Here is a 72,089-nt window from a genome sequence, read left to right as displayed (position 1 = left end):
TGGTTCAGCGAGTGTGGACCGCGGCAGCACCAGCAGGTTCCAAGATGGTTCAGCGAGTGTGGACCGCGGCAGGGCCAGCAGGTTCCAAGATGGTTCAGCGAGTGTGGACCGCGGCAGCGCCAGCAGGTTCCAGGATAGTTCAGCGAGTGTGGACCGCGGCAGCGCCAGCAGGTTCCAAGATGGTTCAGCGAGTGTGGACCGCGGCAGCGCCAGCAGGCTCCAAGATAGTTACAGCGAAGATGGACCGCGGCAGGGCCAGCAGGCTCCAAGGTGGTTACAGCGAAGAGGGACCGTGGCAGCGCCAGCAGGTTCCAGGTAGAACAGCAAGGTGAGTTTGTCTCAGGGTCAGCCGCGACAGCGTCAGCAGGGCTTCTCGACTCCGGGATACAACTCCCGTCCTACTCCGGGGCTGGCCCAGATATAGGTCTGGAGTCCTTTGATGTCCGGACCCTCTCGCCTGGGGGTCAGAGGGGCCGGGATGATGGTGTCCAGACACCCAGCAGGGGGTGGAGCCAGCGCTCAGGGAGGCCGGAGGCCGATCGAAACCAGGCATCCGGGGACGGTTGGAGAGCCATCGAAACTCCCCTCTCCTTGTCTCTGGTTGAGTGGCCACTCTACCACCCGGAGGCTCTTGGTGCCTCGATGGCGGGCTTGCTGGGGCGGTGGCCGCGGCTGGGCCGGGACCACGTGTCTGTGAAGTGATGGGCCCAAGATGGCGTCGGGCCTGGAATGAGGGTCCAGGGTGGGCACCGGACCGGTAATGCTGGGGCGGCCCGAGTGTGCTGTGTCAGTGGTTGTGGGCCGCCGGGTGGCGGATCTGGTGGTTTGTAGGTCGTGCAGAGGTGTGCCCGAGGCCGACCCGGGCTGGATGGAGGGCCGATGTCGTCCGGGGCCCGCCATGCGGGAGGGGTAGGACCACGCCACGAGGCCGGGTCCAACACACGTCCCCTCCAGCTGAAGGCAGGGGAGAGTCACCCATCTTCTTGGGGATTCTCCTCGCCGAGGCGGAAGAATCTGGAGAGGCCGTCAGCGTTGGCGTGGTCGTTGCCAGGGCGATGCTCCACGGTGAAGTTCATCCCTTGGAGGGAGATGGACCAACGTAGCAACTTCGGGTTCTCGCCCCGCATCTGCATCAACCACCGCAGGGGCCGGTGGTCGGTCTGTACTCGGAAGTGGGTGCCGAAGAGGTAGGGCCGGAGCTTCTGTAGGGCCCATACGACGGCGAATGCTTCCCTCTCGATGGTGCTCCATCGTTGTTCTCGGGCCAGCAGGCGCCGGCTGATGAAGGCCACAGGAAGGTCGACTCCGTCAGAGTTCATTTGGGAGAGTACGGCCCCAATGCCGTGTTCCGAGGCGTCAGTTTGGACGATGAACTCTCGGCTGTAGTCGGGGGCCTGGAGCACCGGGGCGGTGCACATGGCAGTCTTTAGTGTCTCAAAGGCTACTTGGCACTCGGGGGTCCAGTGCACCTTCGGGGGTAGTCTCTTGGAGGTTAGTTCTGTGAGGGGCCCCACAATGCTCCCATAGTCCTTTATGAACCGCCGATAGTATCCAGTGAGCCCCAGGAAGGCTCGGACGGAAAGTCTGGGTGACGGGGGGCTCCCAGGCCTGGATGGCGTCGATCTTGGGTTGAAGGGGAGCCACTTGGCCGCTCCCCACTGGGTGTCCCAGATAGGTCACGGACCCTTGACCGATCTGGCACTTGCTGGCTTTTATTGTGAGTCCGGCCCGTTGGAGGGCCGTCAGGACCGTCCAGAGGTGGGTCAGGTGCTCGTCCCAACAGAGGCTGTACACCGCAATATCGTCCAGATAGGCGGCACTGAACTCTTCCAGCCCTGCCAGCACCCGATTCACTAGTCTCTGGAAGGTGGCCGGAGCATTCTTCATGCCGAAGGGCATCACGTTGAAGTGGAAGTGGCCATCGGGGGTCGAGAAAGCGGACCGTTCTTGTGCCCCTGGCGTGAGGCCGATTTGCCAGTATCTGGCCGTGAGGTCGAAGGTACTGAGGTGCCCGGCAGTTCCCAGGCGATCGATCAGTTCATCCGCTCGGGGAATGGGATGGGCGTCGGTCCTGGTGACGGCATTCAGTCCCCGGTAGTCGACACAGAACCGCAGCTCCGGGGGTACCCCGGGGGCGGCGGCCTTAGGGACCAGGACGACGGGACTGGCCCATGGACTGTCTGAGGGTTCGACTACTCCTAGGGCTAGCATCTTGGAAACTTCGGCTTGGATGCAGGCCCGGACTCGGTCGGGGACGCGGTAGGCTCGGTGCCGCACGGGCGGACTGTCCCCGGTGTCGACGTCGTGAACACACCACTGGGTGACTCCGGGGGTGAGGGAAAATAAGTTCGCAAATTGACCCAGCAGTTTCTGGCAGTCCTGGCGCTGTTTGGGTGTCAGCGCGGGAGAGAGGGAGACTCCCTCGACGGAGCCATCTTTCTCGGAGGTGCTCAGGAGGTCTGGTAGAGGCTCGGAGTCGTCCTCTGCTCCGTCATCGGTAGCCAACAACAGGCTCAGCTCGGTGCGGACAAAGTGGGGCTTGAGCCGGTTGGCGTGTAGGACCCGGAGGGGTTCCGGGGGGACTCCATGTCCACCAGGTAGGTGACAGGGCTCTTGCGCTCCACCACTTTGAAGGGCCCCGTCCATTTGTCCTGGAGGGTGCCGGGGTCGACCGGGGACATGACCCAGACCTGCTGGCCCGGCTCGAATTCAATGGACGAGGCATTTTCATCATACTAGCGCTTCATCTCCTCTTGACTGGCCTTCAGGTTGGTTTCGGCCAGTTCCCGGAACTTCCGAGTCTGGTTGCGGAGAGTCAAGAGGTATCGTAAAACATCGGGCGGAGTATCGGAGGCGGCCCGCTCCTAGCCTTCCTTGACCAGGCTGAGGGGGCCTCGCACAGGGTGTCCATATAATAGTTCAAAGGGGCTGAACCCCAGGGACTTCTGGGGTACCTCTCGGTAGGCGAACAGGAGGCATGGCAGCAGAACGTCCCATTTGCGCCGGAGGGGCTCTTCTAGGCCCTTGATCATTCCTTTCAGGGTCCTATTAAATCGCTCCACTAGTCCATTCCCTTGAGGGTGATACGGGGTGGTGAACTTATACGCGACCCCGCACTGTTGCCACAGGGACCGCATATATTTCGATATAAAGTTTGTGCCCCGATCACTTACGACCTCTCGGGGGAAGCCGACTCTGGAGAAGATCCCCATTAGCGCTCGACCCACTACGGGGGCTGTGATAGTCCGGAGGGGGATAGCTTCTGGGTAGCGGGTGGCATGGTCCACCAGGACAAGGATGAAGCGGTGCCCCTGAGAGGTTGGAGGATCCAGGGGCCCCACGATGTCGATCCCTACTCGCTCGAAGGGAGTGGTCACCACGGGAAACGGTTGGAGTGGGGCCTTGATTTTCCCCCCACTCTTTCCGCTGGCTTGGCAGGTCGGACAGGTTCGGCAGTGGTTGTACATATCGCTGCGCATCTTCGGCCAATAAAAGTGGGTCACCAGGCGGCTGTAGGTTTTGTCCTGCCCCAGGTGCCCGGCGAGGGGCACATCATGTGCCAGGTTTAAGAGAAAGTCTCTGAAGTGGAGGGGGACGACTAGCACTCGGCCGGCCCCCAGCTCGGCGATCTTTTGTTCACTGTACAGGAGGTCCTGGTCCCAATAGATCCAGTGGGACCCCGAGGAGTCTCCTGTGGCTTCCGTGGCGGCTTGTTGTCGGAGTCCCTCAAGGGAAGGACATGTCTTTTGTTCCCGACGGAACTGCTCGCGGGTGGGGCCCCCTTCTTGGCGCCACTGGGCTAGTTCGGGAAGGGGTCCGAGCTCGGGAAGTTCTTCATGGCTGGAGCCCTGCGGCCCCAGTTCGGGTTTGGCTGTGGCAGTGGCGTGATGGTGGAGGTGCCGGCCATTCGGGTTCTTCGGGCAGATTGTCTTCGGTTGGGACGGCGTCCCGGGTGGACATGGATCGGGTCGTTACGCAAACCCATTCAGGAAGGCCTAGCATCCCCAGATGCTCTCTTCGCTCGATCTGTGCCCAGGGGGAACTTTCCAGGTCGTTCCCTAGGAGGCAGTCCACCGGGGCATCGTCTCGGACGGTGACTTTCAGTATGCCGGACACTCCTCCCCACTCGAAGGGGATGCGAGCCATCTGGCACAGGCTCTCGGAATTTTCCGCTGACCGGACAGGGCACAGAACGTGGGGCAAGATTTGTTCTGGGGCCACCAGATGGCAGCGGACGGCGGTTATGCTGGCCCCCGTGTCACGGAGAGCCTCGGCCCGGCGTCCGTTGATGGTGACCCACTGGCGGTACTTCTGGGTGTTGATCGGAATCCATAGGGACCTCTTCTTCTTCATCTTTTTCTTCGCTCAGAGCGGCTGCAGTGATTTATCGACGGGGGGGCCCGGTGGTGCCGGGCCGCTGGTTCATGGGGCAGAGAGGATCATTGGCATAGTGACCCAGCCGCTGGTATCTGTGGCACGTAACGTTGGGGCGTGGCCCCGGTCGGGCTGGATGGGCCCCCCTCTGGCTGGAGGCTGGTGTAGAGGAGGCGGGCGAAGACCCCGGCGAGAGGTCTCGGCCTCGGCTGATGCCCGACCCGCCGCCTCGCGGCCGGTGGTTCCCCGGGGACCCTCGTCCGTATTCTCCTGTGGTGTTCCGGTGGACGCGGTTGCTCGCCCACTGATCTGCTTCGACCGCTAGCTTTCGCGGCTCGGTCAACTTGCTGTCGAGGAGGTGCTGTGATAGTTCAATGAAGCAGTTGTTGGAGAGGTGCTCCCATAACATAAGGTCGACCAACTGCTGGTAGGTAGTGACCTGACTGCCTTTGACCCACCCCTCGAAGGCTCTGCTAAAAAAGTTCACATATTCCACCCAAGTGGTACCGGGGATTTTTTTACAGTCTCGGAACCTCTGCCGGTACATTTCGGGGGTGAGTCCGTAGCACGTGAGTAGGGCTGTTTTCATGTGTTCATAGGAGGTCATTTGGGTGTCAGGGAGTTCCAGCAGGGCGTCCCTCCCTTCGTTGATGAACTTTCCCCACAGGCCGGCGCCCCAATCCTTCAGGGGCACCCGATGGGCGGTCATGGCCACCTCGTAGGCTTTGAACCATCGCTATCTTCGTTGATCTGGGCTTTGATTTCTAGTTCTCTCAGGACTCGTTCGTGTTCATATGCTAGTCGTTTTTCTTCGAGGTCACGTTGTCTCCGTTTCTCTTCTAGATCCCCCTCCAGCCGTAGTTGCTCGAGGGCTATCTTTTTCTCCGCTAGCTGGAGTTCTCCGTCTAGCCGGAGTCGTGCAAGCTCCAATTCGTGTAGCCGGTTGCGCTCTCGTTCTCGAGCGTCTTCATAGATGAGGTCCGCGTTTAGTGTTGCGGTTCTTTCCCCCGTCGGGGGTGCGCTGGTTTCCTGTTGCCCGTTCGGGCTATTCTCCTCTTGGGGTGGTCTGTCTCGGGTTTCCACCCAGGCTTGTAGGGCCGATTTGAAGTCCTCTTTGGTGCTCAGGCCAGTGGTAGCGATACCCATGTCTTTACAGAATTGTTTTAGTTCTTTGTGGCTGTATTCTTCTATCTTCTCTTTCTGGAATTCGGCAGGTAGGTTGGTTCCTTGGGTCGTCATGGTCTCTGTGTGTTTTTCCGTCGTAGCGGGTAGATCACTCTCTGTACGATTTTGCGTTGGCTCGGATCGCAGCGCCTGCCACCAATGTTAGAAAGGCGAACCCGGGGGAGGCAGAAGGTGTCTGACTGACCACCCCTAGGTCTACCCCTCCTTCAGAGAAGGGACCGAGCGATGTCGAGGGGCCTCCGACGTGAGGGCCCTCTCCTAGAATCGTACAGCAGAGTAACCACACCACTACAAATGTACACCACACGTAGATAGAGTTTTCAATCTTTATCTGGCAATAAGTATCGTTTCAATATATACAGCAGATCCCGAGATCTGGAAAGTCTCGTGACCAGGGGCAAGGTAGCGGGACAGTCTTATAGATGGTCGGTTGCAAGGAGACCCTACGCACAGCTCTCAATCCTCGAGCTGGGGGGTTCCGGAAGGTTGGGCCGCGGCAGCACCAGCAGGCTCCAAGATGGTTCAGCGAATGTGGACCGCGGCAGCGACAGCAGGTTCCAAGATGGTTCAGCGAGTGTGGACCGCGGCAGCGCCAGCAGGTTCCAAGATGGTTCAGCGAGTGTGGACTGCGGCAGCGCCAGCAGGTTCCAGGATAGTTCAGCGAGTGTGGACCGCGGCAGCGCCAGCAGGTTCCAAGATGGTTCAGCGAGTGTGGACCGCGGCAGCACCAGCAGGCTCCAAGATAGTTACAGCGAAGATGGACCGCGGCAGCGCCAGCAGGCTCCAAGGTGGTTACAGCGAAGAGGGACCGCGGCAGCGCCAGCAGGTTCCAGGTAGAACAGCAAGGTGAGTTCGTCTCAGGGTCAGCCGCGACAGCGTCAGCAGGGCTTCTCGACTCCGGGATACAACTCCCCTCCTACTCCGGGGCTGGCCCAGATATAGGTCTGGAGTCCTTTGATGTCCGGACCCTCTCGCCTGGGGGTCAGAGGGGCAGGGATGATGGTGTCCAGACACCCAGCAGGGGGTGGAGCCAGCGCTCAGGGAGGCCGGAGGCCAATCGAAACCAGGCATCCGGGGATGGTTGGAGAGCCATCGAAACTCCCCTCTCCTTGTCTCTGGTTGAGTGGCCACTCTACCACCCGGAGGCTCTTGGTGCCTCGATGGCGGGCTCGCTGGGGCCGTGGCCGCGGCTGGGCCGGGACCACGTGTCTGTGACGTGATGGGCCCAAGATGGCGTCGGGCCTGGAATGAGGGTCCGGGGTGGGCACCGGACCGGTAATGCTGGGGCGGCCCGAGTGTGCCGTGTCAGTGGTTGGGGGCCGCCGGGTGGTGGATCTGGTGGTTTGTAGGTCGTGCAGAGGTGTGCCCAAGGCCGACCCGGGCTGGATGGAGGGCCGATGTCGTCCGGGGCCCGCCATGCGGGAGGGGTAGGACCACGCCACGAGGCCGGGTCCAACACTTCTGTAATGGGACCTGACATTAAGGGTTTTCCATCTACACCCAATACATTTTTTGGAATCTCTCTGGGGACAAGGAGGAGTTCCAAACGCTGCACCAATCCACTATCAATAAAATTTCCCGTGGTCCCCTGAATCAATCATCACCCCAACCTGATGTGTCTGTGAACCATCCTTAAGAAACATGGACAACACGATATGTGATTCGGTATTGTTCAACTTTGTCACCGCTAAGGAAGGGAGCTGCAACACCTGTACTTACGTGACCATCGCGCGCTGAAGAATCTGTTGCTGCATTGCTTGTTGTTTTTATTCTATTTTTAAAACTACCTGCTCTACTGCGCGCTCGCGCTGATGATCCTGGCGCTAGGCGCAACCTTTTCTCTGCTTGTCATTGGGGGGCTACATTTAAGAATAGCTCTTACCTGCATTATAATTGTGACCTCACCCGCATTTAGCGGGAATTAGAGCGCTTCAGGGCACCTTGGGCTCTTGGGGACATCGTGCTGCGGTGATTGTAGCCGCCATCTTAGGCGAGGGAACCAGGGTGTGCCGAATAGCAGGCGCCATCTTGGTTGGGGGGCTAGTTGATCTCATTGCAGGACTCCCGTGTTTGGAAAGGGGTTAAAAGCGGAACTACCTCACCGACAGGTCAGACTTACGTGACCATCGCGCGCTGAAGAATCTGTTGCTGCATTGCTTGTTGTTTTTATTTTATTTTTAAAACTACCTGCTCTACTGCGGGCTCGCTTTGACGATCCTGGCGCTAGGCGCAACCTTTTCTCTGCTTGTCATTGGGGGGCTACATTTAAGAATAGCTCTTACCTGCATTATAATTGTGACCTCACCCGCATTTAGCGGGAATTAGAGCGCTTCAGGGCACCTTGGGCTCTTGAGGACATCGCGCCGCCGTGATTGTAGCCGCCATCTTAGGTGAGGGAACCAGGGTGTGCCGAATAGCAGGCGCCATCTTGATTGGGGGACTAGTTGATCTCATTGCAGGACTCCCGTGTTTGGAAAGGGGTTAAAAGCGGAACTACCTCACCGACAGGTCAGACTTCCGTGACCATCGCGCGCTGAAGAATCTGTTGCTGCATTGCTTGTTGTTTTTATTCTATTTTTAAAATTACCTGCTCTACTGCGCGCTCGCGCTGACGATCCTGGCGCTAGGCGCAACCTTTTCTCTGCTTGTCATTGGGCGGCTACATTTAAGAATAGCTCTTACCTGCATTATAATTTTGACCTCACCCGCATTTAGCGGGAATTAGAGCGCTTCAGGGCACCTTGGGCTCTTGGGGACATCACGCCGCGGTGATTGTAGCCGCCATCTTAGGTGAGGGAACCAGGGTGTGCTGAATAGCAGGCGCCATCTTGGTTGGGGGGCTAGTTGATCTCATTGCAGGACTCCCGTGTTTACGGCTATATAAGATGGCTGACCCCAAAGCGCGCAGCGTAGGCCCGCAGCGGGCGCGCCGGCGGATCGCCGGAGGTGCGCCAGAGGTAAGCCCGTTTGCGCCCGTTCGCGCACAGGACGCGCCAGGCGCCGGAAATCATGCCTCTCGGCATCGAGCCGTACTTTCTTACTCCCGAGATGAACTTGTAAGCCTGAACTCTGGCACTCTCCCCAGCTGTAAGCAGAATTCCATCTGTGGGCACCCAGACTCCTTGTCCTGTGGCTTGCTGAACGTAAGACCTCTTATCAAGCACTGTGAAGAAATTGCGCTACTTATAGAGTCTCACGATCTAGACGTACTCTTCATGACAGAGACCTGGACCACAGCGACCAGTTCGGTGGAACTGGGGATGGCCTGCCCCCCTGGTTTTAAAATCATACATAACCCCAGGGTGGGGGCCAGAGGGGGTGGAGTTGGCCTTATCTTTAGGGAGACACCAGATTTCTCTCTACTTTACATCAAGGCCATTTCTGGATGTGAACTGCTGGGCTTCTCCATTAAGGGTCAGGGAGGTGTGCTACACACTGGGCTGTTATGCTACAGACCCCCGGCTAGCTCGTTATCGGCTGTGTCAGAGCTCATAGACTTAATCTATGACCTCTCTCACTCCCACACAAAGCTGATGGTGCTAGGGGATTTCAACCTTTGGCCAGAAGGACCGACGAATTCAGCTTTTGTAGAGCTGGTCCAAGCCTGCCGTAACATTGAGTTACAACAGCTCGTACTCACCCAAACTCACTCAAAAGGCCACATTCTGGATCTGCTTTTCACCGACGTATATCAAACATCTCTGCGGGACATCCTACCTCAGTGTTGGACGGACCACGCTCTCGTCCTTTTCTCTCTCTCATGTACAGCCGCTATAGCAAAGAAAGGTAGTGGGGGTGGTACTAGGATGGGTAGACAATGGCCTGGACTCCTTAAACGATCTACCCTGCCTACTTTGCTTCCGGACGGCTTTGCATTGGGAGTTAGTGTGGACGTGAGCTAAGAGACTCTCTGTCAGCGAATCTTGGCTTCTCTAGACTCCTTGGCTCCGATGCGTACAATTAGAGCTAGGACTAATCTTGCGAGGCCATGGTACTCAGAAGAACTTCGGCAGCTTAAGCTTCAGTGCAAACAGGCTGAGCGTGCCTGGAGGAAACAGTATTTGGAATCTCATAGAATCCTCTTTAAACAGGCATTAGCGACCTATAAAGCCCAGATTAAGCTTGCTAAAGCCAGATTTCTAGAAGAATCATTGAAGGCAGCTGCGAACAAGTCCCAGGCTCTATTTAAGATCGTCAAAGACCTAGCCCATCCAGCTTGTACTTCAAATGACATCCCGGCCTCTCAAGCCCTTTGTGACTTGCTAGCACAAGCCTTCGAGGACAAGATTGCTGCCATCTTAAATAACCTCCCCTCGTTTTCTGGCCATATGGTGCACAATTCAACTTCGATTGAGACCATGAAGGAGGGCGCCAAACAAGCCAGATTGGACAATTTTCCTCTACCATCCTTTGAGGACTTTTGCGCTTTGGCTGATGGTGTGTCCTCTGGCTCTCCATCTGATCCTCTTCCACCTAAATTTTGGAAACTGTTTCGGGAAGAGCTTTTTCCCCCACTTTTTTCGATTTGCTGCCAGTCCCTTGGATCAGCACGGGTCCCAGACTGCTAGAAACTGGCTGTGGTATCTCCATTGCTGAAGAAGGAAAATCTGGATCCTACCTGTCCAGCTAACTACAGGCTGATCTCCCTGCTGCCATTTCCAATCAAAATCCTTGAGAAACTGGCCACAAAACATCTTTCCAACTTTCTTGAGACCACCAATTGTTTGGATGTGGCCCAGTTTGGGTTTAGGCCAGCACATGGGACTGAGTCGGCATTGGTGACTGTTCTTGACGACCTTCGGACGCGTGCCGACCAGGGTCGAGCAGCCTTTTTAGTGCTGCTCGATATGGCGTACGCTGTAACGCACGTTCATGTAACTCGACTGCTCCTAGACGTCTACTTGGCGGCGGGGTACCAGGAGGACCTCCTCCCGCAGCCCCTATACTGGTATCGTCGACTGATACTCTTCGTGCTGGCAGAGTGACTGATGTGGCGGGAATTTGTACTACGGGCTGGACCGGGGGTACCGTAGCAGGTACTGCAACAGGTGCCCCGGTGACTGGAGGAGCAGGATTTACATTATTTACAGGAGCTAGCGGAGCAGGATTTGCATATTCTGGGACTGTGTCGTCCAAATAGGACGAGAGAAAAATATCAGCTGCGGTCGGTTTGTGACGTAACTTGGTCGGAACTAAGGGTGGCGGAAAATTACTGGATGCCTCCGGGGTTGCTTTTGGCAAGCCCTCGGCAAGAAGAGGATACATACCCTTAATGAGGGCATTCCTCTGTCTGTCTGACTGTTCGGTTTTAACTCGTTCACCTATTTCGATTAGTTCCCTTTCTTGGGCTCTTTCTAAGGATTCCCTACTTAATTCTGACTTTCTGATTTCTTTTTCGGTTCTTTTATGAGATTCTTTGCGCCATAACTCGATGGCATCTTTCTGTGACTGTCTGGCTTTCTTTTTCCATAATACTTCTTCTACTCGCATGATGCACTCGGCATCCCATGTACCCGATACGGGCCATCTATACTTTTCTTCTAACTGTTTGGTGTACTCCACCCACAAATCTAGATACAATATGGCGCTTATGCCATGCTTTTGATACATAAAATGACCTGGACTGTCCCTAGGCGGGACAGGAACTGCTTCTTCTAACAGACCTTTTCTAGTTTTTAACTGACGTAGTTTGGAAAACAAAGGCATGACTGACCTGTGGTCTAGACACAATACAATACACAATGAACACGATAATTACACCACTTTCATACCACGACATTGAAATACATGAATGACATTTAAAATAACAGTTCGGACAAAATACTACCTGGAATACTGAAAACAGAATACATGAATTTCTCGAGAACAGAACGGACTAGAACAGAAACTAGATGCACTGCTAAAACAGTACGAAACTTACCGGTCTCATAAAGAGACACGTCAGGACCCGCACCCACCTAAGTGGACACTTCGTGTTGGATCTGTGTACCCAAACCCACGGACCAGAGACAATGCAATTGACCCTGTCTAGATACTACCCCAGCAATGGTACTCACCGGGCAGCAAGAACGGAAGGCCTCGGACTGGACTGGACTGCTTCGACGTCGGACGGACGAACTTCGGACTTCTGTTACGGGTGGGCCTCCGGATACCTCGGACCTTGGACTCTCGGCTTGGGCTCTGGTCGGGACTCGCCGCGTTCCTCCACCGCCTCGTCTGGATGCTGGACCGCAACCTCCGTCTCCTCCGTGGGCCTGAGGGATACTTGAAGCAGAAATATCTGCACGTGCACGGTATGGTTCCGTCACGGCTGCAGAGGATCAGGGGGCTTGCGTGGCTTCACCGGCGCGTGGGGAAAGGGCAAGTCCCTATTCGGGCGCCATTATGTGGTAAATAAATAAATAATACCTCTATTTTTGACTGGATATATAATAACAGATAGCTCAATAAATAAGAGTCAAGATTCGAGGTAGTAGGAGTTTGCAGGTTTTAATACAGCATAAAGGACAGGAACAGGACAACCTGCACGGGCAAGATCTGGGATGGCTATCCAACGGGGGGGGCCCCGACAGCTGTCGGGCAGGAGCTGGGATGAGCGCGCTGGCTTTTAATAACAATACACAAGTATATATACTAAAACAATTGCATTACAGTACATACAGTAGGTGTGACAGTGGGTGGGGCCTGTAACAGTCGCGAAAGATAAGGGTGAAAGTAGGTGTAACAGGAGGCGTGAACATAGACATGTGATGTAAACGTAACAGAATATGTCATAAATGGGGCGGAAACATGGAGGGGGCTACCGAAGGAGCCGGGACCTCTAACCTAGTGGTGCGCGCAAGCTGGCAATGACGTGTAACTAGGGAGAAGCTGGGGGCTATGACTTCTGAGCTAGAAGGAGAGACGAAAGTCTGGAGAGTCAGAGCGACATGTACCTAAACACTATCTAGTATCTGATGTTTAGAGAACATGTTGATGGAATCCAAAAGTTATCAGGGTAAAGGCTAACAGACACTAAGACTGGTGCATGCATTATTCTACATGTAGTGTGTGTTGAGGAATATTAAATGACCATAAATACAGTATTTCTCTTACATGGAGACGTAAAGGCTAGACGATGACTGAAACTATTGATGCGATTCAGTAGCTTAGGAATGCAGAGAAGGAGAGCTGGACTGATAACTGGAATCATAACATACTCTTGGCAGACTGGCAGGCAGAGCCAGGACGAGCCGGGCACTGTGAGGCAGTAAGTAAGTGAAGGGTCAGGGATACAGGTGGGGGCTGTATCGCTCCTCAGCGAGGGTTCAGGAGACAGGAGCTGAATCTGAGTCCGGGCCCTTTTGAGGCCTAGAAACGGGGATTTTACAATGAAATAACGTGCACACTGAGAAACGTGGCAACATAACTTTACATAGGCCTGATGCTCGTTGTATTCACGAAAACTAGGAACTGGCATACTAGAGATGGACACAACTGTAATTGCGTCTTTAATCGATCATGGGGAATACATATGCATATTAATCATGCACATACAGCATAGGATGGGGAACACGTAGGGACACAGAACATGGCAAAATTTAATTTTCCACATTCCCTCCTTGTCACTACGTTTCCATCAGGAAACATCAATATTCATGATACCATCTATCATTTCATACAGTATCATTTGCTCGTCTCGAATTTTCTTGGAACGGGATCTAGGACGGGACTTGGGACTAGGAATACAAGAGGTAGCACAAATGCCGCAAATCGCAGGGCCACATTGTATACAGAGGCAGCAACTGAATATGATCGCTACTGCAATACCTAGAAGTGACAATACTTTCCATCCCCAGGCAGAAATTATACTCCAAAACCAACCGGACCATGTCCAGGTGCCTGGATTCTGGTGTAACTGATGGGCAATTTTATGAAGTCTGGTTATAGCTGAATAAACAGACGGCGCGTTATTAGGAATGAAAATGCAGCAACTAGATCCGATGACTCTACATGCTCCTCCTCTATCGGCCAGTATGACGTCAAGAACGAGACGATTTTGGAGCACGACAAATCTCATAGCAGATTGTTCTTCCGTTAAGTTACCTAGGGCAGAAGCAGTCTCATTAACTACTGCTTCAAGGGTTCTGGTTAATCTACGTATTAACTTACTATTCTGGATAGGTCCTATAAAGAAAAAGAATCCTCTATTGAAATCTGTATACTGTTCTAGAGCAGTTTCAGTTTGGTCGACAATCGGGGACTCGATCTCCCTTCTATGTCTAATGTGTACTAGATGTGTGTTTCTGTGATAATCAGATGGGGCTAGGAAAACTGGTGGCAGTAGGAAGGCAATGTAACAGGTTCCCTCCCAATCGAGGGGCAGACGAACATATGCGGTCTGACCACAAACAAAATAAGAATGACGTGAAGCTTTGAAAATAAATTTCCCACTGTCACTATACTTGACAATAGTAGTACAATCACTATGTCCTACATGTACGGAACCATTATTTCTGACACATACTTCGCCTTTGACTGGTAGTACTGAAATTGTTGTTATTGTTATTGTTATTTTTAATTTATACCGCGCTCAATCACCTACAGGCCTCTAAGCGCATGGGACTAGATGGTAAACAACAACTTAGACAGTACAGAAGTCTCCACTTAACCTGAAGTGGCTCAGAGGGCTCTCCTGAATAGTAACGTTTTCAACCCCTTTCTGAAGCGTAGGAGGTTTCCTTCCTTACGTAATAGCTCAGGTAGTGTGTTCCATAGATGAGGAACCAGCACCGAGAACGCTCTTCCTCCCTTGGTGGTAAGTTTGTAACGGGGACACACCAGTAGCTGAGAATTTGAGGATCTGAGAGCTCTCTTTGGGCTGTATACTGCTAGACGATCTTTAATGTATGCTGGCGCCATGCCATAGATGGCTTGATGGGCAATGCACATATTTTTAAATTCCACTCGCTCCTTAATAGGGAGCCAGTGGAGACTCTGCAGCAGGGGGGATGCTCTAGTACGTCTTGGCAGCCTGAAAATAAGACGAGCAGCATCGTTCATCACCACCTGTAGCCTGTTTATCAGGGTTTGTGGTAGGCCAAGGTAGAGGGCATTTCCATAATCTATGCGTGAGATTACAGTAGCTGTGACGATGGAACGTAGCATAGATTGGGAAATGATAGGCACTAGTTTCCGCAGCTGTCGAATAATATTAGTGCAGCTACCCACTACAGCGGAGATTTGGTTGACCATAGTGAGGTCACAGTCCAGTTTGATTCCCAAACTCTTCACAACCAGGCTGGGTTTTGGAGCTGGACCCAGCTCTGCGGGCCAGTAGAGGTCACCCCATGGTGAGGTGGTAGATGAAATCACCAGGACCTCAGTCTTGTCTGGGTTGACTTTTAAGAGGTTTCCTGTCATCCACTGGACCGTGTGTCTCAAAATGTTCTGAGTGTGGAGTTGGGCGGTGTTTGTATTATCAACACTCAGCAGCAACTGCGTGTCGTCTGCGTAGTTGTATACTGTGCAGCCCATACTCGCCAAGGAGGCAATCAGCGGCTGTAAATATAAATTAAACAGCAGTGGGGATAAGGCCGAGCCCTGGGGCACCCCACATTCTAACTCTCCCACTACGGAGAGTTGTTCTCCCAGTTGTATTCTTTGTGTCCTTCCTGACAGAAAGGACTGCAACCAACTAAAAACCAGGCCCTTGATACCAAAGTCACCCAGCCTTTCCAATAGTAGCGCATGGCTGACGGTATCGAACGCCGCTGAAAGGTCTAATAAAATCAGGGCGCTCGGTTTTTTTCCGTCAGCCAGGCCTCTCAGTTCATCCAGCACCGAGAGCATCACCAACTCGGTGCTGTGATGTGCTCGGAACCCTGCTTGTCGATCATGAAGCAGGGAGTTGGACTCCAAGTACATAGACAGGGTTTTCAGTACGTGTTGTTCCAGTACTTTTGAGAGGAATGGTAACTGGGAGATCGGCCTGTAATTTTTTAGTATTGCGGGGTCTGCACCAGGTTTCTTCAGTAGCGGTCTAACACGCGCTTCCTTGAAGTCTGTCGGTAATTGTCCTGTTTCCAAGGATCTATTTAGGAGAGAGATGACATGCTCCTCCAATAGAGGGCGGGCTGCCTGAAAGACTCTAGGTGGACACGGGTCCGCTAGGGATCCAGACTTAATTCTACCCATCAACTGCTGCAGACTCAAGCTGTCAATCACTGGGAACAGTGTGATGGAACAGTCAGTTTGAGATCGGGGGCCAATGGATGTGGGCATCCCGTTTGGCATCCCACTTTTTATGTCTTGGATGATGGTTTTTACTTTCTCCAGAAAATATTCCTGGAAGGAATTGCAGTTAATGGAGGACTGAACACTGTCCGACTTTTTAGTCAGCTCCGACAGGATCTTAAAAGTCTCTTTCTGCACGTTGGCTGCCATACTTAAGCGGGATTCGTAGTACTCAGCTTTGGCCAGCGTAATATGTTTTTTGTATGCGGTCAAGGAAGTTCGATAGAGGTTTCTAGCTAAGTCATGTTTAGTTTTCCTCCATCCTCTTTCTAAGGCTCTTAGTTTCTTTTTGTGGTCCCTCAGAGCTGGCGTGAACCAAGGGGCATCCTTACCCGGGCCTTTTAACACCTTCATTTCCATTGGTGCTATCTGGTCAATAGCTGATATCAGACAATGCGTTAAATCCGCGTATTGCTGATCCAGAGAGTGATCTAGGCTCAGGAGACAGTCTCTTGGCGGGAATACCTTGGACAGGGTCCTCAGATCGACCTCTGCCCATTTACGGGTTTGTCTAGCCGCCAATGTTGGTCTAATTGTTTGGCCCTTAATACGTATCTCACAAGAGATTAGATGGTGGTCGGACCAAATACATGGGGCTACTTCCTCCAGTGTTAAGGAGGGATCTGTAGTCCACACCAGGTCAAGAGTGTGACCTTTGATGTGCGTGGGGACCTGCACAATTTGTTTAAAATTTAATGCTGACATCAAGGTGTCCAAATGACGCATAGGGGCATCCCAGTGGGGATTATCCCAGTGCAAATTAAAATCTCCAGTGACCACTATTTTCGTATAGCGAGAGCAAAGGTCTGATATAATGGGGGCAAATAGGTCCTGGAAGGTTGGGGTTGCATTGGGAGGGCGGTAAACCGCTAACACCACCCAACATAGGCTATTTACTGTAATTTTCACCCCAAGCAAATCAGCCAAGTCAACAGTCTCAGATAGTAAAATTTCTACTGACAGCATTTTTTTAAAAATCACCGCTACCCCACCTCCCCGTGTGCTTCCTGGTCGATTTTGCCAAAAAGCATCATAACCATTAGGAAGAGCAGCCAGAATGTCCGGCATTGAGCTCTCACTCATCCAAGTCTCAGTTAAGGTCAGTACATCGGTATCAGTATTTTGCAACAAATTATAGACCTCAACGTGATGACAGTGGAGTGATCTGGTGTTTAGGCTTACTACTTTCAGGGTGGAGTATGGGTCTAAAGATATCGTGTTTCGCGGTTTATATAGTGCATATATTTGTAGTTTCTTCAAGGTATCATTATCCAGGCAGGTCTCACCTTTATCCAGGTTACGCAAGTCTTCCGAGGTATAGGAGCGCATTTGTCCGGGGGCCCCAGCCCCCGCGCCCGTCCAAGCGCGGACGGGCGCAGACGGGCTGGACTCTGGCGCGACTCCGGCGACGCTCCGGCGAGCCCGCCGCGCGTGCCCGCTGCGCGTCTGCATGGATGCCTTAAGTACTGTTCTAGCGTCCTTCTGACGACTAGAGCAGCCAATCCTTGCCCTCACCAAAGATGTCCGCCGTTCTGGCGGTGTGGTGCCCTTCCTAGCTGACAGTAATCCGCTCTAAACGCGGTAGTGTGGCGATTTCGAGTGCAGGTATGCGGTCAGATTCAATTTTAAAATCAGGGTACAATGTAAAAAATAATTACAACATAAACTGACAAAACGAGGTTATTTTTTAAAAATTCAGTGAATAAGTCTCAATGAGCGCGCAAATAAACGGAACACCTCTGCGTTGTCCAGCAGGTAAGTCTGGAGTAGGATCAGACTGAACATTCAGGACCATAAAATTCGAAGAATAATTACCCAAATTATAAACTTCATTTTCTAGATCTAACCCTGTTCTGTGGGGAAGACCTTGCTTGTCTGGAAAACATGTACTGTTCAGAAGGGACATATCATTTGAGGATGACGTTAACATGGACCAGGCTCCACATGAGCCATTATGTGAGAACGGATAAGGAAACAGTGGCAGAACTCCCTTCGGTGTCTGGAAAGGGGGGAGTCGACCACACACCCAACAATTAGTGGCATTGCTGGTCTGGTGTGAATAATGTAACATACGGATAAATGAATTGTTGCGCATAGCAAGACGATAGGATAGTTCATGAGGAGGTAGATCACTAAACGTGTGCTCTACTGTAGCATTAGAAGACTTATTTACATGAGAAATTGGAAAACATAAATGAAATGCATAACTCGTGCAGGTAATCATCAGGCTGAGAAACAATATAAAACTTAGAAAAACGATACATCGGATTGAGTTTTGACTAACTCTCTCACTATGGGGGTCTATTTCATACATGTCAGATACCTGTCTAACCGTTTCACCTAGGGGAGGACTTAGACAATTAAACTGGCTGACTTATTTTACTAGACCGTAACTTCTTTTTATACTCCTGCTGCGGAGTTTCCTCTAACAGGGGAGGCTTGGTATCAATGTCATTTGCGGGACAGTCCTTGAGAATAGTATTTTGGCAGTCTTTAGGTAAAATGCAATCCTTGGCAAAGTTCTTGGAAACAGTTTGTAGTCGGGATCCGTGAAATTTCTTAACATGAGACAAATGGACCCACCCCTTCCTGCCTTCCAACTTGACGGCAGTACGGGTGGTTAGAAGGACCAACTTCGGCTCCTTCCAGCGAGGCTCCAGCGGACTTGACTGATCAAAATTGCGGACGAGGACCAAGCTTCCTGGAACGATTTCATGCGGTTTCACCTCGGTATTGTCTGGAAATGCGGCGGGAAACATCTGTAATACTTCGGGGTCTGGGTGTACCCCACACGTTCGGGGGACGGCCGAATACGACCTCATAAGGGGACAGACCTGATCTGGAATGTGCGACCATGCGCATATAAAACAGAGCGACTGGCAAGGCAACTAACCAGTCTACACCTTTTTCTTGACAGATTTTGGCAATGCGGATTTTCAAGGTTTGATTATGTCTCTCTACGAGACCGGCTGCTTCTGGATGGCGTACACAATGGAACTTCCACTGGTACCCTAACAAAAGGGAAACGTGCTTCATCAATTCAGATGAGAATGGCTGGCCGTTATCAGAATATACGACCCTAGGGAGTCCATAACGGGGGAAGAACTCACGAACCAACTGCTTGGCAGTGGTCGCGGCTGTGTAATCTGGGACTGGATATGCTTCTGTCCACCTGGACAAAGCGCATACAACTACAAGGACATACTTGAAACCTCGACATCGCTCCATCTGAATATAATCCATCTGGAGGACTTCAAAAGGGTGGTCAGGGGGCTGGAATCCACCTTGTTCCACCGGGACACTTTTACCTGGATTGAACTGGCAACATATCATACAGGTACGGACTTTCTGCTTGGCTGCAGCTCGTAAATGCTTGTTAAACCAAATGTTCTGGATACTGTCTAACATGGCTTTTTCTCCTAAGTGTGCTGAACTATGTGCGGTATTGATAATGACTTGAACCATTGAGTCGGGGAGAAACCATGTGGCTTTTCCCTTCGTCAACCATCCCTGATCTGTCTGGGCCCCTCCTTGTTCGGACCATTTCTTGATTTCTTCGGGAGTAGCATGTAACTGGATATCTATGACATCTTGTGTAGGGTCCTTAACTGTCATACAAGTAGTCTGTTCTAGAGTGGATGTCGGTGTCTTGTTAACTGGTATGTCTGGTGTCTGTGCTGTAAGCTTGGCTGTTCGATCTGCTAGATCATTACCTTGGGAAATAATGTCAGTAACTTTCGTATGTGCTTTGCACTTCATGATAGCAATAGATGTCGGTAAATGTATGGCATCTAACAGAGCTTGAATAAGGAGACCATGCTGAATCTTGGTTCCATGAGAAGTCATGAAACCTCTCTCCTGCCAGAGCACTCCGAAGTCGTGTACAACTCCGAATGCGTAGCGTGAATCTGTGTAAATATTAACTTTCAGGTTCTTAGCGTGTATGCAGGCTTGTGTCAGAGCAACTAGCTCTGCTGCTTGAGCAGACAGGGTGTCAATACGGTGTGTTTCAATAACTTCAGTGTCAGTAGTCACTGCATACGCGGCTACTAGTTCTCCTGTACTCGTTCTCATACATGAACCATCCACATAAAGTGTCAGGTCGGGATCTGGTAATGGAATATCTGTCAGATCTTGTCTTGGCTTAGTCATAGTGTTAACAACTTCCACACAGTCATGTGTGGCAGGATTTGAAGTAACTGACGGTAACAGTGTAGCAGGATTTAGAACGTTGCAGCGTCTGATTTCTATGTGTGGCTGGAACAGTGTCAGTTCATAACCTGTCAAACGTGCAATTGTCAAGTGCTGAGTCTGTGTTCGGTTTAAAAGAACTTCCACGGAGTGTGGAACTTGTACTGTCAGGGAGTGTCCTAATACTATGGAATCACTTTGTCGGATAGCTAGTGCTGTGGCTGCAACTGACTTGAGGCACGCAGGCAGAGCCTGGGCTACTGGATCTAATGTGCTCGAAAAATAAGCACAGGGCTTGTATTGTCCTGCTTGATCTTGTGTGAGAACAGATAATGCTGTACCATCACGTTCTGTGACAAAAAGTGTAAAAGACTTACTGTAGTTCGGTGTAGCTAGAACGGGAGCTTGGCATAACGCTTTCTTTAATTCATTGAAACTAAGTGTATGTTCAGATGTCCAAGGGAGGACAGATGATACGGCTGCCTCCTGTGTCGTTAACTGTATCAGTGGCTTGGCTAGAAATGCATACTGAGGAATCCATTGTCTGCAATAAGAAGTAAGGCCGATAAAAGCTCGTACCTCCTTTTGTGTCTTGGGCTGAGGAAGACTCGCTATTAACTGGATGCGATCGGGTGTCAACTGCCTACCCCACTTGGACAGTAAGTGGCCTAAGTAGATCACTTGCTGGACACAGAATTGAAGCTTTGAAGGAGACACCTTGTGCCCCATCTCGGCTAGGAAATACAGAACTGTAAGTGATGCTCGCTCGCAAGCACGTTCAGAACGGGCTGTGATCAGTAGATCATCGACATACTGGAGCAGGGCAGTGTCAGTTGGCATGTGAATGTTGTCTAGTTGTCTCTTAAGTGCTTGACTGTAAATACTAGGACTTTCTGTGAAACCTTGAGGAGCTCGTGTGAATTTATAGCTCCTTCCATTTAAACAAAAACCGAAAAGGTACTGGCTGTCTGGATGAATTGGAACACTGAAAAATGCGTTTTTGAGGTCTATGACTGTGAAAAATGTAGCCTCAGAATCAATGGCTGTCAATAGGGATGAGATATCTGGAACAACTGGATACTGGGGAATGATACATTTATTAAGTTCTCGAAGGTCAATCACTAATCGATATACTGGGGGTGCATTTGGATCAGTACGTTTCATGACTGGAATGATAGGAGAATTACATACATTGGAGTCAGTTTCTACAACTACTCCTTGAGCAATGAGCTCGTCAATAATTTTGGATAAGGCTGCTACAGCCTCAGGTGGCAAGCTGTACTGTCTGATTCGTGGCAAGACTATACCTTGCTTGAGAGTCACACGATGGGGTGTGATTTGCATAAAACCAACATCAGTTGGACCTTGCGCCCATAGATGCTGCGGAACATTAGACAATCTTGGATCAAAATCTCGTAAAACATAGTGACCCTTGAAGTCACGTAAAAACAAACGTATTCCCTCTGGGGAACAGCAAATAACTGCACCTAATTCTTTCAGTGTCTTAATGCCTAACAAATTTTCTGGACATGACTTCGTAAGCAGTAGATCAGTAGTTCGGGACAATGGACCTACTTCTAGAGTAACTGGTTTGGAAATCTCGTTAACAATTGGCTTTCCTGAAAATCCAAGGGAAACATTTCTAGAGCCTGAGAGCGGAGCCCCTGGAACCTCGTCGTGACTAATAGTCGTCCTACTTGCCCCTGTATCAATCAGAAACTTTCTGTCTTTCCCTAACACTTGACTGTGAACATAGGGACCTTCTTGATCTACAGGAATCTCGATGAGAGGCAAGCCTACCTCCCTCTCTAGGCTGTTTCATGAATACGCTTGATACTCTGGATACTCTGTCTGTGCATACTGGTACATCTGCTGTGTAACATGCTGAGTTGCAGCGATAGGCTGCGGTGCTGAAACTGTCTGTTGTGCATTCTGTGGCTGAGAAGTCTGTGAAACTTGTTCTTGTCTAGGCGGACGTGGTCTTTCTTTAGTTTTACCAGTGGCTATATTGTGTTTCAGAACTGCACACTCGTTTATAAAATGACCTGGCTGTTTACAATAATTACATGTCCCTTTAACGGGAGCTGCAGGATGACTGACTTGATTCGGACCCCTCTTCTGACTGTCTTGAGGAACAGATTGTGCAACTAGTACTTTCATTTTCGTGTCTTTCATACGTCTTCTCTCGTGTTCTTGCTCTTCTCTGATTCTATTCTGGTGATATTGGAGCATCTGTAACATCTGGGACGGGGTACTAGCTTGCCATGTACTTTCGACTTTCAAAACTCGATTCTTAACTTGTGGACTTGAATTCTCGACTAATTTAGTAACAAAAAGATGCGGGTATGACTCGCTACTCGTCTTCAAACCACTGTTTATGATAAAGCATTTCTCAAATCTAGAATAAAAATCACTAGTGTCTTCGTCTTGTTTCTGTTTACAGGCTGAGATTGCATCCCAGTCTTCCTTTTTAGTGGCTAATAATCTAGGCAAAACTTGTATTAACAGTTCTGGTAATTCTTTACATTTATCTCCAAGACCGGTACCTGGTACTCGTATCTTATCTTCAGCTTCTAGAGCTGTCCAATCGATCTTTTTCTCTCCCACCTCCCAATCTTTTTCCTTGAGTTTTTCGTATACCCCTGCGGGCAACAGGACTTTTAACATTTTAATAATATCTGGATACGTGTATTCTCCCATACGGAGCATGTCTTTTAATTCTCGGTGGAACCCTGCTGGATCTTTGTCGTGACAGGGAATTAATTTCTTCATCTCTAAGAGTTCCATCTTTGTAACTGGGGTATAAACAAATACTCGTTGCATTTCACCATCTGGTGTCCTAACTGGGTGTACTTCTCGTAACGGATGCTGCCTGTCTATGTAAAACGGTTTACTTTCTGGAGGTGAGACATGAACAAAATGCGGGTTCAAAAACGTTCTATATTTGTGGCGCTGTTCTAGAATGACACTAATTAAATCGGTACCTAAACCTTTCCATCTATACTGGAGTAACTCGTTCAGGACATCATGTAACGGACCTGGATCAGAATGTTGATCCTCATACAGTGTAATGAGGTGTTGGATCATATACATACCCACCAGTCGTTGCTCGGCTGGGGGCAGTTTCAGAAACATTTTTGCCACTATTTCGTCTGGAAAAGTGGTAGAATCAGTAATCCATCGGACTGCTGATCGGGCTAGTTCTTGTTCATGCATAGTACTTAATTCACTGTAACCGATTCGTGATTTCAGAATTTGATCGGTAGCTTGAAATACTTGTTCTAGAGAACCTTGTTCTGGTGCTGGAAGATGAAAGACTTTCTTGTGTTCTAGGCGTAAATGTCGGTCTGGAATTCTAGATTTACCTACATACGCTATTCTGGCGGGATTCTCGTCGTCTACCTCTTCAGTAGAAGAGTCATTTTCTTTCTCGCTTACTTGTGCTTCTTTGCGTTGTTCGTGTAACCTTATTATTTCTTTACGTATTTTCTTGTACATACTCTCTATACTATTGAGTGTCTTGTGCTTACCCTCGGCTATATTATCACTCCACTTTGTCAGAATTCTCATTTCGGTCGGATCTTTAGTCCGGGAATCTTGTTCCCGTATTAAACAATTGATCAGAAACTTTAATAACATGAACTGGATCTCAGCTTTCCTGAGAGACATGACTTCACCAATACTTTCTGGATCTTATCCTGTACGAATGAAACGATACATTCTGTCTAGATCTTCTTTCATATTCGGTAGGGTGACCAAATACTCGGACACCTGCCTTATACGTACGGACTCCTTAAACGATCTACCCTGCCTACTTTGCTTCCGGATGGCTTTGCATTGGGAGTTAGTGTGGACGTGAGCTAAGAGACTCTCTGTCAGCGAATCTTGGCTTCTCTAGACTCCTTGGCTCCGATGCGTACAATTAGAGCTAGGACTAATCTTGCGAGGCCATGGTACTCAGAAGAACTTCGGCAGCTTAAGCTTCAGTGCAAACAGGCTGAGCGTGCCTGGAGGAAACAGTATTTGGAATCTCATAGAATCCTCTTTAAACAGGCATTAGCGACCTATAAAGCCCAGATTAAGCTTGCTAAAGCCAGATTTCTAGAAGAATCATTGAAGGCAGCTGCGAACAAGTCCCAGGCTCTATTTAAGATCGTCAAAGACCTAGCCCATCCAGCTTGTACTTCAAATGACATCCCGGCCTCTCAAGCCCTTTGTGACTTGCTAGCACAAGCCTTCGAGGACAAGATTGCTGCCATCTTAAATAACCTCCCCTCGTTTTCTGGCCATATGGTGCACAATTCAACTTCGATTGAGACCATGAAGGAGGGCGCCAAACAAGCCAGATTGGACAATTTTCCTCTACCATCCTTTGAGGACTTTTGCGCTTTGGCTGATGGTGTGTCCTCTGGCTCTCCATCTGATCCTCTTCCACCTAAATTTTGGAAACTGTTTCGGGAAGAGCTTTTTCCCCCACTTTTTTCGATTTGCTGCCAGTCCCTTGGATCAGCACGGGTCCCAGACTGCTAGAAACTGGCTGTGGTATCTCCATTGCTGAAGAAGGAAAATCTGGATCCTACCTGTCCAGCTAACTACAGGCTGATCTCCCTGCTGCCATTTCCAATCAAAATCCTTGAGAAACTGGCCACAAAACATCTTTCCAACTTTCTTGAGACCACCAATTGTTTGGATGTGGCCCAGTTTGGGTTTAGGCCAGCACATGGGACTGAGTCGGCATTGGTGACTGTTCTTGACGACCTTCGGACGCGTGCCGACCAGGGTCGAGCAGCCTTTTTAGTGCTGCTCGATATGTCGGCCACGTTCGACACGGTCAGCCATGCAATCCTGATCAGGAGACTGGCGGAGGTTGGGGTGTCTGGCTCGGCCCTTGAGTGGCTGGTGTCGTATCTAGATCATAGGCACCAGGTGGTGGCCCTGCCAACCTTTAAATCCGACATCAGGAGGGTTGGACAGGGCGTACCCCAGGGGTCGGCCATCAGCCCCATTCTATTCAATCTTTCCCTCCGCCCCCTGATTGGGTTGATAAAATCTTTTGGCATAGCAGTCACCAACTATGCCGACGACACCCAACTTATCTTCTCGTTTGAGGGTAAGGAGGCGGTGTCACAGGAGGTCTTCCATCGCTGCATGAGCACCACGGCAGAATGGCTGGGCAATAACTCCCTGCAATTCAACAGCGCAAAAACCGAGGTGCTGCACTGCTCCATGGATCGTACACCTAGGCCTCTCCCACAGGATTTCTGGCCTCCTGATTTCCAAGGGACTAATCTGCCTGCTGAATCTGTTTGAAATCTGGGGGTGATGTTCAGTTCCAGTTTGCAGCTAGATGTATCAGTGAACAGAACGGTAGCCACTTGCATGGCACTGCTCTGCTCGCTGCAAAAGATCTTACCCTTGCTCCCTGTACAGGCTAGACCAGAGGTAGTGCGGAGCATAATTTTAAGTCGACTTGACTATTGCAACGCACTGCTTCTGGGGGCACCTGCCACTTTGCTGGGGAAATTGCAACGAGTACAGAATTTTGCCGCCAAATTGGCACTGTCGCGGCGACGCCTGGACTCTTCTGCCAAGGGACCTTCATTGGTTACCAATCTCTCAACTAATTGAATTTGAAGCTCTGTGCTTCGTATTTAGGGCTCTTCACGGACAAGGTTCGTCCCCTCTGCAGGACCTTTTTTCTTGGTACACTCCGTGTAGATCACTCCGGTCAGCCTCAGCCTATTTGGCAGTAGTACCCAAGATTTTGAGGTCCCAGATGGGTGGTCGGTCCTTCAGGTTCACAGCAGCAAGACTGTGGAATTCCCTTCCGCTGGGCCTGAGGGGCTTGGAAGACCTCCCTTCTTTTAAGAAAGCCTTGAAAACCTACCTGTTCCCTAGGATACTGTAAACAGATCGGATGCTGGTAACATCATGTATGTGTCATAACAGTCTAAGCGCCAGGATGCCCATCGGGTGACAGTGAATGCGCTATATAAGAATGCCCATACATACATACATACTTGCAGTTGTTTTTCCACCCCGTCAGTATCTGTACCTTCCATGAGGGATGCATGCACCACTGTGAATGCAACCTTTTTGCTGGGATAGTAAGAGCCCTGTTTCTTGGGTTTAGTGGGACATTCTCTCACATAATGGCCCTTCTTCCCACAGTACATGCATAAGCCCTGTACTCTACGGCTCTCTCTCTCGCTGCTCTAAATAATGGAGCCCTAATGGCTCCAACATCCATGGATTCCAAGCCCTGCTCAGAGGAAGATACCATTGGCCTAGCTCCTCTCTCTGATTTCTCAGTATGAGCATATGTCCTTTCTCCTCTCCTTTCAGACAACCTGTGGTTCAGACGTAGAGTGAGATTCATTAAATCAGTGTATGTGGTCGGCTGGGGATTAATCTGCGCGAACACATCTTTCATATCATCCCTCAAACCCTGGTAATATAGAGACATTCTTTTTTCTTCAGGCCAGGCAGTTTCGGCAATCAAGCGATTGAAAGTAGTCAGATAGGTAACCACGTCTTGTTTTCCCTGCCTGAGTTCCAACAACTCCCTATCAGGGCTAAACGTGGTGGCCCATTGGTCAAATACTCTTTCAAACTCTCTGCCAAAAGCATCCCAGCCTGAGAGCAGAGAGTAGTCATATTTAACCAACGGTACCGCCCAGTTGGCTGCATTCCCTGTCATTTATGAAATGGCAAAAGCCACTTTAGAGTGATTGTTGTGGAAGGACACTGGTTTGCTTGAAAAGTGCAGCAAGTCTGTATTTTTAAGGGCTCACCTGAAAACCTCTCAGGACTAGCCAAAGGAATAGGAGGAGGTACATTTACCTGTATTTGTGATGTAGAGGGAGATGGGTCAAACGGATTTCTAGTTTGTCTGTCAACCCATTCCCAAAGAGCAGCCGTTTCAGCTTTTGAGGCCACTAATTCCTGCAGTACCAAAACTAGTGCTTGCAGCACATCGTCTAAGGACGCCATCTTTGTGCCTTGTCCAAATTGGGAGGAGCAATATTTCTTGGGTGCGTAATTCTGTAATGGTCCACTGAAACTCCTCAGGATCCGACCGATGCACAAAGGGGTCCACCTCTTGATGTCCCCAACTCTGGATAAATGACAGTCAGGGGCCGATTCACAGAACTAACTTAGGACAAAATCCTAAACTCGCTACTTTTGGTATTCACAGAAGTTAGGATTTTGTCTTAAGTTTGTCTTAAGACAGACTTAAGACAGACTTAAGTTAGGATTTTGTCTTAAGTCTGTCTTAAGTCTATCTTAAGTCTGTCTTAAGACAAACTTAAGACAAAATCCTAACTTCTGTGAATACCAAAAGTAGTAAGTTTAGGATTTTGTCTTAAGGTAGTTCTGTGAATCGGGCCCAAAGTATTGAGGCAATCAAGCGAGGGAAAGGAAGTAGGAAAGGAGCATTTTGGATGGGGATACCTGTTACCAAAAGAACACAAGGTTCAAGTATGTCTCAAAATGGGCTACACTCAATACGGCTCACTAAAACGGGCAGTCACCTGTAAACAACCTAGGTATTGGCTGTTGTATTCCTCTCTAACATCAGTAGAGATTCCTCTTTCAAACTGGAATGATGTGTACCTATAACAACAAAGTGGAAACAGATTATAATACCATTCATTCCCACTTCTAGTCCATAGTGAACCAAACCAACTCATACTTACCCTACAATTCCTTTCAGTCCAAAGAAAGAAGAAAAGAAAAAATAAATGCAGAGGGAAACCGTGTTCCAGCACAACAGTTCCCGCAAGGTAGTCTTAGTCAGGAGCACAACAAAATAAGATCAAAAAATAACTTCCATGGCTAATGAGGAAAAACAAGTTGTTCAAAACAAAGTCATCGGAACTTATGAATCCAGGGGAGGTATAGAACAGCAGCTTAAACTGAAAGCATGATACCTGAAGTTATTTAGATCCAAGGAACAATTCAGCATAGACTTTTTTCTGCCACTCGAGCCTGAGTAGCCAAGAAAACCAGCCTCCGATGATTCCACGAATAACCGGAGAATTCCGGAATCACTGTGACAGTAGACCTTTGCCCTGATACCTCCAGAAGACAAAAATGAGTGGATGCTCGCTACCAGGATCAAAGCAAGAAAAGCCTCTTCTCCGCTTCCAAATCAGGGGTCAAGGCAGAGAAGCTCAGCAGAGTTTCTAAGCAGCCCTCAGCTTTTGCAAGTGAACTGCTCCCACTCGAAACACCACCGAATTCTTGGGTGGCGCAGAAAACAAAGCATTGGAAACAGTAAGTGAACAAAAGCCGTGCATCCACACTACTCGATGCTGATGGCCAGAATTACGCACGCCGCCCTGAATGCGTTGCTGGGAGATATTCCCTTTGGCCCCACTCACAATTGTCAGGAATCCTGGGAGATGTAGTCCTACACCTCTCTTGTGAAATGTTCTCATAGGCGCTTATGCTCAGCGCCTGACAAAACTCGCCCATCAGATATATGCAAGCTCCCCGAAACACGAGCCCCCAAGATGGAGAACAGGGCCCTACCCCAATGCCTCATCCCGTCCGGAAAAAAACCTCTCTATCAGCTAATGACTTAACCTCCCTACTCAGTTCCTATGAGGTAATGTGTCTCCCCCTTAATACTACACACTTAGATAACCTGCACAAACTTTCCGTAATCCGGTCCATTGCCTCCAATACCCATAGAGTTGCAAGACACATTTCTAGAGGTATTGAGGAAAACCTCATGCAAGTCCCTATCTCACACTAACCCACCACAACTCTCATCAAAACTCGGCTAAAATGTTCTAAACTGTAGGTCGGCCTCAAGACATGCACCTTATATAGCTAACCTCATACTCACCAATGAACCTGAAATTCAAATTTTGACCGAAACATGGATAAATGAAATATCTACACCCATTCTTGACATACTAGTATCCCCACACAATGACATCTCAAGACTTGATAGAACAGATAGACCAGGAGGTGGTATTGGTTGCATACATCAAAGCAATCTTTCTGTGACCCGCTTCCACGCCCTGGTATCATCTTCCTGTGAGTACCTCTGCTTAAACATCACTAGTAATAATAGACCAATATGTTAACTACATGCATTCTACCACCACCAGGGGATAACCTTATGGATATTCTAACTACAAAAGACGGATAACAAAATATTCAAATATTACTTGGTGACTTCAATCTCCAATGGGATGACCTGGACGACCCAGGAGTCAATAGCCTAAAAGCTTCCTCTCAGACCTTAACCCTAACCAAATCTGTGACAGCCCCACTCATGATAAAGGCTCAACCCTCGACCTCGTAATTTCCAAAGCCGATTCCACTCAGCTTGACTCAATCCTCCCCTGTGGCTAGTATGACCACCACATCATCCCATTCCACATCAATGAATCAGTTAAATAACTTTCTACCCAACCAATGAAAATGAAAATTTGGAAGAAGAATCTAAAAATTTTCGGGTCTAGTCCTAACATCCTGCTTCCCCCTAAAGGCATAACTGATGTACAAGGTCTAACTAACCATTACTTCCACTCCATGAACACGTTACTAGACAAACTAGCCCACCTACAACTGAAAAGAGTCACCACAAAAGACTCAAAATCTTGGTATGATGGTGGGCTAAATGAAGATAGGCGATCCTTAAGATTAATGGAACAGCGTTGGAGATCGGCACCATACTCCGACCACCTCAAGCTACTAAGGAGGATGAGAAACTCCTACTACAGAAAGATCAGACTATCAAAAGCAGACTTCTTCAGGAGCAATTAGACCAAGTCAAGAACCGTCCCAAGGAGCTTTTCAGACGTATCAAATCACAATCGAAGGGTGCACCCCACCGCCCCCAAACTAACCCAGGCACCCAACCCAATTGCGAGGAGTTTGCCTCCTTCTTCACTATGTAGACAGAAAACAATAAGACGGTCCTGCTCAATGACCTAACGTCCCATACTGACTCGCACTTGGACACTTCATTGCCCCTGCTTGGCGCTCCACCCGTGAGTCCTGCTAAGCTCAACCTCAAAAACAATGCTTCATGTTCCTCAACACCTACAGTGAAGAGACCATATTAAAAACTCTCACCGCCCTGAATCCCTCCAGTCACTTCACAGACCCTCTACCTGCAAACTACACAAAAGACTTCATTCCACTGTTATTACCTCAATGGACTAAGATTATAAACACTTCTCTCCTACATGGAACCATCCCTGAAATCCTTAAAGCAGGACGTGTAGCCCCCATCTTAAAAAAGCCATCTGGGGACCTGTCGGATTCAAATAACTATCGCCCAATATCCAACATCCCCACTCTGGCCAAACTATTAGAACAATGCGTTCACACTCAGCTTAGCAAACACATAGATCAATTTACCCTGCTCAACGAATTCCAATCCGACTTTCGTGCACGTCACAGCACTGAATCAGCCATGACCCACATAATAGATGATGCACTAAAAATACTGGACCAAAAGAAAGCCTGTCTACTAATCTTGTTTGACCTTTTTTCATCCTTTGACTCCGTCAAACATGACAATCTAGTCGATCTCCTGAAATACAGAATGGGCCTACTGGGATCTGTTCTAAATTGGTTCACCTCCTTCCTCCAAAATAGAACTCAAAGATTCAAGGTTAATCAATCCTTATACAAGCCTGTTGCAGTCACTTTAGGAGTACCACAGTGATCATCCCATTCACCTACACTGTACAACCTGTTCATGGAACCTCTCACAGAACTTCTCAGCTCTTTGAATATCCATTATCACGTGTACGCAGATGAAACACAACTCTACATAAAGATCTGATAGAGCGCGCAGGTCACCCGACCAACAATTTTACCATATGCACACTGGGCCCATAAATTTCAATTTACCACATTTATTAATCGGGTAACCTACACTCTACTACCAGTAACCCAGTTCATTCCTATTTATTACCAATGTACCCGACTTACCAATCCGTGTCACGGGTACCTATGATCACAATGGATCAGGGAACTAGCTGTAAAAGATAAGCAGTCACAAGAATACAATCACATTTATAATATTTGCAATCTTTATAATAACCACAGACTCGGGAAGTTTTGAAAACCTTTATCTAGTCTTCATCAAAAGTAGAAAGCATAAAGTTTACAGTGAGTAAGCTATCAATAACCAAGATCATGAAGATCGTATAACTATGCAAGAAATAGATTATGCCAACCATTTAGAGATCGAACGGGAAGGTAAGAACAGGGAACATGCTAGTAAGTATTTTCAGAAATCAGACTTGATATGGAGTGACTAAAGGACGGGGAAATAAGGAACATGCTAAAATATCACAGTTGGAGTATTCTTCGAAGACTTAGAGGAATTTGCAATAACCATGTATCTGTAGGAAGGGAAAAAAATGGAACACGCTAATAATTCAGAGCAAAATTTACTAAAGGAAAGGTAAAGAAAAGGAACAGCTATATTTCATGAACTGTATGTCAGGATTTTCTTAAAGGATGGAGAAGAATGAAAAATGCTGGTAAAACAGCTAAAATGTAGAACTTTATTATTGGTCAGCACAGGGAAAGTAAGGAAAAAATAATTGCACAAATAAGACTTTAGCAGTTTCAAAGAAGGCAAGTAAAGGACGTAAATGTGTTTCCCTCACAGATTTATATTTACCTAGAATGGTGTGGAGACCAACCCTGGTCACAGGTCAGTTAAGGACAGGAGAAACCCCAAGGAATACAGTTGCCAGTAGGCCAGCAGGTGCGGGATGGAAACCCAGGACAGGAAAACCAGATTAGGATCAGGACAGGACCACCAAAGTTGAGACCAGCACCCGCAGTTCAGTGGCAACGCCTGCGCTACACCCTCTCTGCAGCTATCAGCCAAAACCCCAAATGGGTTCTCGATTTCTCCAGCAAAGTGCTTCGCCAGCACTTAAGGTTCTCAAAACCCCGAATGGGTCTGTAAGTCTGTCTGACAGAGTGCTCCGCAGCACCTCTGTTTCTCGATCAGCTATTGAGTGCGTTGGGTCAGTGACAGGTCAGCTATTCGGACAAGTCGGACAAATTCTCTAGCTAAATTAGGCTAGTTATACTGTTTTCGGGTCAGTGTACCACCCCCCAAATGTTGCAAGTGTAAGGATCCCCAATTCCGATTGGGCAAAAGAGAGGACAGGTCATCACACCTCCCAGGATTTGACTTTCTCAAGCCCCTCATTTGAATCTTTCAGACCTCCCATTGATTTTCGGGTTCCCATGACATGTCTTTTACACGTAACAATGGTGAATTTAGATTTGTATACAATGTTGAAAAATTGGTACAGTCCAGTCCTTTCGGCTAGAGAAGAGGTCGTCTTCCCATGCACATCTTGACTGGAATACCCATCTGGCAAGGATTCAAAGGTCACTGCTGTAGAAACTCGCGGAGCTCGCGCAGACTCAGTTTCAAGCAAGATGGAGAGCGGCAAGGGAAGGCAGGCCATATTTCGTAATGTACCATAAAATAGAAAAGAACAGTTTTAGAACACAGAAAAAATTAATGCACTGTATACCATGAATCACTATACTACTCCCATTACTTTATAATAACTATAGCATTAGAATTAGTGCAGGAAAAACAATGTAGCAAAAGCAGCGATGCAAGCTTCAGACATGTGCGAACACAAAGCAGCCATCTTAGTTTTACTGCGCAAGTGCAAAAGGTTTCCCACCAGAACTGCGAGTACGTCACGTCACATGGGTGTGACCGACGCATGCGCAGAAGAAATTCCCGCGTAGCAGCAGCCATTTTAGGTGGCAAGCGTATTAGGATTAGTAAACACATAGGCAAGCTTCTCTGGGACACCCCAAATGTCAAACTAAAGGGAAATTAGTAAGACAAACAAGTTGATTAATACTTATTAGGGTTATTTGAGGTTCATGAGTATGAGCAAGTCGCTGTACGTGCGAATCCTTGCTCCATCAATCCCCTCTTTGATGATATTTTATATCATCACAAATTAATGGAACCAGATGCCAACTTTTCACATTTTCCCCAATTCAATCTCTTCAAACATTCGGTTCAGTTTTTCTCAGTCTCTTTATTAGGGTGAGAATTTTTCACCCTTTTATAAATCTGATTATTTAATTCTTCTAATTCAAGCTCATCAACATTTCGTTTTACTCCTCTCTTGTTCACAGTGTATTTCTTTTGGTGTTTTCGACATTTACAGCAGATTATTATTATGAATACTGCTATACCTATTCCCGCAATTGGCATCAGTATCTTACTCAAAAGACTTTTACCTAGGTTAGAAAACCAATGACCTACATCAGAGAGACCATCAGTAAGTCTCTTCCATGCACTGTCAACCTCAAGTGGTTTGAGCTCTTTTTCCAAATTTGTAATGTTCCTCACATACCCTTTAATCTCCAAACTTTTGTCAGGTATGTAAGTGCAACAATGTTGTGCTTTCAACATTCTGCAGACTCCGCCCTCTTTTGCCAATCATTTATCAAGAGCAAGACAATTTTGTAAAACCCTTGATCTGATCGCAACCATTTCGGTATTGACCATCAGGAAACCTCCAGCAGTATCAGTTGATAACCGATCTACTACTGTTGACAATTTGCAAATTCTGTGTGTGTTCAGAGCCACTACCACTGTAGGTATCATTGCACTCAAAATATCACCTGCTATTTCACCAACACTTTCTCTTTTAGTACGTACTAATTCATTAGTCTTCTCAGTGCTTCCAGTGATTTTTCCCACATGGTATATCTTTGGGAAGACAATACCAAAGTAACAGCTCCCGTACCAATGTTCGGGCAATTTGAAATAAGCCTTGTTTCCACATATATAATAAATTCCAGGAAACACAGGTTCTGACCCATCTATGAAACCCCAACCCCCGATTACCTTATAATTGTGTTCGCATTCACTGGAACCAATGAATATGTTATTATAATAACTAGTCATTTCTCTATGAAGACAAATTTTCCCTTTCTTTTTGAAATCCAGCAACATAGCAGCATTAGTTCCACCATTAGAGGCACTTACTATGCTTTCAGCCCATTTAGGAATTTTCTGATTTTTGTCTTTTGCTTTCTTTTGGAAACCTTCTCTTCCTTTCTCTACCATATTCAAAAACATTTTCTCTTTTTCGTGTAATGAACAGGTCAAGTTATCTTTATGTGCGTCATCTATATTTATTTTACCTACAGTTAGAAAATAGTCACTCATGTATTTAGCTACATCCCTAGTTGTATGTACATGGTTTAGGTTTCTATGGACAGGAAGTTCAGAAAAGGTCACATCAAGGTTTGAGTAATAATACTGTAAAGGTCCTCGTCTATAAAATAAACTAGTTAGAATACTACAGGAAATTCAATAGGTTAAGGGCAAGTGGTGATAAGTCACACCTTCAGCAGTAGGTAACTTCATGCAGACATAACAATCATCTATTTCCATAGCTTCTACATAATGTACTAACAGGTTTGCAAAAACATTTAAATGAGTTTTGTTCTTGACCTTATTGTAATGTAATCCTTCCTCATCTGGTGCTTCTAAATCTAACTTTGTTTGTTTAAGACTAAGTGGCTTTTCTAGTGCATCTACTCTTTGTGGTGTATTTCTAGTGTGTGATTCTACAGTGTCTACAGTGTCTTCTGGTAAGTGATTATTCGGGTACGGGTTCGGGTCTTTACTCATCAAAGAAGGGATAGCTATTGTTAGTCCTATCCAAAGTATCAGTACTATAGCTACACTACATAAACATACTTGGCAGCATGTTTTTAAACAACCTCGTCTCGGTCTCCCATTCACAGAAGAATCAGACATTTTTGGCTTAAAAGAAGCTTCAACCCCTCTTTGTAACTCTGCACGGCTTGCTTACTCGAGCAACTTTTCAGGTTGGTTTCCCTTCTTCTTTGGCCTGGTCAGTAATCAATTCTTCATCAGATCCACTTGCTTTAGGACATCAAATAGCTCAATGCAACGCTTCTAAAAATGCAGACCTAGCTGGTTGAAAATAATTTTAAACTAAACACCCTCAAAACATAATTCCTCTTAACTGCGCCTCCCAACCAATCAACCACCATTCTCGATTGGATGAACCACCTAACAGCACTCAAAGGTCAACCTCTCATCATCGACTCAGCAAAATCGCTGGGAGTGACACTGGACAAAAATCTAAACATGCAGAAACATATCAGCGCCTCTACAAAAGGAGCACATTTTCAGATGAACACCTTTAGAAGACTGAAACCCTTCCTGCCAGCTAATGACTTCAAACAGGCAGTTCAAGTGTTGAGTTATCCCTAGAGTTGAATATGGGAGTGTCACTCTCTACGGCCTACCCAGATCGACGAAGGCCCTCCTAAGAGCCTCAATTACGCAGCTTCTGGACTCAGCACAGGCTCCAAAAGAAACAGGCACATCTCCCCTGACCTTTGAGCCCTCAACTGGCTACCCTTCAAGGCTAGAATCATTCTGAAAATCACTGTATGACACACAAGCAATACATCACAAAACTCTGAATTACCTAGCTCAGAAATTTGAGCTCTTTTGTGGGAATAGATCCACAAGGAGTTCCAATAATCTTCTACTGAAACCTCAACAATTTGTCAAGAAGAAAACATACAGCCGGCCCGTCTCAGGAATGACTCCCAGAGTTTGGGATGCTTTGCCCCCTGAACAAAGAAAGAATCCTTCTACTGAATTCTTCAAAAATAAAGTGAAAGCTATTTTTATGGCTAAATATACCTGAACTATTTATACTATACTGTAATGTATCTGCTAGTTGGTTTCAGTTACCTGTTTGTATGAGACTCACCTACATTTGTCTATGCTTGTTTTTCTTGTTACTTACATCTACCCTGTAGAGCGCTGTGATACCCGTAAGGGTCTTGTTCGCGCTATACAAAACCTTCAAAATAAAAAACCAAATACATAGATAGATATAGTTGCATAGATAGCTAGGTGGATGTTACACAGATATGGTTGCATTGATAGAGAGGGTATAAAGATAGCTAGATTGATAGATAGATAGATTAAATGATTGCCAAGGTAGATGGGGAGAGGATGTAGCGCTATGGACATAGCTGCCACGTTTGGAACTGGGAAACCAGGTTCAAATCATGGCATTGGCTCAACATCATGTGATTCTGGGAAAATCACTTAATCTTCCCATGCCTACAAAATAAATATGACCCTGTGTACTGTTATGTGGATGGTGCTGATGGAGCAGGGTTTCACAAAAATGAAACCTGCTCGAATTATGTACCCCCATAATACTTACTAACAGTAAGTAGATATAGTAAAACTAACGTACACCCAACATAAACATGGGGAAATGGCTTTGCGCATGCCTGAACTAACAAGTAACGAAATAATAATGTAATAACTTGGTGCTTTAAAAGAAGTTGCATGAAGAGGCTGCATGCTCTCCCGTATTTTGCCTATCACATCTTGCTTTAAACTTATCATTAATGCTGCTTTTTGCACTACGCTTATGCTAGGTAACATTAATGGGAAATAGTGCGAGGTGGGTGGTAAACAGTGAAGGTTTCATTATTATATAATTAATAAATGTTCGTTTTCATCCACTATAGTGTGCTGAATTAAGCCTCTATCTTCCTAACTTGTCCAAAGATGAGAGAGGAGAAGCGTCAATGAGTGATTCTGCGCTGGCATGAGGTAAGCAAAATGTGCTGTGCACCGCAGATGACATGAAGGAGTGAAGGCCAGGATTTCAGACGACTGCCAACTACTGTCCCTCAGCGTGGGATTGAAGATGTACTCTGCAAAAATGATAAACATATGAAAGAAAACGTTATAAAATTGTATCTTGTAATGGGAATGTGTGATTAAACTAAGATTCAGACCAATGAGAATTAATCTTACAATGAAGTTGTTGAATAGAAGGTGAAATCATGGTGGCGTGACCACGCCACCCCCCCACCTCCCAGAACACCAATCACTGTACGAGTTCGATGTCATTTTGCAACATTAGTGGGATGGACATGTCAATTTTAGGGTATATCTGGGGTGCCTTCAGGGGTGTGGTTTAGTGCTTAGGCTGACAGTAAAAAAGAGAGGAGATGCGTCGCTGTCCGTCGGTTTGCAGAGAGGCCTAGCTGTTCCTGACCTGTCCTGTTCCTGTCCCTATATTCTTTGTTCCCTGATTGTGTTTCGGGGAACCCCCACCATTTCCTAGGCGGAGGGGGTGGTTTTCCTACAGACCAATAGGTTTGTAGTTAGCCTAAATCATTCTCAGAAACTAAATATAAATGTATTTTGTCTCTGAAACTTTTGTCTCTCCACCTATCCACTCCGTCAACAAATTATTGATACCTATTATTTAGATGAATCTATTGCCTCTTCATCTATCCCTCTGTTAGGTATATTATGTTGGCATAAATATTTGCTGAAACTTTTGTCTCTTACTCTATGCACTCCTTCATTGCATAAAGTAATTGTTAAATAATTTTGAGCAATTGATTCTTTCGTGAGATTCAGTGTTTGTACTCTGTGACCAAATGCAGCTGAGCATTAACCCTTTAATATTTGAGATAAAAATTCATTATTAACTTTATCGAGAGTCTGTAATAATTTTATTGACTAAACAGTTGATAAAGTCAATAGTTATCATTGCCATCAACTATTCAACTATTTGGTTCATCGACCAAATAGAAGCAAAGTTGACATTAAAAGGATTAGTTATTAAAATGTTTAATTTGAATCTATAAAGTAAAAGAATTGTTGGAACATATAAATTGACCCCAGCACATCAGGGATTTGGGTGAATGTGTATGAGCCCTTGTAGTGTGATGTCGCTGATCATTGATCCCTGATCAATTATTCGTATTGGCGCTAGATCAGTACTAATGTAAAGCGCGCCAGTGCATAAAACTGCAAATACAAAAAAGCTAGATAGATAGCTAGTTAGATAGATATATGGATATATTATAAGAGAGAGAGATAGCTTGTAATAAACAGCAAAGTTTTAATTAGCAAACTAGAAGGTTAGCCAAACAGAACATAGAGACTATATTGGTTTACAAGTATAGCTGTAGTCCTCAATTAAAATGCATACCAACATGAAAGTCAGGAGTGCAGTTATAAATGTACTTCATTGACTGCATACTGAAAAAAACATAACTTTATAAAGAACAGTTTCAAATGGATAGAATCTGGTACACTTTGAAATAGCAGTAGCCAGTTAAAAATAGGGCCACCCAAAATAAATTTCCAACAGCACCTGCAGAAGGCTAGAGCTGATTAAGCTGCAATGTGCCTAGAACTCACATCAAATCTTTACCTATATCCTCATGCTTCTCTCAAGAGCATCTCTCAATGGTGATGCTCTTTCTCCATGATGAGCTCTCAGACCTAGGCTTCAGGGAAAAAGTGTCGCTAAAAAAACTATCTTGCAATGGCTACACAAAGCAAAAACACACATGTGCCAAAAGAAGCATAATGGGATCAGGCTGAGTTGGGTTTAACGATGTTCTAAAAAACAGACGTTCGAAGTAGTTTCCTCTCATCTGTAACATGGATTAATGAAAACATTTCTTGTGCAAGCTGCACATATTAGACACAGTTTATATTTTAACGTTAATGTCGGGAAAAAAAATCCTTTAAGCAGTGCAAATCATTTAGGGCCAGATGTATCAAGCTATTTTTTAGTCGCAAATGCTGCGAATCGCTAAAAACAGCGTTTGCGACTAAAAAATAGGAAAATGGGATGTATGTAAGAATTCGCATCGCAAATTAAGTAATCGCTATTTTTGCGATTACTTATTTTGCGAAAGTACATATTCTGCAAATGTTCTTTCGATTTCTTATTTTGCATGGTTCAACTTTAGAGAATTTCGCAATCTAGAAATCGCAAAATAGGAAATAGCAAAGAGATGTATGAAAAAATCTCAAATTGCGAATACATGAAAATCTCAAATTAACAAATCGCAATTACCACCAAATACATGCAGGTGGTAACCAGTTTGAAAGTATAAAAAGAAACCCACAAAGCAAATGTAACTTTCAAAATGGTGGGACTTTACCTGATAGCTAGGAGGCTGCGTATCCAAGCCTTTGCACAGAGGAGACCGAGACAGGAGAGTATCTTCAGACTGCGCATTGCGCTTTTCCAGCAGACAGAAGATGACATCTTTGAAAAATACAGACTTGACCCACACATTATTTTGGACCTCATTGCTGAATTGAAAGCTTTCTTGGAGTATCAAGCAGGTAGGACACAATCAATTCCTACTCATGTGCAGGTATTGTGCTCACTGCACCTTTTGGCTTTTGGTTCTTTTCAAAGGGTCATTGCAGAGGTTGGTGGGGTGTCTCTTTTTTCATGTCTTTCTGGATGCAACGATGAACAGGCTGCAACATCACATCTGTGGAGAAGTGTGGCTCAGGGGTTAGAGGCAGCAGACCCGGAAGCTGAGATCGGTCCTGGACCAGGGTTCAATTCCCCGCCTCGGCGGGTCTTGGGCTAAAAATTCCACGGACTCGATAATTCTCGCCCCGGTGCCTCCTCGACTCACGGGTTCACACTCTGCGACTCTGGGCAATAGCTTGCTTAATCTCCACAATGGCCCCTCGCGGCGGGATGCCTGACTTTCACCTTGTGGATACCCTGCTATCTCACAGGGGAATACCAGGAAGGGTTCCCTAAGCAAGCGCCGGGAAACCCACTGCGGGTAGCTGTGCGCTATATAAGCTCAACTACATTTACATTTACATTTACACCTTTTGGCTTTTGGTTCTTTTCAAAGGGTCATTGCAGAGGTTGGTGGGGTGTCTCTTTTTTCATGTCTTTCTGGATGCAACGATGAACAGGCTGCAACATCCCATCTACTTATCCAACACCCAGCAAGCCATACAAAAGACTAAACTGGATTTTTATCAAATTGCACGTTTTCCACATGTGATTGGATGTATAGATGGCACCCATATTGCCATCACTCCACCAGCAGCCACAGAATATGTGTACAGAAATAGGAAAAGTTTTCATTCGCTGAACATTCAAATGGTGTGCAATCCAAAGTACATTATCACTGATATTGTGGCTAAGTACCAAGGGAGCACTCATGATTCCTTTATCTTTCGGCATAGTGGAATACATAGACGTCTGAGTGCTGGACAGTTTGGAGAGGGATATCTACTAGGTAAATGTACCACAATTTTACAGTCATTCACACAATAATTATTCTTTGATGTCACACACTCATTCTTTCTTTCTCATCATGCAGGTGACAGTGCCTATGCTGTACGTGATTTCATTCTGACGCCATATTTGAATCCATCAAATGTCCATGAAAGAAGATATAATAGGGCACACCGGTCAACCCGTGGTGTCATTGAACGGACATTAGGAATTTTAAAAAGCTGTTTTCGTTGCATACACAAAAGTGGTGGTGCTTTACAATACATTCCTCGAACATGTTGTAAAATTGAAAGTAGCTGTGCTATGCTACATAACATGGCTATGAGAAAAGGGACTGAAATTGAAGTGAGTGACTCAGACACATCTGATGATGATGACATACCTCCACTTAGAAGAGCTACTGCAGGAGTAGGAGCTACTGCTGGCCGTCAGAGATGTACTGAGATAACACGCAATTACTTTTAGGTAAAATAATGAATTCAAAAACATGTATTTGCTTTTGCAGTGAATGTTTTTAATTTCAAAACATTGAGGCTACTAACGTAGGGCAACATGACCTGTTAATGCACAGGCAACATTTAATTCTTATTACTATCCAAACAAAATGGTAAATGTTTAAGAACAAAATTAGAATCAGCAAAAAGTAATTTTTTGTGCTGGCGGCTTTGAGCAGAGCGCTGCATAGATTCCATGCTCCCCATGGCTGCAGACTGTCCAGCATTCCTACCACTCCTGTGCTGTGTTAGCTGTGATGTAGGAGTGGGGTTGATACTACTCCTACTGGAGGTTTCCTTGCTGTCTGCTGCTTCAAATAGTGCATTGGCGCCAGTGTTTGCTGTCTGGAGTAGTTCCACAGCAGATGTGACCTTGTCTAGGCCTTTGGCTATCTTCTTTGTGCAGTCACATACCTCTCTCTGCATAGTAATGCTACGCCTTGTAAAATTGCATGTCACAGTGCACAATCTGTTGTGTAGCCATGCATTCTGACATGGGCTCTGTGAGCTGCCCTGTTGCGTGATTCTTCAGTGCGTTCAAGAGCCAAACACAGCCTGTCCATTGATGATGCCATTGCTCTCATCCCATCTCCCATGCTTTCTTGATTATTATTCAATTTGCACAACTGCCTATTGATGTAACGGAGGGCCTTGTGTTGTTGGCGCTGCACATGTAGCATGTCTTGCTCCAACCCTGCAAAGACAGTTGGATTATCCACATGTCCACTACTGCTGCTCCTAGATCTCTCCAAAGTATATACACGTGACCTTCTTTGTGCATGTGCTTGCTCTTCAGGAACTCCAGGGACAACTGTGTCCTGAACACTCTCTCTCTCACCACCTTCTTCAATTCCATCATCTTTTAAAGGAGGTAGAGGGGCCACATATCTGCGCTTTTTCCTGACAATGGGAGTTGACACAGTGTCATCACTGCTACTGTCTTCTGCAGCACAAACATCTTGCAGAGGTGATTGATTACCATCACTTTTATCCCTGGAATGACTTGCCTGTGCTGTGGCTGTAGATTGAGACATATGAGTTTGTTGTATGGAGTGCTTTATGAAATTAATAAAGTGTTTCTACTTTACATAAATCATCTTTGGTAGTGCATTTCAGTCTTACTTTCAAAAGCACAATGTTAATCTGTATTTCATTAATGTGAAGTTTAACATGTAAAAGGGTAACTACAACTCCCATTATGCATTGCTCACTGTATATGAATCTGTGTACCTGGTCTTAAACATTCATACCACTGTGTACTTGTACTAATTTAAAGCACATGGGTATCCCAACAGTTCAGTAACATACAAACATGCATCTTACCTTGTGCTGTTTGTGAAGGGTCAGAGCTGTCAATCTCAACCACACCACTCACACTCTCCGGCAAGAGAGTGGCCTCCACCAGCTCCTCATATGGAGTAGGCTGCTCAGCAGTAGATGTCCCACCTCCTGTCTTGTTGGCCTCCTTCAGTCTTGCTGCAAACCTTTGCTTGGACCTCTGGCGCATGTCGTACCATCTTTTGCATAACTCCTCGGTGGTACGGGTGGTCACACAAACTGAATTTACCTTCTGCTGTATGTCCAGCCAAATTTTTCTTTTACGTGCTTCTGGCACTTTCAGTGTTTTTTTTCCCAAAAAGCAACTCATGGCTGCAATCCATCTCTTCTATCAATATTTCCTGTTCTTTTTCTGAGAACTTGTGCTTCCTCTTCCTTTTCTCTCCTGCCATTCCCTCCTGTGGGTTTTGAGACTCCATGACAAGGCAAACAGGTCTGCTCAGCTCCCAAACAGTCTTCCAACCGCCACTGGGTGTGGCTCAGGCAAGCAGGTGCAGGTAATCACTCCCACTTCCTGACTGTGATGTCATCACCCTGTTCCTGCATTAGGAGATTTCAGTTTTTTGCGATTTCTTAATTTGCGAATTTTGCAATTTAAGTAATCGCAAATTATTCTGAGAATAATTTGCGATTTTTAAGAAATCGCAAAATATTCGCAAAAAACAACATACATCGCGTTTTGCGAATCTGCATTTGCGATTCACAAAATATCGCAAATACAGAATCGCAAACCACACTCTTGATACATCTAGCCCTTAATCACCACATATGCAACAAAAGGGAGTACAAAAAGGTTTATTGTACATGCCACGCTGATTCAGCTGGGAGAGTGATGTGCTATGAGCGAAGCACAAGTCAGGCTCAACTAACATACACTTCAAGTCTATTTCTTATAATACTAATTTTGGCCTAGATCCATATTTAATACAATGTTCACATTAGAAAAAGCTTCCTGCTTTTCCGTTATGTCCCACCCAGATTACATACATTTATTTAAAGGACAGCTCTTTCGTGTTGTTTGTGACTTCTCATGCCAAACTAACAGACTACAATGGAAAACATTCTTGCTGCTCTGAATTTCCTGTTAAATGTCCTCGGCAGTACATTCTCAGCTCGAATACAATGAGGAGGTAAAAACACTTAAACCAAACCGCATTGAGACCTTTTTTTGAAAGCAGGCTGTAGGTTATTTCCAGATACAATTATGCAACTTTAACATGCACGTTTAAACAGCATTATACTGTTTTTCTGTCTTTACATAATATTTCACAGTGTGTGGGCAAGTGACAGATAAAACTGAATAATTAGGTCCTGAATCTAAATTACGGTTTTGATTCCTTTCATTCCCCTCTCTAGTCAATTCTTCGACTACTTCCTCACTACCCCTGTGCATTTCTTCCAGTTCTGTATTTTGCATCACTTTATTTCTCCTTATAGAAAACATACCTCCCACTTTAGCTGTAACCCTCTTGCAACATGCTAGGATAACCGGAAATACTAGGCACATCAATAGCAACAGAACTATTAGAGGCAACAAGGCCTTAAACAACCCCGACATCCAGGACGGCACCCAATCAAACCAGCCATTGAACTACTCATCTGGAGCACACCCCTCTTTCTTCATCTGTGTATTCAAATTATACACAGTCAATATGGCCTGAGTTAGATTTCCCTCATTTTCATCTTTCGCCGGTATGAAAGTACAGCATACTGAATTACGTTTTTTACATACTCCTCCTTCGATTGCTGTCATTAAGTCCAAAAACATATTTGTTTTCCATCACCATGAGTCTGATTGAACGCAGCTCTTCTTTAATTGCATTGAAACCATCTTCAGTAGCATTTATGGCTGTCATCAGCTCCCAGCGGGTGATCTGAACCCAGCGAGCAGTTGCTTTTGTTTGAAACATATGTATCAGACTTCCAAAAAATGTTTGGGCATCATTGAACAACCTTTACTCTTTGGGCTCATCCTGCCACACTGAAGTTCCAAAGTACTCAGCCATCCTTTTTCTTCTGTGATGATGCAGCAAAGTTGATGCTTTACTCATGGAATGCAAATACAAATCTTTGATTTATTTTGCAGTTATTACCATAGATATAGTATGCAAAGTCAACAGAGAGCAGATTCCGCTCCAGTCGGGGGGTAATTGAGTGTATATTTAAGATCTACGCTGCCAGTAAAAATCCATAAGGCTGGAAGTACCACCCTGCATATCGGCATTGTAAATAGTTGAACTGCAATTGAGATTCCGTCCCACTTTAACAATCCCATTTCCCTGAAAGCAAAGAGAAAATCGAATTATTTTCACAGCCAGCTTAGGGGGAAGTTTAGTTCCAGTCCATGTATATCTCTGGATGTTTTCATCCCATACTTGCTGACATGATGCTTTTATATCATCAAATCTCAAATGATTTTTTGTTTCTGTGCCGTTCCATAAAGATATGGCCCTACATGAAAAACTAGCTCCATTAAACCTTTTATTAGTGGCAAATACTGATGCTTTAATACTTAATATTGGCCTGGCAGCGCAATCAGGGGGCAATGGTTTGGCAGAATGATTATTACAGGTGGATGGTGGATTAGATCTCCCTGGAATACCTCATTCCAATAAGGTTTCCTCCCTAACTATATTTCTGCCCTGCTCCTTTCATTCTGGATATCTCTTTTATTATCTCTGTTTTATCTGTCAAAATTTGCAAAATTTCAGGGGTTGTATCAAATCTGGTTGTATTAACTCTGGCTGTCATAGGGCTAACATGCATTGGCTGTAACTATGCTTTTATCCCATACAATAAAATATGCAATAAACACTTTGTCATACTAGGAGGCACTACTGTAGGATACACTAAGGGCCAGATGTAGGTAATTTTATTTTACCACCTCTTAAATACCGAATCATACCGATTCGGTATTTAAGAAGTGGTAAAATAGAAGTACCGAGATGTAGGTAAATCCAGATGTGCATTTACCGAATCGGTAAAATTCGGTATTTACCGAATCTGCAAATACCGACCGGTAATGCCCATTCATTGAAGCCCATAGGAATGAATGATTCATAAAGGGGGTGGTGATGGACAGAGTATCTGAATTAAGCAGAACACTCCTACCCAGTCAAAAGATCAGGGCTTGATCCATCACCGTTTTTTAGCTCACTGCACCATCCCAGCTCAGAACCTGGCTACATGCAAATTAGTCTGACCCTGGCCCAGTGCATCATGGGAACAGGGCAGACCAAACTACCAAGCCAATTCTTTACTGGAAAGGAAACAAGCTTCGGGGGACCGGTTTCTGGCATTACAGCCGTCTTCGGCCCGGCTTGCTTGAATCCTGATGGTGCAGTGAGCAAGGGACTCACATCTGAGCATACCCTTCCACACTTGTGGTGGCCAAGACGATTCATAAAGGGGGTGGTGATGGACAGAGTATCTGAATTAAGCAGAACACTCCTACCCAGTCAAAAGATCAGGGCTTGATCCATCACCGTTTTTTAGCTCACTGCACCATCCCAGCTCAGAACCTGGCTACATGCAAATTAGTCTGACCCTGGCCCAGTGCATCATGGGAACAGGGCAGACCAAACTACCAAGCCAATTCTTTACTGGAAAGGAACAAGCTTCCGGGGACCGGTTTCTGGCATTACAGCCGTCTTCGGCCCGGCTTGCTTGAATCCTGATGGTGCAGTGAGCAAGGGACTCACATCTGAGCATACCCTTCCACACTTGTGGTGGCCAAGACGATTCATAAAGGGGGTGGTGATGGACAGAGTATCTGAATTAAGCAGAACACTCCTACCCAGTCAAAAGATCAGGGCTTGATCCATCACCGTTTTTTAGCTCACTGCACCATCCCAGCTCAGAACCTGGCTACATGCAAATTAGTCTGACCCTGGCCCAGTGCATCATGGGAACAGGGCAGACCAAACTACCAAGCCAATTCTTTACTGGAAAGGAAACAAGCTTCCGGGGACCGGTTTCTGGCATTACAGCCGTCTTCGGCCCGGCTTGCTTGAATCCTGATGGTGCAGTGAGCAAGGGACTCACATCTGAGCATACCCTTCCACACTTGTGGTGGCCAAGACGATTCATAAAGGGGGTGGTGATGGACAGAGTATCTGAATTAAGCAGAACACTCCTACCCAGTCAAAAGATCAGGGCTTGATCCATCACCGTTTTTTAGCTCACTGCACCATCCCAGCTCAGAACCTGGCTACATGCAAATTAGTCTGACCCTGGCCCAGTGCATCATGGGAACAGGGCAGACCAAACTACCAAGCCAATTCTTTACTGGAAAGGAAACAAGCTTCTGGGGACCGGTTTCTGGCATTACAGCCGTCTTCGGCCCGGCTTGCTTGAATCCTGATGGTGCAGTGAGCAAGGGACTCACATCTGAGCATACCCTTCCACACTGGTGGTGGCCAAGACGATTCATAAAGGGGGTGGTGATGGACAGAGTATCTGAATTAAGCAGAACACTCCTACCCAGTCAAAAGATCAGGGCTTGATCCATCACCGTTTTTTAGCTCACTGCACCATCCCAGCTCAGAACCTGGCTACATGCAAATTAGTCTGACCCTGGCCCAGTGCATCATGGGAACAGGGCAGACCAAACTACCAAGCCAATTCTTTACTGGAAAGGAAACAAGCTTCCGGGGACCGGTTTCTGGCATTGCAGCCGTCTTCGGCCCGGCTTGCTTGAATCCTGATGGTGCAGTGAGCAAGGGACTCACATCTGAGCATACCCTTCCACACTTGTGGTGGCCAAGACGATTCATAAAGGGGGTGGTGATGGACAGAGTATCTGAATTAAGCAGAACACTCCTACCCAGTCAAAAGATCAGGGCTTGATCCATCACCGTTTTTTAGCTCACTGCACCATCCCAGCTCAGAACCTGGCTACATGCAAATTAGTCTGACCCTGGCCCAGTGCATCATGGGAACAGGGCAGACCAAACTACCAAGCCAATTCTTTACTGGAAAGGAAACAAGCTTCCGGGGACCGGTTTCTGGCATAACAGCCGTCTTCGGCCCGGCTTGCTTGAATCCTGATGGTGCAGTGAGCAAGGGACTCCCATCTGAGCATACCCTTCCACACTTGTGGTGGCCAAGACGATTCATAAAGGGGGTGGTGATGGACAGAGAGGCTGAAATGCCAGAAACCGGTCCCCGGTAGCTTGTATCCTTTCTGGTGAAGAATTGGCTTGGTAGTTTGGTCTGCCCTGTTCCCATGATGCACTGGGCCAGGGACAGACTAATTTGCATATAGCCAGGTTCTGAGCTGGGATGGGGCAGTGAGCTAAATAACGGTGATGGATCAAGCCCTGATCTTTGGACTGGGTAAGAGTGGTCTGCTTAATTCAGACACTCTGTTCATCACCACCCCCTTTTTTCTGAATTGTTTTTGGCCACTATAGGTGTGGCAGGGTATACTCAGACATGAGTCCCTTGCTCACTGCTCCATCAGGATTCAAGCAAGCCGGGCTGACGAGGCTGAAATGCCAGAAACCGGTCCCCGGTAGCTTGTATCCTTTCTGGTGAAGAATTGGCTTGGTAGTTTGGTCTGCCCTGTTCCCATGATGCACTGGGCCAGGGACAGACTAATTTGCATATAGCCAGGTTCTGAGCTGGGATGGGGCAGTGAGCTAAATAACGGTGATGGATCAAGCCCTGATCTTTGGACTGGGTAAGAGTGGTCTGCTTAATTCAGACACTCTGTTCATCACCACCCCCTTTTTTCTGCATAGGAATGAATGGGCATTACCGATTCGGTAATTACCGAATCGGTAAATGCCGATTTTCACAAGGGTGCAGGGGGTGTCACTTTGACACCCTCTAGCACCCCCAAAACGGGTTCGGGTGCCATGTGGCAGGCATACCTAAGGGCAGGTCTGCCTGTCATATGGCACAGGTGTGCATGCACACATGTGCATGCACACCGGAATCGGTATTTTACCATCAAATAGGATTTGATGGTAAAATACCGATTTTTTAATGCTTGTGGGACTCAGAAGAGTCCCACCTACATATCAATTTTACCAAATCGGTAAAAATACCAACTCGGTATTTTACAGAATCGGTAAATTTACCGATCGGTAAATTTACCGATTCTGTAAAATACAGGGCCCTACATCTCAAATTGCATTTACCGGTCGGTAACGGCCGAATTCGTCCGTTACCGACCGGTAAATGCCTACCTACATCTGGCCCTTAAGGTGGTGTTTCTATGGCATGGGGAATAAGAGAACACACATAACAACTATCATTTTGTGTATTGGTATCTATATCATGCATGCTTTTGTACCACAAATTATCAAGTAGACAATCATGCAGAGGATGTATATCTGTTTCATTGAAAACAGGTCTACGAAAGCGTAATACTTCTTCCCTATGGGTGGGATCTTTTGCATCTACATAACACATAATACAATAGCAATTTGCTATTTATCAGAGTAATAATCATAAACACTGAACTCATTATTATACTATGAAAAATATAATTTAGCTGTCTCTTCATTGTATAATTTGTTCTTGGACCATTGCCTCCTCCACTCCTTGTGGGAGTGAGGCAAAAATAGAATAATGTCCATTACGTGCACCCAATTTCGCATCCCCTCCACTTTTACTGCTGTTGGCGTGCTCTGTGTTACTTGGTAGGGGCAAGAAACTTGGAATCCTTCCATATTCTCACAAAGTTGCTCACGAAGACCCAGGAACCCATGTCGATGGCTGTAGACAATTGCAGGGGTGGTGCAGTACTGTTGGCCTGTTGCTGCTAAACCTGTTTATAATAAATCTGTACAGCTTTTGTTAAGGCAGACATGTATGCATTCATTTCTTGCCAAACACTTTCTGAGGCAGACTTAGAACGAATCATTTGATTTTGTTTAAAAGAAAAATTAGAATGCCTACCTGTTACGACTTGGTGAGGGGTCAAATGATGATCTTTTGAAGGGGCATTTCTTAATGAATACAGAGAAAAGGGGAAGGCAGTAAAGCCAATTCTTTTTCAATGTCTCACAAATGTTTGACACTTTGCTTTTCAATAAGCCATTCATCCTCTCAATAATTCCATTACTCTTTGGGCGGTAAACTGAGGTAAACTGGTGTTTCACTCCTAATAGTGTAGTAATTTGCTGAAATACTGTGTTAGCAAAGTGTTTTCCATTATCGCTGCGTATCGCCGCCGGAACCCCCTACCAAGGTATGACCTCTCTCACCAGGAATTTGGCTGCCTGGTCAGCATCACACCTGGAGCAGGGTCCTGCTTCAATCCATCGTGAAAATGGACACACCACTACTAACAAATACCTATATCCATTACATTTTTGTATCATATCTACAAAATCTATGTGTAACTCTATGAAAGAACTTATTGGTCTTGGAATAGAGTATCAAGGCATTTATGGTGACCTCTTATTAGAGTACTGATAACACGCATGACATAAAGCTAGAAATACATCAACTAATGGTCCTTGATTAGGGTTAAATCAGCTTTTATTTAATTCATCCATCATTACTCTTTTAGAATTGTGTGTTGGTAAATGAAGTTGTTGAAGGGCTGTTATAAGTAATGACAGAGGCATTATAACTTTACCTGAAGTTGCCGATCTATAAAGAGGATCTGGAAATCCAGTCACCCCTCCCCCTTGATTTTCAGAGATCTATCTCATGTTGTGGCGCTGCATGTTGAATGTCTAATAATGCCTCTGTAGAAATATTCTCATAGTGTTGTATCTCAATCTCATCATCTGCATCTAGAGTTTGCATAGTGCATGTTTTCATTGCATATAAACTAGCTTCCTTTGCTGCTGTATCAGCAGCTTCATTTCCCTTAGACATCAAATATGTTCCCTTTGTATGTGCCTGACACTTAACCATTCCTACTTGACATGGTATTTGCAATGCAGCAATAAGGTCAGCTCAAAGATGTTGGTGCGCTACTGGTGTCCAATCAGATTTAAGAAATCCTCGCCTTTCCCATCTCTTCAGCCCTGAGTGAATTGTGGAAGCTACAATTGCTGAATCAGTGTATATTGTTACTGGCTGACCCTGACAAGCCTGTAGGGCTGTTATCAATGCTTCTAATTCAGCCACTTGGGCTGAGTCTTGGGATGGCAAGGGTAAGAGGTGCAATGTGTGCAAGGTATAATCAGTAGGTGTACCAATGGCCTCAACAACAGCTGCGCCTGTATGCCTTTTACTTGTCTCCTGGTATATCTATGAGGAACCATCAATAAATAGTTGTCAGCCATCAGACAAGGGGTCTTCATGTGCCAGGTGATCGTTCTTCTCCAATGTTGCACTACAGTCATGATCAGTGGTCTCTAGTGGATGCACTAAAATAGTTGCAGGGCTTACTGAGTGAACTCGCTCAATGCAGATAGAAGGGTTTGACAGTATTACTTCATAGCCTGTTTGAGTGCTCAGTGTACATTTACTTTTCTGCAGCACAGCAAATGGAGAGTGTTCAATATACAATGTTACAGCGCTTCCTCCTGTAATAGTACTACTCTTTTCTACTGCAAAAGCTGCTGCTGCAAGCGCTCACTCACAAGGAAAGTGACCTTTCATTACTAGATCTAATAGTCCACTAAAATATGCGACGGGTTTGTGACCCATTGGGTATTTTTGAGTAAGGACTGATATCATGGAATCCTGTGTTGCAGCAGAAAACAGAGAAAATCTCTTTGTATAGTCTGGATTTGCTAGCACTGGGGCTGAAGCAATTGCTTCTTTCAATGTCTGAAATGCACTTACACTGTCATCACTCCAATGTATGCCTGTGTTGTCAGTTTTAGCTTGCTTCATTGCATATAATAGTGGTTGTATGATGGTAGCATAATCAAATATGTCAACAAAGAGAATGCAGTTCCTAAAGTGAGGGTGGAAGGGGGAGGGGAAAGGACAGGTCTTATTTCATGTTGGCCTCACACACCCCGAGAGGTGTCTTGCTTCATCATTGGGCCTTGCTCCTCGTCGGGCCGGCCCTGCAATTCCCGACGGGCTTGCCGTAAATGGGGCTCTTTGCCGGAAATCATTTTAGAAGAAGCCGTAGGGTGCGTGTGGGAAAGGAGACAGTGGAGGTTTTGTGCACGTGAAGTGAGACCTAAAATAAGTCAGGGTCAGTCCTATTCTCAAAGAAATGTAATGATTTAGGTAGATCCTGCCTAAATAAAATGGAATGGACGCCTTGTGGGAGTGTGATGTTCCTAACAGCAGTCACTGAGATGCCTAGTTGTTCCTAAGGAATCGTGTGGCATTTCTTCAGGACCTATGTGAAAGTGTAGTGCACAACTAATAACAGGCTCCAATGTATTTAGAAGGTAGCCTGATGCGGGCCCTAGTAGTCCTGTCCTGGGTGGTTGAATCAGAGCGAGTGTGGCAAAACAAGCAAGTTGCCTCCACCCAGCCGAGTGGAGCAACACTGTGCTCTCTTACATCCCCGTCGAGCTGCAGCTCTTGTACTGCGGGTCTCCAACCGCCCAGTACAGGACTATTAGGGCCCCGCATCAGGCTACCTTCTGCCTGCTTAAATGTCGGCTCCCGGTCCCCCCCTCTTTTTCAAGTATAATCAAATACCCACTGACATACAAAATTATAAAAGGCCTAGAAATTTCTGCATGTTTTTTACTGTCTTGGCTGAGGCTGATCACGTATAGTTTGTATTCTAGAACCTGCTATCTTTTTGCCTTCTGCAGACAACACTTGGCCCAAATACTTCTTTTTGCACAAACTGTAATTTTTTCCTGTCTACTTTATATCCCTTAGTAGCAAGTAGCGTTAGGTGACTGACAGTGTTCAGAACACATTCAGATTCTGTTTTACGGCACATTAATAAATCATCTACATATTGCAAAACTGTACTGTCTGACTGGAAATTTAACAAATCATCTCTCAATACTATATTAAACACCGATGGAGACTCACAATAGCCTTGTGGAAGTCTAGAGTACTGTATTTGTTCACCATAAAAAGTGAAGGCTGTCGGGGGCGTGGCTAGCAGCCATTCAAGATGGCCGCTGCCTAACGCAGCTCCTACCTTCCCAAACATAAATCCTTCATTATCCGGTGCCATCCCTTCTTACAACTGCCCAAATATTGGAGCGAACCATCCCCAGACCCCACCCCCCCCACGAGAGACTCCCAGAGGAAGCGGCGATAATGAAGCGAGACAAACGCCTTTCTCTAAACCCCCTAATGGCGGTCTCGTGGTGACGGCAACAACAGCTTTGAGCCCTGTAGTGAGGAGAAGGCTGGGGCTGCTGAGCGGAGGCGCTGCGACCTCCAACTCCCACGGGTAAACGGCGGACGCGGAGTGAGAGGTGATTGCGGGCAGATTGGAGGTACGCACTGCCAGAGGGCGAGGTACTAATCGCATTACTCAAGGCCCCGACTTCTGGGCCTAGATGGAGGGGAGGCGCGGCTACGATTTTGGCGGCCCGTGAAACGCTGCATTACTACTCACCAGCACTGGGACAGTGGCGGCGAGTGGTGGGGGAGGACCACACCTGTATGTGCCTGCTGCGACTGGGTCGGGCGGAATATAGACAGTGCTGCAGATTGTCCACTTGCGGCGACCCAGACCACATTGTGAAAATTAAGGCCCCGGCTTGGGGCCTGTTTGTTCAGTGGTCCCTGACTAGTGGCTTGAACTGGGAGGAGGCTGGAACCCGCACTGCCTCTGGCCCGATGAGCGCTCCTTGAGTGGGATATACAACTGATGCGGGTAATGCGGCTGCTGCCCCTTCCCCATTTCTTCCCCTGAGCATCGGGGGTGGAGGTGACATTGGAGTGCTGTTCAGCAGTGGTCCTTGGCACAACATAGAGGTGGAGACCCTTTGGACTTTTGGGAGACCTCCTTACATCCAGTCTGGTGTGGAGTGACATAAAAGGCACATGGCGAAGGCTGTTGCATGACCCGCGGTGAAGTGGAGTTGCGTGTTCTTGGAAGGCCCTATTGCCGGCGTACAGGTGACTGGTGAGACCCGCAGGGAGCAGGGGAAGACTGGTGGATGGTAAAGCGCTGAAGTGGGTCCCACCCCCTAAGGGCTGATCGAGTGTTGTCACAGACAGCGCAACTCACTGTGTGGGACTACGATGCTATCTACGGAGAAGGTCCGGAGGTTGGGGGTGTCTGAATAACTCGGCACACTTACCATATTATTGGAAATTGGGCTCAGTGAAGGAAGTTGTGCAGATTCAACCAGCTGAGATTGCAAAGGCGACTCTGGGATAGAGATACCTTGACTGCCCCTTCCCCTGCCAAGTGTGCTGGCTGACGGAGCGCTGCAATGGCGACGGGAGGGATAGGTCCCAGGGGTAACCCCCAAAAACAATTGGCAACATTTGCGTGGTACATGGCTGGAGACACAAGCAGCTCCCCGAGATCGGGGGAGGAGGGCAATGCAGCGACATCGGCGCAGGGCTCAGAGCCCACCCTTCACGATGTTATGGCGGCTATCAGTGGAGTGCGGACATCGGTGGACTCGGGTAATGTTGAGGTCTCGCTGCTTCGGGCCGACTTCCGAAAGATGGATGAGAGAGTCCAGGAGCTAAAAATAGTCACTAATGCCCTACAGATGGACACCTCAGAGCTGCAAACACAGATGTGTGGACTGTAAACAAAGCAGAAAAGAATGTCGCAACAACTACGAATGACTACTAAGGCTGGGCCCACCGTAATAACATTATCATTTTGAGGGTTCCGGAGAGAACAGAGGGGCCGGTGGTGGATCTATATGTGGAGGACCTCATTACAAAACACCTTAACCCCAAGACTCTATCCAGCTACTTTTTGATTGAAAGGGCCCAAAGAGTACTAGGATGTAAGCCCCGACCTGGAGCGCCACGAGACCTATTATTGCTCGAGTTTTCAACTACCGCGAGAGAGACATTATCTTACAGACAGCTTGCTCCAACCCCCCTCTGAAAATGGATAACTACGAGGTGGCCTTCTTTCCGGATTTCACGGCCAAGTGCAGGCCCAAAGGCACAGCTTCCAGGTGGTAAAAAAAGAACTCAGAGACAGGGAGCTCAGATATGAGATGCTGTTTCCTGCGCGCCTGAGAGTTGAATCCGATGGCAAGTCATGATTTTTTGACTCCCCGGAGGCAGTCTGGGAATGGGTGGATGGCTGGACCATGGTAGGGAGCCAGAAGAGAGGTTGGCAGAGTAAACGGGCCAACGACATGGAGCTCCAGTGGAGATGGTCCAAGGAAGCCCAGCGGATGTTCCTAACCAGCTTGAGGAATAGGACTAATGGACAAAGGCGTCAGGAATGGAGCGCTCAAGCTGGGACACGAGCAAAAGTGCAAGTAGTGGGGTCGGGGGAGTGGGGCGGGGGATGATACTCATTATTTTATGATCTTTTAATGTAAGGATCCCACGTACTATGTGATTATCTAGCAGTGATTTGGGAGGGACACATCTGGCTCATAGTGGATGGCTACAATTCCAGTTCTTTTGACTTGATTCAATGGGAAGAGGGGCTGCTTTTCTCTGTGTACTTTCAACATTCTAGGGGGGGGAGAAGCACTCTGCCAAGTTTGAGGGTGGGTAGTTTTGAATCTACGGGCAGGGGGGCAGGGAGGGGGAGGAGCAGGGGAAGTGGAGAGGGAGGTTGTTTAGAGGTTGCTTGGTTTATTGCTGTGATTATTGTTTCACCGATATTAGGAAGAGTACTATATGAAGGAATGCTTAATAGTATGTCTTTAGACTTAAAGCATTCAAAGAGCACAAAGGACATATTGACTATTGGACGACAATTGCTAAATGAGTGGGTTTATGCTTTCTCCTACATTGCCATGATCTGTGTAATGGGACGTAGGGTGACACGCAACTATGGGGAAGGACAGTGAGCGACATCTGACAGTAATGTCCTGGAATGTGAATGGGTTGGGGGATAGAATTAAGAGGGGAATAGTGCCTCAATACCTGAAGAGGCACTCGCCAGACGTGGTCTTACTGCAAGAGTTCCATTTGGTAGGCCAGAAATCCAAAGTCCTCACTAGATGGGGGTATAAACTTTTAGCACACGCAGACTACACTACGGGCTCAAGGGGTACAGCTATACTGGTGAAAAAGACCACACCCCTTATTGTACACAAGACATGGGCGGACACTGCAGGCCGATTTACGGAGGTTGAGGCCCAATGGGAAGGGGAAGACATCAATATACTTTCGGTCTATCTGCCGCCCGCTCTGGGCAAGACGGCACTGGAAGACCTGGACAACAAGCTGACTGGACTTTGGGAGGGTGTACTGATTATGGGGGGTGACTACAACATGACACTAGACTATACTGTCTATCGACAGCCACCAAGGCCACAAGACAAATCTATCGATCTACTCTTTGGTTTTGCGCAGGCATTGGATCTGGCAGACGTGGGCCAGATACTCCATCCCACCGACACACTGTTTACCTTTTTATCCAATGCCCACCGTAGTTTGTCACAAATTGATCACTTCTTCACACATTTGTCCTCCATTGGCAACTTTGCCCAATACAGAGTCTTACCTAGAGGGATATCGGATCACTCTCCGGTCTGGACAGAATACACGCAGTGGGAACACCAACCACCAGCCACAATAGTGATTAACCCATGGCTCTTACCCATACCAGACATTAGAGATGAACTCCGTACACAAACAGAGAACTACTTTGTTTAGAACGTGGGCCCTGTTGATTCCACATGCACAATATGGGAGACATTCAAGGTTGTACTTAAGGGGGTGGCACGGATGTTGAAGTCTGGATATATCACCAAAAAACAGGAGCTCCTGCCCAAAGTGGATTCTGACCTCCTTGAACTAGAGAGGGAGCACTCGCTCGACCCCTTGCCTGACACCAGTCATAGGCTTCTCCTGAAACAGGACGAATTTCGGATTAAGACTATGGCACAGATGGTAGCCAAGCACCGTGCAATTCAGCAAAGACTCTATGAGCTCGAGGACAGGAAGGGCAGGACATTGGCGTGGCTGGAGAGGCGGGAGCAGGGCTCTTGGTGCGTTCATAAGCTGATGACACTGGAGGAAGACATAGTAGCTCACCCAAAGGACATAGCGGAACAATTCACCGCTCACTATGAGGGGGTATACTCCCCCTCTACCCACTATACGGCAGAAGACTCCCACCTGCTCCTTAAAGACAGTGATGTATAATAATCCACATTTGTAAAGCGCACAATCACCCGTAAGGGTCTCTAGGCGCTGGGGGCCATCGGGAAGATTAAGCAAGCTATTGCCCAGAGTCACATGGTGCTGGGCTAACCTGCCGCCGGAGCCGGGGATCGAACCCCGATCCCCAGATTCCAGGGTCAGTCGCCCTGGCCGCGGCGCCACACCTCTCCCATGTACCATGCATTTCAGAGGTGGATAGGAAAATTATGAGGCAGACCTCTCGACGGAAGAAATAGGTAAGGCCCTAGGACAACTCAAGTCTAGGGGTGGGCGGAAGTCGCGTAACGGACTTACGCGGAGAGGCACGGAGATTGAACCAATCTCCGTGCCTCTCCGCATATTTAAGTAACGCGACACCCACCCGCCGCCGGCCCGCCCCCCGCTCGCAATATTAAAGAACATTAAAGCCTAAACTAAGATTTTAAAAATGTACCTTATCGCGGGGTCATCTTCCTTATCCATCTAGCCTTTTTCTTAGAACTGCGCATGCGCGGGAGACTGTGCATGCGCATTCCTCGGCGGAAATGTGCATGCGCAGGCTCCCGCGTTTTCTATATGTCCTACAAAACTGTCCTCACAGGGTCCCAGACTCGTATTTTAGGGCTATCGAGAGCGAGATAACCACGCTGCAATGTTACGGTAAAGCCTCCATAATTGCGATTCAAAAATTGACAAAAAACTGGTGCGACAGGGACATAGCCCTCCCGGACCTGCAGAGGTACTATTGGGCAGTGCAGCTGGTGACTGTCAATCACTTGTTGTATCATCCCCCAGATGACCCATCATACGCCCTCGACAGATACCAAACTGACCGCTCTGGTTATCTGGGGGCTTTGTATACTAGTGACAGAAAAAACAAGGGGAAGTTCTTCGGACCGACCAAACATACACTAGAAATTTGGCGTCTGGTTACCTCTTGTCTAGAATGGGCGGGCACTCTCTCGCTGGCCACATCACTATGGTTTGCTCAGCGGCTGGGACGGCTAGGCTATCAGCCCGGATTCAACAAATGGGACCATATTGGACTATCAAAAGTGGGGGATCTGATTAAAAAGGGGGCAATACTGTCTTTCAGTGAACTCCAGACAAAATATCAGATGGCTCAGGGGGAAATGTATAGATACCTACAGATCCGACACGCGTTACAGGCGGCTTTTCCGTCTTTTAAAGACATACTGGAATTGTCGCCCTTGGAAGATTGCCTGCTTGACGGGCCTCTTAGTTCAAAGGTAATATCCCTAACCTACAAGAAGCTGAGTAACAACCTCCCAGATGCCTTCCCGAAGCTTACGGAGCGATGGCAAGATAACATAGGCCCTATAGAGGATGATGATGAGAAGTGTGGCTCACTGGTTAGAGGAGGCAGACCCTGATACAGAGGTCAGACCCGGGACCAGGGTTCAATTCCTGACGCGGCAGGGTCTTGAGCTCAAAATGTCCACGGACTCGATAATTCTCGCCTCGGTGCCTACTCGAATCATGGGTTCACACTCTGCAACTCTGGGCAATAGCTTGCTTAATCTCCACTATGGCCTCACCGCGATGGGATGCCTGGTCTTCACCTTGGGGATGCCCAGTAGGGGTTATCTCGCAGGGAAAGCCAGGACGGGTTCCCAAAGCAAGCGCTAAGAGACCTGTCGGTGATTTAGCGCTATATAAATCGAAATTAACATAACATAACATAACATAACATGATTAGCAATCGGCGCTGATGTCCCCACGTGAAGCAGCTATCACCCAGAGGTTTCTCCTAATTCAACTTAGAATACTCCATCGATCATATATGACAGGGACAGTACTGGCCAGCATAGGATCCAAACCTGATGACAGATGTGTGAGGGGATGTGGGCAGCAGGCCACATTTTACCATGCACTATGGTCCTGCCCCAAGATATGCCACCTTTGGGAGGGAGCAATGACTCATATGCACTCAGCCCTGGGGAAAGCTATAACACTTATACCACAGCTTGGGTTATTGAACATCTGGGACGCTACTGACCTGACAGAAGTCGAAAGGCAATTTACAACGCTGGGTTACACACAAGGTTAAGAGAGAAGTGGCTAGGGGCTGGGGGGACAGGCACCCACCTCGTGTCTCCCTGTGGGCCAAAGAAATGGATAGATGTATGATGGCGGAGACTGAGGTTTATAAGGCTAGGGGATGCCCCAAAAAAAGGGATAAGAAGTGGTCACGGTGGAACGAACATAGGGGAGATTTATGTGTGTCATCTACAACTGAAATGGAAATGCGAAGGCAAGAGAGACGGGTAGGAGATATGTAATGAACAACTCTTGATTAATGCTTTACCTGTAATATCTTGATGACAATATGCAATGTGTCGTTCAATCATGTAATGTACCAATGTGATTCTAATCAATAAACAAAGTTGTGTTTTTTATAAACTGAAGGCTGTCAAATAATGACTGTCAGGATGTAAAGTTATGCTAAAAAAAAGCATTCTTTAAATCCACCACAGAAAACCATTTGCTGTTACTTGGTATATTAGTCAATATCACAGATGGGTCTGGCATTATGGGGTACTCTGCTAATACTATGGCAATAAGGGGGCAAAAATCCTGAACCATCCTCCAAGTATTACCTGGAGAATTTTTTACAGGATAAATTGCTGTATTACCAGGCGATGGACAGGAATACAAGACTCCCTGATCCTTCAGTCTTTGTATTGTCATTATTTTCATTGCCCCTCTAATACCTTCTTTTGCTTCAATAGACATTGGATACTGTTTTACACTTGGCAATGGTGCACTGGCTTTGACTTTATCTTAGATGGTTCTGCAGAAAGTATCAGTCCTACCTCATCTGGAGCTGATGTCCAGAGACAAGGTGGGACTGCTGCAAGTGCTTCAATTCATTGGAGGGGGATGGCACAACTGGTAACGTGGTCTGTGCACGGTAAACACATACTACCAAAGGTGCAATGAGTGTATAAACTATCTTAGTCCTGGTGGGATCGTCTGAAAAGAGTTCTAAATCAGAAATGTCCCGCGGTCTCAGACCAGGTATAAGAAAAATCAGGACCTTCCAAATTCCTCCATCATTATCTGATGCCACCAGAGGGCCCCACCTTCTGGATATTTCCATGCACTTAAGATAAAGGGTATTCACCTGTCCTAGTACATCACCACCAGCTTGTCTCCTGAAAATTAGTCTTAGTGGTAATTCCATGCATCTCCTTAAAAGTATTTCCTCTGTCTTCAGAACCGTAAGTACTACATCCTCTAGCAGTTTATAAAGCACTGTCTCTACCCTTCTAACCACATTTTCCTCTGGTATTCTTAGTAAATGTATCCCAGATTTCGCTTGCTCTGGTATTTCACATGTCATGGACCCATCAGAGCAAAATCTTATTGTCAGGTTTAATTTAGACATGATATCCCTTCCTAATAAATTTGCTGGTGAATTTGGAGAATAAAGGAGACGCTCCTGCGTTCGCACTCCTGCCACCTCTATGGGAACATGTGTTGTGTATGGAATGAGCTGTACCCAGACCGACCAGATATTGGGGCATTGATGAGACAAACTGTGGTGTCCGATTCACAGAACTAACTTAAGACAAAATCCTAAACTTACTACCATTTTGGTATTCACAGAAGACACTTACTCATTTTGGTATTCACAAAAGGCACTTACTCATTTCGGTATTCACAGAAGTTAGGAGTCCTACCTTCAGGACTCCTAAATGCCTTCTGTGAATACCAAAAGTCTTAAAGTTAGGATTGTTCTCAGTTTAGGAGTAATAAAGTTAGGACTCCTAACTTTAGGACTCCTAAATGCCTTCTGTGAATACCAAAAGTCTTAAAGTTAGGATTTTTCTCAATTTAGGAGTCCTAAAATTAGGAGTCCTAACTTTACTACTCTTAAACTGAGAGAAATCCTAACTTTAAGACTTTCGGTATTCACAGAAGGCATTTAGGAGTCCTAAAGGTAGGACTCCTAACTTCTGTGAATACCGAATTGAGTAAGTGTCTTTTGTGAATACCAAAATGAGTAAGTGTCTTCTGTGAATACCAAAATGGTAGTAAGTTTACGATTTTGTCTTAAGTTAGTTCTGTGAATTGGGCACCACAGTTTGTGTCATCAATGCCCCAATATCTGGTCTGTCTGGGTACTTATTCCTTAATTCAGTCCACACTCTAGAGTACACTACTCCAAAAGCAGACCCATCATTTTTTCCTTTAGTAATAGTTACTCCTTGTTACACGTCTCATTATACTATCCACCTAATCCCCTACTATGGAGCTCAAAAGACTCTTTACATCCCCAAGAACTAAAGGTATTCCAGCTGTTGCATTTTCAAATGCTTTTATCCATTTCCCTGCTCCTTCCTGTAATGGAGGCAGGCTTTTTCTTAGATTTTCTTTATCCATGTGTTGCCATTGAACATAGACAGGCTGTGCTCCCAGTGTCTTATACACCAGTAGCATCTGCATTTCAGCGGTATTCCTGTCACCATGTCCCTCATAAGTTGTGTCAGACCTTAAAGCATATTTCTTCCACACACACAGACTTTGTTGCATGTAATCATAATCCCACTCTGGATCCGCATAACCTTGAAAAATACATAAATCAGCCTTATTTATCAATTCAGGCTCAAAGGATCCTGCTCTTGGCCACACTTTTATCTGTGGCACCATGCCTGCTGTTCATCCTGCAAGGGTATTAGTAAATGGGACAACATTATACCAACCATGTTCTCCCTTTGCTCCTATTTCATTGGGTGTCAAGTCACAGTTTTTTTCCCTTCCTTTTCTCTGTATAAAACTTGTCATTCCCTGCATATTTTGTACGTGAAGGGATCTTACTTCAGCTGGAGGGGAACTTTGTCCTAACTCTATCATACCCTCTACGCGATATGGACGCCCAGACCTTGTTGTACTACTGGGAAACACCTGCTCTCCTCTTAATTGTTCTCTAAAAGCACTTTGTTCCTCTAATTCTCTTCTATTTATTTCAGCATTTCTGTTCTCAGCCTCTTGCCACAATTCCATGAGTTCCTGGTCAATAACCCTTCTAGTTTCACTCTCCACTGAGTTCATTTCTTCCTCATCTTTCTCATCCTCTCCTGTCACATTCTTGATTTCTAGATCATATCCTATGTCCCTTACAACTGGCTTTGCATCTGGTTTAAATGATATGGAATTACATATATTTGAACAGTCATCTGAAATAAGGCTTAATCTCTTAATTGTATTCCGTATTCCCTTTACAGTGGTGGTCATGGCACAGTAACCCTTATCCTCTTCCTGATATATTTTTGATCGTACCCCTAAATCTAACTTCACCTGTGGGGTGCTAGTATAATATCCATTTCCCTCAATTGAGTTTTAAGGAATCTTGCTAGCCCATTCTAATATATCTTTTGACTTTAGTTCCATCAATTTCCATTGTTGTCTTGTCTTAATTTTACTGAAATGTCTCCTGTTAAGGACACTGTTCCCTCATATACTTTTTCAGGTTTAAGAGGGCCTTTATTAATTGTTTGAGCAAGATCAACCTCTCCCATTTTTAATAAGTCATCAACCTTTGGTGCAACTTTGTTTATGTCAGTCAAAGGAATTAATATCGTATCTTTATAGCCTAAAGCTGGAACATCAGTGTCCACTGAGTCTATTGAGGTAGTGGATTCCTTATCTTCCACTGACAATGATGGATAGATACCCTGACGGCATAAGGGTCTTTTAATTATCTCAGAATATGTCGGGGATGGCGCTGTGGCATCTACATGGGAATTCTGACTGAATATCTTCCACATGTTCAAATATGCTAATCTTGTTGTTCTCGTATCTCCTTTATATGCTTCTAAGATACATGATATTACATGGGCTATCACTGTATTATCAAAAGAGTCATCTGGTGGCCATGGAACCAGGGAAGCCTTTGTGCCTTCCGCCCATTCCAGACAATGTCTTTTTATTCTGTCAGAGTCTCCTGGAAATGTGGAAATCATATGACCTAAAGAAGACCCTTTGTCTCCCTGCCTCCCCTTGGAAGATTTCTTAAAGAAAGGCATGACCTTATAATTTTCCTTTTAATCTACCAAAAAACTTTTACTATTCTTAAAGGCTCCTGTCCTAATGGAGTTCAAACTAAAAAAACAGTTGATACTTCCGATAATGCAGTGAACTTATAATCTATTACACATGATATAACAATCACAAATCTACATTATATTTATATATACATATATATTTAGAAAAACTACTCACATAACATATAAATACAAAATGTCAACTTTTCCTCTTTCTCTGACGTTTTCCTAATTCAAACTGTCAGGATAAACCTCTTAGATAATTCCTATTTCCTAATAATTCCCAAAGGGAGAGAAAAACAGTCTGCCAAGTTTAACTAAATATACATCTATTTCTCTGATGATTTCTAAACAAAAGGTCAGTCAGGTTCAACAAAACATATTTAATTCTCTCTCTTCCTCTCTGACAATTCCTAAACAAAGGTCTGCCAGGATTAACTAAATACACATCTCCGTTTGTAACAGTTGTGGATCAATACACAAGGATTCGACGATCGCCCTTTTTTCCTACCTTATCTGGCCGCTGCAGACGTCCCCCAGACCAGTACCCCTGTTGTCCAAAAAACAGATCTTTTGTATCAACGGGCATCTGTCATCCTCCTCAAATTGTGAACAACTAAATTAGTTTTTCCAAACGGGCCCGAAGGGGAACCTCCGCAGCAGCAGGCAGGAGCAAAGGGCATCTCTTGGCTGGCTCTGCCACGATGTCGGGGAAAAAAATCCTTTAAGCAGTGCAAATCATTTAATCACCACATCTGCAACAAAAGGGAGTACAAAAAGGTTTATTGTACATGCCAGGCTAATTCAGCTGGGAGAGTGATGTGCTATGAGCGAAGCACAAGTCAGTCTCAACTAACATACACGTCAAATCTTCTTCTAATAATACTAATTTTGTCCTAGATCCATATTTAATACATTGTTTCTGTTTTTCCGTTATGTCCCACCCAGATTACATGCATTTATTTAAAGAACAGCTCTGCCCTGTTGTTTGTGACTTCTCATGCCAAACTAACAGACTACAATGGAAAACATTCTTGCTGCTCTGAATTTCCTGTTAAATATCCTAGGCAGGACGTTCTCAGCTTGAATACAATGAAGAGGAAAAAACACTTAAACCAAACCGCATTGAGACCTTTTTTTGAAATCAGGCTGTAGGTTATTTCCAGATACAATTGTGCAACTTTAACATGCAAGTGTTTCTACCTTTACATAATATTTAACAGTGTGTGGGCACGTGACAGATAAAACTGAATAATCAGGTCCTAAATCTAAATTAGGGTTTTGATTCCTTTCATTAAAATTGTTCTATTTAAAACGTAAGCCAAAATGGCTATGCCTGATATGATTGGCATCAGAATCGTAATTCACGCAAAATAACTGCTTCTTGTGCTGTTCTACTTGAGCTAATGGTAACAATGTTCTGCTTTATGCTATAACACCCATACCTCTGCCTAAACTTGTGCTTAAAAGATGTAATACATTTATCCCCAAGGGCATGTCAGCTGCAGGTCAAGGGCAGCAGATAGTGAGCTGCCAATTCTTTGGCTAAATTTGGGAATGAAAACAATCCCACTGCTCTGAGATGAGACACTCTGTTTGTAGCCTCTGTCCGTCACCTGCTATTCCAGGCAAGTCCATCAGGTAAACACCCGCAAGAGAGTATGGAATTAAATGTAGATCCAACTGATACAGTGATTAAGTGTGAAAAAGAGAGGCGTCCAGTTCAGTATGTCCATCAATTGTTCTTTTTCCATAAAAGTGCACAAACATAACCCCCACCCAACACCCCCTTCATCCACCCACCAGAGCATTAAATGTTAAACTCCGTCAGTAGTCAAACACAGCACTCTTGGGGGCATTAGGTTGTCTTTTAGATGTATTTCTACAATAGAAAGTCATCATGCGCACTCTCAGCCACTGTTAGATTAAAGCTCTGTTACAATCTGTATAATCTATAATGTTTCTGGTCACCAAAGAAATTTGGTATAATAAAGCAAACAATATTTATCTTGAACTACTTACAGTATTAAAACATAGAAATGTGGGGAACAAGGTCTCTTAAATAAAATATTTAAGAGGATAATGCCCAACGTTTGGAAAAAAAACGTTTGTGAGGACTGAAAAAATTCAGGGGCATATTACCAAGCAATAGCGATAATTATCGCTATTGCTTGGTTAGAGACAAAATGTTACCGCTGAGCTGCGTGACTTTTACCGCAGATAAACCTTGGTATTACCAAGGTTTATCGCAAATGCGATAAAAAACGGCCGCAATGCATGAATATCGCTGAAAAGTCAGCGATATTCATGCATTTACCGAGCTAATGCTCTTAGCCATGTTATCCACCTCCCATTGGATAACATGGCTAAGAACAGCTCTGGGCAGGTGTTAGCTTTTGGAGATATTCGCGCTTAGCGCGAATATCTCCAAAAGTTGGTAATAGGAGATAGCGATGTTAGCGACTGTTTCCAGTCGCTAACATCTTGGCACGCCCACTTTGCATGTCATTAGTGATAAATATCACTGACATGCAAAGTGGGGCCCAAGATGGTCGCTATCTCCTACTAGCTGTCGCTAACTGGTGTTAGCGACAGCTAGGTAATAGGGAGATAATTTTATCTCCGCTTTCTTGGCTTTTAAAGCCAAAAAAGCAGAGATAAACCCCCTTGATAATATGCCCCTCAGTATTTAACAGACTTCATCTAATCCAGGCCTAAAAATGTTTTTCTAGGTAACTGCTACTGGCAGCACATTCCATAAAACTAAAGGTCCTTCAGATCTGCCTCATATTTTCAGCTTTCAAGACGAAAACGTAAAGAAATAAAGTCAGTCAGTGCGTGTTGAATGAGAATGTGAATGGTTTGGAACTTGCAGTAAATATAGAATACTGCTCACCATTTCTATATTCCTAATTCGTACCCTTGGGAAGCAAAGGTCACATACTAAAAAGCAATGCACTTTTCAAGACACGTACGCTAAACTGCTGTGGTGCACATGAAAAATTAGATAGTGATACAGAAGCAATTCTGTATTCCACGTTGTGCTGCTGCCTAAAAAACATAATTAACTATTAGCAATTCAGAAGAATTTGCCCACTTCCAACTCTGTTCTGTTCTCACCAAGAGTCACCCTCTTCCCCCCAAGCCACCTTTAGCTGCAGGCGAAATAATCACAACTCCAAACACCAAGGATGGAGACTGTTCACGTTTCACAGAGGACTGGAGACAAATTCGCTTCACGGACCTGAGCTGAAAATGCAGTAGCATTACTTGTCTCTCACCACGTATCTCATTCAGCAAACATCGATGCTTTGCTCCCGATTGTTTCCAGCACCGTACATCACTAACTTCTTCGTCTACTGCTGCCACCCTTTCCCAAGTCGTCACTGTAGGGTGGGATCAGTGAGGCTTGCTGATCCACCCAATGGTGTGACGAGCTGGGAAGAAAGATGAACCGGATTGACACACACTCTTGAGATCCACAGGCTGCCGTCTGAAGCACCCAAATCCTGTGTGAACCTGGAATCACCTTGGACACCATACTGGTGTTGGCAGGGTCGCACGAATTGGCAGACAGATGGGACAATGATATGGAGGTACAAGGGACAGCCCAGGTGGACAAAGTCAAGGAGGAACAAGTAGATGCTTTGCAGAGATGGCCTGCCCGACCCAGAAACACTGAGTGGGGGGAAGCCACCATACAGATGGTAGGGTAACTGTAGCCTTGAGCACAGAGTACAGAACACCTGTTCTTCCCGAGGCTGGTCCTGCTCTGGATGGGTATGCATGAACCATTTCGCCAGTTTGCAGTAGTGAAGCGAGTGCCCAGCCATTGCCCCTAGAAGGGTTGATGAAAATCACAGTGGCAAGTAATTGAAGAACAGTGCAGGTTCAATTCCACACGACAGAAGGAGGCACCAGCACGCTGTTAGGTTGCCACACCACAGAAGACCTGGGGCAAGTATTCTTTCCTCGACAGACCAACATCTCACATCTGCAAACATCATGCTGGAGTTCCCTCAGATGCTTGTGGAAAAGGAGTAGTGGAACGTGAAAAAACAAGGAATGGTTGAGAAGGTCACTGGCCCAACATTGTGGGTCGCTGCTCGTGTGATTGCACCAAGACTCCAACAGCCAGTCACAATCTGACTGGGTGCAGACATGGGGCTCCCAAATCAAGCCATCTGAAGGGAGCAAAACATAACCCCCACAGTGGATGACATTGTGAATGGAGCCCAATAGTTCTCCAAGTGGGACTTAAACCCTGGCTATCATCATTTAGAGCAAGAACCAGCCAGTTGGCACATCAAAGCTTTTTCAACCCACATTGGTCTCTGACGGTATCGGAGGCTGGACTTCAGATCTCATTGGTAGCACAGGTGTTTCAAAACAGCATCTATGAAACAGTCTCTGGACTGGTGGGTGTCTTGCACATTAGCGACGATATACTGATATTCTCTGATATCCTCGAGAAGTACTACGTGAGGCTCCGAGCCAATATTCAATGGCTGGCAGATTGTGGTTTGATGCTGCATTGCCAAATGTGTTAATTCTACACAAATTAGATCAAGTTCTTCGAATACATCTTCTCAAGGAAAGGGCTGCATGTTGAACCAAAAATAATGGTTGTGAATAAATCAGCATCCGCCCCTTCTAATGCAACTGAGATGTAGAGCTTTTTAGGTATGGCCACTTATTGTAGGGGGTTCACCCCAAATATTCAAGCCATTGAGGACACTGACAAGAGCTGATGCTCCATGGGAGCGGATGTGGCTTACCACCAAGTAAAAGGAGTGCTACTGGGAGATGCCACTATGGTCTACTTTAATCCAAAGTGCCACACAAAGCTGGTGGTCGTTGCAAGCCCAGTGGGAATGGGCTGCTACGGTGGAGGAGTAAAGGCACCAGTCTCCCTATCGCATACACCAATAGAGCATTGTTGAACACATTTAGACCATATATGCAAAGATCAAGCGCAAGGCCCTTGCCATCAGGTGGGATTGCCTCTACTTCCACTCATACCTCTGTGGGCAATAGTTTTGGATCATGACTGATCACAAGCCACTAGTCGCCCTAGTACTGCATCTCATATCAACGGTGGGCAGTGCAGCTGAAGCCTTACCAATGTGTTATACTGTACCATCCCGGGGTCAACAACCCAGCTGACTATCTGTTTCCGTCACCTGTAAGGAAAGTGTGGACTGGAAACAGCTGAGGAGGATGAAGGGGTGGAATAATTAGTGAGGATGGCGGTGCATGAGGCATGTCCTAGGGCAATCTCCAATGCAGAAATAATGGAGGCAGCCCTTGCTGACACAAGCCTCTCAAACACCAAAGAAACACTCATGAGAAGGCAATGGTGCAACTTCCTGGATTAGTGCAAATCTCTAGACGAGATGGCACAAAGAACGATGAGCCAAATCTAGTGCGTTAGAGATTAACTGAACACCAACGGTGAAGATATGCTTCTCAGGGAAAGGCAACTCATGATACCGTAGATCCTCCAGGCCAGTATTCCTGAGTTGGCTCATCAGGCCCACCAAGGAATGGTAAAAACTAAAGCAAGGTTGTAAAACAAGGTGTGGTTTTCTGGCATGGACACCTTAGTGGACAAAAAAGTGCAGGGTTGTCATTCATGTGTGATCACAAGTGGAGACCTGTCCCCTGCATGAGTCGTCACAGCAGAACTGTCAGGAATCCCTTCTACGCCTACCTAGTGTTCAGACTACAACCCCCATGAGCCCGTGTGACCTTGGAGTATTTCCTGACAGTTCGTGCTTTGGAGCATGCGTGTTATTTTGTGTTTGGTTCTTGTCGGCGGCTGGTCTGCTCAGCAAGTGGACGCTTGTCGTTGATGTCCTGGTGCTGCTTGGAGAACCCGCGTCCTCTCCTTGAAGGTACCGTTTCAGCTGTCTGTGCTGTGGAAGGGCGGTTGTCCCGGATGCTTGCAGCGGAGCGCCGTGTGTTTTCTGACCACGCGCTACCGTTGCTGTAAGTGGAGACCGGCTGGTTTCCACCTTCGTTTGTTGTTTTCTCTAGCACGGCTGTGCTTGAGATAGCTAAGCGGAACGTAGTGTGTCGGCGGACCACACGTTACCGATTTGGCATCCACGACCAATTTGGATTTGATCATTACTTGTTGTAGCGGCTGCTACTTGTGACTGAGCGAATAACTAGTGTATTAGATGACAAACGGAACGCTGTGTGTAGTCCGCCACGCGTTACCGTTAATGGAGGTACATTGGTTTCTCTAGTGTGTCAGGTCGACGGAGACCTTGCTGCCTTTTGTTTTGGAATGTTACTCCAGTCTCTGTCTGGATTACGAAGTACTAACTTTAATCACGATATATGAGTATATAATATATTGTGTTAGCAGGGAAGTCTAAGGCCAGACAAGTTTCCACAGCAACAAACTTCTCCAGGTTGTTTTATTGGAGAAGCTCCAAACTCCTTCAATTGCACTCAAGAACAGTTCCTCCTTTTTGTATGTCATGCAAATTGGGTTATACTTTATTTTGTGTCCTGCTCTGCTGAGTTTTACGAAACTTGGTTCCCCAGTGGAGGTGTGTTTCCATTCTTCCTTTTGCTATTTCTTTATAGCGAGAATTGATGAGAGTAGAGATTTATGATTAACGTTGTGATTAATGTTATTTGTATGCTTATGTTTTTCAGAGCCTAATATCCCAGCAGTCCCTTACCCTTCCCTGTTTTTTCCCTCGCCTAATGGTTCGAATTTCCTGTATACACTACTCAGGGAGTTGGTAACATTGGGAGGTGGACCCCTTTGAGCTACAGCCGTATCCTGTGGAGCGTATTCCTGACAGAATAACGCGCCCAAGAATAGGGCTCCACCTGATACGGTTGTATAGGGGTCATGGCTACCATGGACGATGTCCTCCAAGCGTTGGTGGTGGTACAGCAGGAACTGCTTTCCTCAAAAAATGAGACCACAGCTTGAAAGGAAAAGGTGGATAGATTAACCAGGAATCCTTTTGATGCCTCTTCCACCGCTCCTCAAATTCAGGTCACGGTACCCCCTCCTATTCCCCTAGCAGCCCCTGAAAGGTATTCAGGGGATCCGTTAAAGACACAGGTGTATTTAAAGCAGATCATGATGCATTTTTCCTGCCGACCATCCTCCTTTCCTACCAACCATTCAAGGGTAGCTTTTGCCATATCGTATTTAAGTGGGGACGCTGCCAATTGGGCAGTCCCTTTTGTACGTAGCGATGACGCCATCCTGAACGATTGGACGGCATTCCATAGAGAGTTCGAGAAAGTGTTCGACAGGAGAGCTACCACATATAGTGCTGATAGAGAAAACAAGGGAGGCAGGATCTGGTTTCTTATCTTACTGCCTTTAATAGGTTGGTGGCTGAGACAGCATGGCCAGAAGAGAAGAGAATGTCTCTGTACTACCAAGGGTTGAGAGAAGGCCTGAAAGATGTTATTGCACAAATAGACCCTCAACCTCTCAATTGTACGGCTGTGATTAACCTTTCCCTTAGATTGGATGGTAGGATTACAGAGAGAGGAGGTGAAAGGCGAAAGAGTGAGCGGAGCTATTATAGACCAGAGTATACCCCACGTAAGACCAGTAACCCTCCTGAACCTAGCAGTGAACCTATGGAGATCGGGGCAGTAAGAGCGCCTCTATCAAGAGCAGAAAGAGAGAGCCATAGAGTCCAGGGCCAGTGTATGTATTGCGGAAAGAAAGGACATTACGTTAAAGAATGTCCCGTGAAACCAAGAAACACAGGAACCTGGGCAAGGAGTAAAAAGGTGGCGGTATCTACTGTAATAGCTGAAGAACATGCCCCTAGTATAAGAGAGGAGACCAACTGGAAAGTTCCTTCACTCACTGCCTCCATCATAAGGGACCATGAGTCCGACATCCTGCTGCCCATGACCCTTGAAAGACAGGATCAGATACATCAAGTTATGGTTATGGTGGATTCTGGTGCCACCAGGAATTTTGTGGATAGCGGATTGGTGTCCACCTTGAAGCTGCATAGAGTGCGTAGGGATCGCCCTGAGGAAGTATGGGCAGTGGATGGTAAGCCCCTAAAGTCAGGCCTCATTACAGAACAGACAGAACTTCTGTATCTATCTATACCAGTGAGCGGGGGTACACATAGGGAAGAGATCAGACTGAACATTATTGAAGCGCCACAGTACGAGGTGATTCTGGGGATGCCCTGGCTTAGCCACCACAATCCCTCGGTACAATGGAGGGAAAAACATTGCAGTTTCTGGATTCGAAATGTCAAGAACATATCATAGCCAATCATGACACACAAGTGATAGCACTGTTGAACTCGTACAGCATAGCGACTGCAGCAGAACAAGAAGTGATGTTGCCTCCGTGCTATAGTGATTATCAAGATGTGTTTAGTGAAATTATGGCAGAACATCTCCCTCCACACAGAGAATATGATTGTCGTATCGATCTGGTGGATGGAGCTGTTGTTCCTACCTGTAGGGTTTATGCCCTATCCGTACCTGAGACCAAGTACCTTAAGGAATACTTGGATCACTACGTACGCATAGGTTTCATCCGTCCATCCCGTTCGCCTTCTGCTTCCTGTTTGTTTTTCATCTCAAAGGCGAACGTGATCTGAGGGCCTGTGTGGATTATCGTAGGCTAAAGAAGATCACAATCCGCAATCGGTATCCACTTCCCCTGATTTCTGTTTTGCTAGACCAGGTTCGCACTGCAAAGATATATACCAGACTTGATTTGCGGGGGGCTTATCATTTGGTTCGTGTCAGGGCAGGGGATGAGTGGAAAACAGCTTTTAAAACCCACTACGGCTTGTACGAGTACTTGGTGATGCCCTTTGGGCTCTGCAACGCCCCTGCTGCATTTCTGTTTTTTTTAAATGATGTCCTGAGAGAACTCATTGATGTATGCGTAGTGGTGTATATTGATGACATCCTGATTTATTCTGATGAGGTACATTCACATAACACTCATGTCATTCTAGTACTTCAAAAATTGAGAGAACACAAGCTTTACTGCAAATTAAGCAAGTGGGAGTTTGGTGTGACGTCTGTTGAGTTCTTGGGGGGGATGCTCCACCCTGAAGGGTTACGCATGTCTGACCGTAAGGTGCTTGCAGTACAAGAATGGCCCTAAGCCCAAGAACGTGAAAGAGGTCCAAAGCTTTCTGGGTTTCGCAAATTACTACAGACGCTTTATTGTGGGGTTTTCACATGTGGCGGTGCCTTTGACTCGTATGCTTCGAAAGGGAGTGAGTTTTCATTGGTCTTCGGAAGCAGATGCTTCCTTTGTGTGTCTGAAAGAAGCGTTTACTTCAGCTCCTGTTTTGGCCCACCCCAACCCAGCGTTTCCGTTCATAATTGAGGCCGATGCCTCTGATGAGGCTATAGGGGCCATATTGTCACAAAGAGATCCAGAAACAGGCCAGTTACATCCAGTAGCATATCTTTCCAAAAAGCTTAATCCAGCCGAAAAGAATTACACCATCTCTGAAAAAGAATTACTGGCTGTAAAGAGAGCTTTTCAGGAATGGAGACAATATCTTTGGGGTGCAGAATACCCCGTTACAGTGTACTCAGACCATTGCAATCTTCAGTACATGAAGACAGCTAGACATCTGACCCAAAGACAAATGCGATGGATGTTATTCTTCGCAGAATACAACTTTGTCATAACCTTTTGCCCTGGAAGTGAAAACCGAAAGGCGGATGCCTTGTCCAGGCAGGAAGAAGGGAACTCTTCAGAACCACATGTTCAGGAATCCATAGTTGCTCCATCAAAGGTGATATGTGTCCTCAGTGCTGAAACCTTCATAGAAAAAGTGAGAAACACGAAACCTTTGGCCCTCTGGGTT

General features: G+C 46.4%; 1 pseudogene; it reads right to left on the bottom strand.

Moving 5' to 3' along the window:
• Positions 1–42,789: 42,789 nt before the first annotated feature.
• On the bottom strand, positions 42,790–61,423 carry LOC144769610 (uncharacterized; annotated as a pseudogene).
• Between the last annotated feature and the right edge of the window lie 10,666 nt (positions 61,424–72,089).

This window comes from Lissotriton helveticus, chromosome 7 (assembly GCF_964261635.1).
Source record: "Lissotriton helveticus chromosome 7, aLisHel1.1, whole genome shotgun sequence".
NCBI lineage: Eukaryota > Metazoa > Chordata > Amphibia > Caudata > Salamandridae > Lissotriton > Lissotriton helveticus.
This window is presented reverse-complemented; position numbering and strand designations above follow the sequence as displayed.